Source organism: Salvia splendens, chromosome 14, assembly GCF_004379255.2.
Source record: "Salvia splendens isolate huo1 chromosome 14, SspV2, whole genome shotgun sequence".
Lineage (NCBI taxonomy): Eukaryota > Viridiplantae > Streptophyta > Magnoliopsida > Lamiales > Lamiaceae > Salvia > Salvia splendens.
In genome coordinates this window covers 26369943-26441474 of record NC_056045.1, presented here as the reverse complement: position 1 = coordinate 26441474, position 71532 = coordinate 26369943, and the positions used below count along the sequence as shown (strand labels likewise).

General features: G+C 38.8%; 5 protein-coding genes, 1 non-coding gene and 2 pseudogenes across 13 annotated transcripts; 4 read left to right on the top strand and 4 right to left on the bottom strand.

Moving 5' to 3' along the window:
• The first annotated feature begins 5383 nt into the window (after window positions 1-5383).
• On the top strand, window positions 5384-6572 carry LOC121763306 (dof zinc finger protein DOF5.4-like). The gene has a single exon (XM_042159301.1). The coding sequence runs from the start codon at window positions 5527-5529 to the stop codon at window positions 6364-6366; it is 840 nt and encodes a 279-aa protein (XP_042015235.1). The 5' UTR covers window positions 5384-5526; the 3' UTR covers window positions 6367-6572.
• An 8997-nt stretch (window positions 6573-15569) lies between these two features.
• TRNAF-GAA lies at window positions 15570-15642 on the bottom strand. Its single transcript has one exon. It is a non-coding gene; the product is annotated as a tRNA-Phe (tRNA).
• A 4971-nt stretch (window positions 15643-20613) lies between these two features.
• Window positions 20614-34078, top strand: LOC121765707 (uncharacterized ATP-dependent helicase YprA-like). The gene is made up of 27 exons (XM_042161913.1): window positions 20614-20915; window positions 21195-21926; window positions 22524-22599; window positions 22727-22830; window positions 23671-23826; window positions 24056-24124; window positions 24237-24359; window positions 24449-24598; window positions 24696-24827; window positions 24918-24997; window positions 26788-26882; window positions 26966-27033; window positions 27250-27351; window positions 27447-27520; window positions 29458-29565; window positions 29650-29725; window positions 30042-30178; window positions 30265-30424; window positions 30551-30730; window positions 30872-30988; window positions 31813-31968; window positions 32584-32751; window positions 32892-33004; window positions 33166-33289; window positions 33494-33589; window positions 33690-33752; window positions 33825-34078. Exons 1-27 carry the CDS (start codon window positions 20748-20750, stop codon window positions 33882-33884), a joined length of 3687 nt encoding a protein of 1228 aa, XP_042017847.1. The 5' UTR covers window positions 20614-20747; the 3' UTR covers window positions 33885-34078.
• A 706-nt stretch (window positions 34079-34784) lies between these two features.
• Window positions 34785-38991, bottom strand: LOC121763748 (hexosyltransferase GAUT11-like). Its single transcript, XM_042159824.1, has 2 exons — window positions 38374-38991; window positions 34785-36479 (listed from the first exon to the last, which is right to left on the bottom strand). The coding sequence occupies exons 1-2, from the start codon at window positions 38527-38529 to the stop codon at window positions 35025-35027; spliced, it is 1611 nt and encodes a 536-aa protein (XP_042015758.1). The 5' UTR covers window positions 38530-38991; the 3' UTR covers window positions 34785-35024.
• Window positions 38992-40478: 1487 nt separating this feature from the next.
• Window positions 40479-41414, bottom strand: LOC121764891 (annotated as a pseudogene).
• Window positions 41415-50417: 9003 nt separating this feature from the next.
• On the top strand, window positions 50418-52978 carry LOC121766109 (psbP-like protein 1, chloroplastic). 2 transcript variants are annotated; one of them, XM_042162451.1, is made up of 9 exons: window positions 50418-50579; window positions 50835-50906; window positions 50994-51087; window positions 51550-51630; window positions 51920-52002; window positions 52099-52221; window positions 52361-52432; window positions 52515-52611; window positions 52686-52978. In XM_042162451.1, the coding sequence occupies exons 2-9, from the start codon at window positions 50847-50849 to the stop codon at window positions 52787-52789; spliced, it is 714 nt and encodes a 237-aa protein (XP_042018385.1). In that variant the 5' UTR covers window positions 50418-50579; window positions 50835-50846; the 3' UTR covers window positions 52790-52978. The 2 variants fall into 2 exon arrangements, with proteins under 2 accessions (XP_042018385.1, XP_042018384.1); XM_042162450.1 differs by having other exon boundaries at window positions 50419-50579; window positions 50819-50906.
• A 110-nt stretch (window positions 52979-53088) lies between these two features.
• LOC121763391 lies at window positions 53089-54972 on the bottom strand (annotated as a pseudogene).
• Window positions 54973-55533: 561 nt separating this feature from the next.
• On the top strand, window positions 55534-62499 carry LOC121763276. 7 transcript variants are annotated; one of them, XM_042159261.1, is made up of 8 exons: window positions 55758-55811; window positions 56351-57236; window positions 57370-57582; window positions 57841-58660; window positions 58784-61052; window positions 61336-61591; window positions 61802-62110; window positions 62202-62499. In XM_042159261.1, the coding sequence occupies exons 1-6, from the start codon at window positions 55773-55775 to the stop codon at window positions 61363-61365; spliced, it is 4257 nt and encodes a 1418-aa protein (XP_042015195.1). In that variant the 5' UTR covers window positions 55758-55772; the 3' UTR covers window positions 61366-61591; window positions 61802-62110; window positions 62202-62499. The 7 variants fall into 7 exon arrangements, with proteins under 7 accessions (XP_042015200.1, XP_042015198.1, XP_042015199.1 ...); XM_042159262.1 differs by having other exon boundaries at window positions 61336-61662; XM_042159263.1 differs by having other exon boundaries at window positions 61336-61924; window positions 62039-62110.
• The last annotated feature ends 9033 nt before the right edge of the window (window positions 62500-71532 follow it).

The window sequence follows — 71532 nt, the reverse complement described above, 5'->3', positions numbered from 1 at the left end:
TTTAATATTGCCTAGTGTATGAAAAGATATTTTCACATTTATTATGAATATAGTTGTAGATGGGTCGACTTATCCGAATCTTGATTCTTATTTCTTTGTACATCGTATTAATGAAAAATTAATGCATCGTCGGTTTCTACAAAGTTCAATGTTGGGGACCCTTGATAAAATGTGTATTTTCAATTGAACGTGTAACTTAATTTGAGATAATAAAGAAATATATGTGAATGACGCTACAATAGCCACGTTAAGTAATTTAAATGTTACTACTTTTTCTTATGAGCGTCTTATTTTCTACTATTTCATACCCCTTCCCCGTTTTTTAAAAATAACAACTATTTTCATTTTAGGTTGTTCCTTCAAAATAAAAACTTTAAAATCTTTTTATTTTATGACATGTACCCCACAATCCACTAACCCTACTTCAATACTTTTTCTCTTCTCATCTCCTACTTTATTCATTTTTCTTTTGATCTCTCTTACTTTACCAATTTTTCTCACTTATTTTATTAATTGTGCATTAAAATCCGTACCGTTTCAAATGTTTTTATTTTTTTTAATACCGAGGGAGTATAAATAATTAATTACTCCTCTTAAAATTGTCGCGCCAATAAGGGTGTCCACTATAAGGTGGACACGCCCAATAGCCCCGCCCCAGTTTTTTGTCCATAGCCCCAATTTTTTGTCCATAGCCCCAAAATTTTGTGTCCGGCACTATGGTGGACACATCCAATAGCCCCCAAATTTTATAATCAACTTTAATTTTATAATGTTTCAAGTAATTATGAACAAATTTATCGAGCTATACGTAATTAGAAGAAGCCGACTATACGAATAATTGGAAGTCGACTATAACAAATTCATGTCTTTTTCCTTTTCCTTTTTTTTGATTATTATTCAAAGAATTAAATCTCCCATACAGTACAGTGCTACAGTGTGTTTTCGTCGCCAATTCTCACTTCTCTCTCCATTCGGTTGCAATCTCCTTGGCAGCTGAAAACCGTCGCGGCCTCCCTCCCCCACTATAGGCGCCGCGCCTATAGCCCCCCGCCGCATCCTCGCCCCGCACCCGGCTATCGAGCGTCCGCCGCCTCCCTCCCCCTTCGCCGCGTCGGGCCCCGCTTTCACCCCAAACGCGGCGTCTGCCGCGTCTTCATTATAGTGGACGCTCTAAATAAGTTTTAGAGATAAATTGTGGATAGTGATTGCATGTAGTTAATGCGGCAAATTGTACCACTGGAGACAGGGAGGTCCAAAATTTGAATTTTTTTTTAATTGGCTTTATTATTGTGAGAGTGGAGACAACAAAAAATTATCGATTATTTATGTCTATCTTCTACTAACACCTAACACATATTTTCCGGGCAAGGCCAAATGTTTGAAATGTTTTTTAACTATGTGAACAAATTGTTACAATAAATTAGCAGTTTTAGGTTCATTTTGATTAACCTTATAAGCTTATGATGAAATCATGAAATACAAGTGGAGCTTAGATTTAAGATAATGAGTATGTGATCACTTGAAAAAACTTCTAACGTAGTTTGCGAATTAGGATCTTATTTGCTTGAATATTCTCGTTGTTTTCTTATTAGCATTGAATTTGTAATTAAAAGATATACTCCTGTCGTCCCATGTATTCACACTTTCATTTTAGGTCATAAATTTATGATCGCTTATTTAGTGTAATTAAATTAATATTTTTAAGTGTAATGCAAAATTATTTAATAAGAAAGTGTAATAGTTTGGGACAAACGGAATAGAAAAGTGCGAATAACATGAGAAATAGAGAATATATTTATTTCCCTAACATGCAATTTATGATATACTCCGTATTATATATAGCTCATCATCAGTATGATTTTCGGTATCATTCAATAGACATACTTAATTTTCTTATAACTCCAACAGTATATTAGTAGTATTAGTTTTCCAACTTCCCATATTATTTTTACTATGAAAATGATGTACTTAATGTACGAAATTTGAATAGGATTTCAACCCAAAAAAAAAAGGTTAAAAAATTTACTAATACTAGACATCAAATCGACATCTCAAGGACTTCCGGCATGCCTAGACTTTATGTTGTCGAAAATTGAATGACTCTGGAATGTGGTATTCGGAATGTAGTAATGATTGATAAATATTAATACCACTGATTTAATCATTAAAACATATATATTTCCCCTGAATATGTACAGTACCGTATTATTTTAATTTTGGAAGTTAACAGAAATGAATAAGATATTCAGTTTTGGGCAAGATTTGGTTATTAAAAAATAAGTGGATTTGTGCCGGTAAGAGCATCTGCAATAGCGCCCGTCCCGACGGGCGTCCGCCATTGTACAAAAGTGACGCGGATACGGACGTCCGCTGCGGATACCGGAGTTCCGCGGCGTTCCCGGGACGTCCGTGGCGACGTCCTTGCGGACGTCCGCCATTGCGTTGACCCCACGGACGTCCGCGCGGAAGTCTCGATTATTTTATTATTTTTTCAAAAATTCTATAATTACGGCTCGTTGAATTCCATTTCATTCGCTCCACTTATATTAGCGAGTATCTCTCTCTCTAAATACTTTTCTTTCGAAGATAAATGGAGCACCACGATAGTGATTCCCCCGCCACGAGCAAGTCACATGTACCGATCATTCCCGTTGGCGGAAGTACCCCAATGTCCGCCACGAAGTCCGGAATGGCGGGGATGATGCCCCAACCCCAAATGACGGCGGGGATGATGCCCGGGTACTACAACATGTACTCGCCTTGGTAAGGGATGATGCCCCAAATGCCCGGGGTGAGTGCCGGAATGACCCCAATGCCGGTGATGATGCACGGAATGCCGGGGATGATGCCGCCCCAGATGCTCGGGATGATGATGCCGGGGTGATGTAGGGCTCGCCTGTCACTGATGGGGGAGTATGCAGGGGGTCCCCCAATCACCGGTGGACAATGTCTATCGCCCCTATATGGATTTACTGTCGACAGACAACCCCCCGAGTACTCCTCTCGAGACTCAGTTCACTGGCATCGAGACGTTCTCTTGGAGGAGTTGGGACTATCTCCGATCCGGGATTCTCCCACAGACGCACCAACGACGACAGGGAGAAGGGGGAGGACAAGGAGAGAGAGGGGCACGGGATGGGGCACTACCTCGCCAAGGCAGAGTTCTGGGGAGTACAGTAGCAGTGTTGGTTCCCAAACCCCCCCCCCCGCTGAGGCAGAGTTCCCCACATCTTCATCGTCGGCCTGCCGCAGTCGCCCGGTGGTTCAAAAGTCCGCGGCGCAGATGGCGAGTGGAAGCGCCAGCGGGTCCGCCGAGGCCCAATCGGCAGCTCCTACCCAAAACGATCCCTAGCTCCCCTCACTTGTCCGCGTCGCGCAACATGAAACCCTGTTACGTGCAATGGTTGAATGGCGGACATCGACCGATCGCCATTACAAGTCGTCGCTGAAGGATATCATCAACAGTATGCGGCGCGATTTGGGGTTAGGAGACATGGCGGAGAGTGGCGACGAGGGGACTACTGGCGGGGACGACGAGGGTACTGGCGGCGGGGAATCCGAGGAGTGAGACGACGGTTTTTTTTAACTATGTAATTTTTCTAATAATTATGTATATTTTTTTGTACTATGTATGTTTTTTTAAATAAAGTGGTTGCAATTTCTCCGTATTTATGTCGAAATTTTAATTACGTAAATTATTTAATTCGGTAAATTGTTTAATTTGGTGAATTTTTATTATTATGGAAAGTCCGTCGGGATGTCCTTGGGGATGTCCGCTACTGTGCAGTAGAATGTCCTTATGACGTGGCATGAGGTGTTTTTGGAATATCCGCGGGAATGTTCGACGGGACATCCACACCACTGTGGATGCCCTAAATAGGCCAACAGTAGCTCGACGTGGCAATTTGTATATCAGTTGTATCTGACATTTACACCCATCGCGACATTGGCCGACACCACCTGATCACTCGCTCCCCTATCCACTCCCCCACACGTGCCATCACCACCCCACCTAATGACAAACTCCTATATTTTTATTCAACTCGAATAGTAACTTCCTCTATCCGTCATTAACAGTGAATTTTAAAAAATACTATAATAAAAAAAGGATTAAAAAATTAGTTAGATAATATTAAGTTCGTTTACTAAAAATAGATAAAGTGGTAAATGATATGAATTTTAATACACAGATTGATAAAGCAAGAGAGAAGGAAGGAAAACATGGTAGAAAAATAGTGTTAGTGAATTATGAGATCCACATTTTCGAATGTGCGTAAGATTAGTATTGGTTTAAAACTTTCATTTCTAGAATTAGTCTAATTTTAGTGGATAATCCAAAATAGTAAAATTTGTCTATTTTTTTGGATGAAGTAGTAAATTTTACTTTTATATACTTAATTTTATTAATATAGTACTCTCTTTGATCCATTAAATATGTAAATGTTTACTTTTTGACACTGAATTTTATGTAGTATTCCCATATCCTATAATAGATGGCATACTTGTAGAATGACACGAGATTTTTAGAGATGTTTTATATGTTAGGTCGAGAGAAAAAATAATATTTCCCTCATCTCATAAAAGATATCTCACTTTCCTTTTTAATTTGTCGCACTAAAGATGTTATATTTTCATTTTTAGAATAAATTCTCTCTAACAATAATATGCATATATACTTTCTCTTTCCATCTAACACATAAAACGAAACCTCCTAATATCTCGTGTCGTCCCACAAATATGACATCTTTTGTGAGACGGAGGAAGTGCTATATTTATAATAATGTGTGATAACACTTTATGTACTAACATCTTTTATAGGACAATTTAAAAAGAGTGTAACATCTATTATGAGACAGATGAAGTACTATTATATTATGAGATACTATGACCACAAAATAAATTAAAAGAAAAAATAGAAATAATATTGTTTCTATTGTAATAAATATTTTATTTTTAATTGAATAAAATGAATGAAAAATAATTATAATAATTATTGGCAAACGATCTATGGTCTAAAAATAACAAACTTGTGACAAAGAATGGTGAACAAAGATAATATTTTATTTGTTTCGTGGTAGTGAAGGTGTTTTTTTTAACATGCTATTTAAGTAAAAAATTAAAGAAGTGATATAAGTAAGTGAATAATAAAGAGAAATGAAAAATATAGAAAGATAAAAAAAATAAAATAAGAAATGATGCTATAAAACACACCAAAATATGACTTTACTTTTATAGAATTGAGTGGATACTTTATAGTAAAATGAATTATCTGATGTAAATAATGGTATGTGAAATGATGTCGAATAACCGACTGGCAACGACCGATTATATCATATGATACGATATGAGACCCGGTCACTGTCACAGTATTTTTATGTATCTAAGGGTATAACCGTCATTTGCTCTCGTCACTAAAATATTGAGATTGGAATATTTGCTGGGATATTTGTTTGAGACAGATAGAGAGAGAGAGTGTGGAGTTCAGTGACTCACATCTCAACACTGAGCTTCTCTACGCTGCGGCGAATGCCGGAAAATTGGGCGGTTGTAAACCTAGAGCAGCTGAAATCGTCGAGAATGCAAGATATGCATGGCATCGGAGAAGAAATAGGCGGCGGAGGGAGGTTTATCGGCGCCGGAGATAGGCGGATGCGGCCACACAACCACCAGGTCGTCACGTGCCCTCGCTGCGACTCGCTCAACACCAAATTCTGCTACTACAACAACTACAACTTCTCACAGCCGCGCCACTTCTGCAAGAGCTGCCGCCGCTACTGGACCAAAGGCGGCGTCCTCCGCAACGTCCCCGTCGGCGGCGGCTCCCGCAAAACCAAGCGCTCCAAGCCTAAAACCAATGCCTCCTCCTCCGCCGCCGCCGCCGACGACGACGCAGAGGAAAAATCCACCGCGCAGAGCTCCAGCAGCGAGAGCTCCAGCCTCACCACCTCCGCCGCCGCAGTCGCAACCGCTCCTCCTACATCCTCCGCAGCGGCGGAACCGATCTATACCACGCCGGATTCCGCGGTGATGTACAATTTCGCCGACGCGAGCTTCTCCAACGCGAATCCAATCGCAAACCCTAGCCTCGATCAGCCGCCGTCGTCGGAGGAACAGATCTTCGCGGCGGAGGTGGAGAGCTTCACGGGGATGATGACGTCACCGGAGGAATTGATGATGGGGCTCGACATCGCGACGGGGCCGGAGGGGTTGAAGATGGAGGATATTGGCAATGAGGCGCTGGATTGGGGAAGCGGCGGCGACGGCGGAGATCAAGGGCTGTTTGATCTAACGGCTGGCGTGGATCCGGGTTACTGGAGTCAATCCGACTGGACTGACAATGACCAATCCCTAAATTATCTTCCGTAGTAGAGTACTAATCTCTCATCCCATTATTTATCACTAATTACTGTTATTATTATTATAATTATTATTTTGTTTCACTACACTGATATTTCTTAATATCAAATATTGTTTTTTTTTCGTAGAAAATTGTAAAGGTCATTTTGGTGCTCCAATTGTAAACTATTTACAAATAAATTGCGCTGGTGGGTTGGTTGATAGCAGATTGATTATATAAATGTCTTTTTTAATTTTTCATCGATTTTATATATACTAATACCAATACGTTTACATTAAAACTAGAAATATCCCAACTCCCCTACTTGCATTAAATACAACCTTATTACCTTGATTGCAAGTAATTGATTATAAATTTATTAAACAGATATCTGGTTGCTACCCGTTTAATAAAAGATCCTTGTGGTTGTATTTAGGTTAGGCTCTTGAAAAAAAAGAAAATAAAATGAGAGAGAATACAATTTTACTTTTTTGGTAAAATCTGGTATCTAATTCACATGGTGTTTATTTTTGTTCATTTCGAGTTTTTTCTTGTACTTCTATTTTTAGGCAAAATAAATACGGAAATACTAATAGATCCTTCATGCTTATTTTCAAGTTTTGTCAAGGTACAAATATGTAAGTTCCTTCATATTAGTTGATACAATTATGATTATAATTTATCAATCATTTTTGTGAAAGTTCATCGTAGTTTTTTCTTCAACACTTAGTTCACATATAATATAAATACTACTCCTATACTAGTACTAATAATTTAACCTAATTAACAAAACATTAACAAGTCCCAAAAGAAGTTTTTTTAATGCAAAAACCTCAATCGAAGTTACTCAGTAGAGCTCAAAGTGGAAATATACGTAGTTTATGAATAAAAATCAATTTTCATGATTTCAATGTCTACGCCGACGTGCGAATGTAATTCATCGAATCTTCATTTGAAAATATCCAACTAGTATTTTTTTTAAATACTTAAACAAGAAGTCATTGTCATTTCGATTTTGGTGTTTATCTGAGAGCATCCATAATAGGAAAAACTTTCCCACGACTAGCTAGCACTAGGATTTCCCAAAAATACCTTATGTCACGTCACTAAAACTTCTCACCCCACTGTCACATCACTAGGACATCCCACTACACAATAGTGGATAAGCACTAGGACATTCCGGCGGACAAGCACAATAATAAAAATTCACAAATACGCAATTACGGAATTAAAATTTCGACACAAATACGAGCGGAGAAAGTGCAATAATAATTTTATTAAATAAAAAAAATTAAAATAATACAATGCAGCAAAAAAACAATTTAAACAAAGTTTAGTATGCCTTGAATCTTTATAGTTGCCGCTAGCCAAACGGGGTCTAGAGCCGGATATATAGAGTTGAAATTAAAAAGAAAAAGAAAATGCTCTCGTCCGTCGGGACATCCGTCGAGCACCTATAATAGCGGACGAGCGCTTTATCCGACGGACGAGAGGTCGTCCGTTTGGCTCGTCCTTCACTCGCTTGTCCGCCCCAATAGTGGACTTCCCGGACGGACTACCCGCTCACCGATCGGACGTCCGGCGGGACGTCCGCTATCGTGGATGCTAGTATATATTTGTCCACCACACATATATATTATTATATGTACCCCATATATTTTTCTTATGAATAAAATACTTATCAATTTGCTTGAAATAGTATGCTCCAACTGAAATCAAATGTGATGACATACGTACATTACTTGATTTTAACTAGCCAGGCATATCGACATTTTATTACAAATCTGCCCTAGTGGAATCAACTGTGCTGTTTCTGCATGCATATATCGACATTTTACAATTATGTACAGTAGCTCTTTATTTAGAGTTGAGAATATAATTGAAATTAAAATTTAACCCCCACCTACTTTTGTTCCCTATATTATCCATAAAAGAATAGTGACAAAAATATATAGATCCTAAATATTATTTTAAGTGATTAGTTAGAGGATGTTATCTCTAACTAATGAAAATATCATTAATAATAAAGAAAATTTCACACAAAACGCCAAAAGAACAAAGAAAATTTCACACAGAATGCCAAAAGAGGTCTTAAACTTCGATTATCTAGGGTATTGCCTATTCTTATTTTAAAAAGTTTACAAACACTTGATGAAGTTTACTCATATAAGATAGTAAAAGTTGGTTAGGTTGTGGAAGTATTTAGAGTCTTAGAGACATAATCTTATAAGTTAGAGATATAAAATCATAATTAGAAAGAGTAAACGAAAATAGATAAAATTAAAGCGTATGACAAATTATAGCAAATTCATTTTTGTAAAGAGATCGTTGTTTTACATATAAAACTTTGAAAAGATAAGATAGGATAGAGGAAATTATGTTTTGGGTAGTTTATTAGTTGATGGATCATGATATTTTCAGAACTTACAACATGTTTGTTTTGATAAGAAATTAGCATTTCCAGATAGGAACTTTGATACACATACATATATTTACGTAAATTTATGTTTGTTGGAAGAGAAGATCTCGAGAATCAAGTGCTGATTTCCTGCAATCACAATAAGTTAGGGAATTAGTGATTGATTTTCTTTTTGATTCTTACCTTGTATAGAGAATTAGGTTTAGAGGAATAATCTTACCATATGGATGTGTTCTCAAGCCTATAAAGAGGCATGTATAATGTATATCGATTAATGAAGTGAATGAGAGAATTAAACCTATTCCGAAAACCTGTTTTATCATGGCTTCAGAGCAGGATTTAGATTAGGGCTCAAAGTGTTTATTCATCACTGCCCATTGATACCAATCTCGGCCAATCAACAACAAAAAAACCAAGTGAGCAAGCCAAATTCAAACCAATACCAAAATCTCAGCCAATCAACCAAAACCAGTGAGCAAACCTATTCATATCATTATCCAATATGTCAGACGAAGAGAAACCAGAATCAACAAGTAGCAAAATACGAGCGAGTAAGAACGTAACAGTTGCGTTCAAACTCAATGGAGGAAATTACCCACTTTGGTCGAGATTAATGAAGGTTGCAATAGGGAGCAGAGGAGGCTACTCCCACATAACCGGCAAACCGGCTCCACCAATTCCGGGAAGCAAGGAATATGACGATTGGGAGGAGACGGATTTAATCGTCTTCTCGTGGATAATAGATAATATCGAAAACGATATTATTGCAGACTTTGCCCACCATCAATCGGCCAAGGCTATATGGGATAGCCTAGCCACCACATACGAAAGCGAGGCCGATCTCTACCTCATATACGACCTGGAAGATCAAGCAAACACGATTAAACAGGGTACTATGGATCTGGAGACTTACTACCGCAAGATCCACGGGATGTGGACCAATATCGACCGGTGTCAGAAACAACCAATCGACTGCTGCGAAAAGGGAGTCAATCAGTTCCGAATCTACTCCAATACCAGACGGTTACTCCGATTTCTAGCAGGACTCAATGAGGAACACGAGGGAGTCCGGAGAGACATCCTCAAGGAGGTATCCCCTCCCCCACTGGAGACTGCCTACGGGTGGGTTAAAAGGGAGGCGGCCCGACGGCGATTGGGGCCACCAGAATCCCCAAAAACCGGCACCCAAGGCGGAGACCCACAGGGAATCGGACACGGATTAGCAGCGCAAGGGCAGCGACAAGCCTACCGGAGCAGACCACCGCGCCATACCACCACCGCACACCGCCCGGGGAACAAATCGACTGACAAGTCCAAACTTTGGTGCTCCCACTGTGGGATGCAAAAACATACTCGAGAAACGTGCTTCCAGTTGCACGGATATCCCGAATGGTGGGAGGAACGGCAAGTGGCGAAAGCAAAAATGGCAGCCGACGTATCAGGTGGAAACGAGGCGACCAGGACAACGACCGGAAATCGGGACACGATAATCGGTCGAGGAAAACAAAAGGAAGAGACGGAGGTCCCCAGCGGAGGCGGGAACGGGGTGATTGGCACCGGCAATTTCGCCGGAAAGACATGGAATCGGAATGGGGGAGGCGGCGCTGCGAGTCAAGGAGGTAAAGGGTTAGGGTTTGAATGCCCTAACCCTAATTTCAATTCAATACCCGATTCCATTAGAAATTTACAAAGTGAACCCCCATTGATTGTGAAATATCTGCATGACCCCCGAAAATTTCTGCATGACCCCCGAGAATCTTCATATTTTCAAAGTGAACCCCCAGTTCCTTCGAAATTCCAGTATGACCCCCGAAAATTGCATGATGGCCTATATACTTGTGATAAATTACAATATGATCCCCAGATTATGAGTTATTGTGAAAAACCCCCAGATTATCTGAAAATTGAGCAGTCTAGTCCTATTACACTTAGAAATTGATTTGAGCCTTTGGACCATATTTCCGCTGCATTTACTGTGAAACGGGGAAGTGAGGGTGACAGAAAGGGTTGGATATTTGATTGTGGAGCCACCGACACCATGACTCCCAATAAGGATGATTTTGTTAGTTTTAGTAATATTACTAAGACCTATATACAGACTGCGAGTGGGGAATTGATTACTGTGGCAGGGGCGGGCACTATTGAAATATCCCCAACCTTGAGATTGTCAAACTGCCTTTATGTTCCTACTCTATCCCAGAGATTGATGTCTATAAGTCATGTAACGAAGGAATTGAACTGCACGTTGCTAATGCACCCCGACTTCTGTATTTTGCAGGATATTCGGACGATGAAGATACTTGGGCGTGGCACTGAGATCCAAGGACTATACTACGTGGACGAGATAGCTCAACATGGCAGTGTGATGCTGGCTCAAGGGTCCACGAAACGAGAAATTTGGCTTTGGCACCAACGGCTTGGACACCCCTCCCCTGGTTATTTTAGATTGCTTTTTCCTAAACTCTCTATTCCAAAAGACTTTTCATGTGAAACTTGTGTTTTGGCCAAGAGCCACAGACAATCGTTTAAACCTACAAATACTCGTATGAATTCTGTTTTTTCCCTTGTCCATGCTGATGTTTGGGGGCCTGCACCAATTATTTGGGGGAATAATTTTAGATATTTTGTGATATTTGTAGATGATTGCACTAGGATGACTTGGATATATTTTTTGAAACACAAATCCGAAGTAGTTGACAAATTCATTCTCTTTTTTAACCTTATCCAAACACAATTCCAGACCACAATCAAAACCCTTCGATCCGACAATGGGAGGGAATTCGTGAACCAAAAAATGACAGATTTCTTTACCCAGAAAGGCCTAATTCATCAGACCTCATGTCCTTACACCCTAGAACAAAATGGGGTAGCAGAACGAAAAAACCGAACTATTCTTGAAATCACCCGAGCCTTGATGCTTGAATCTAAAGTGCCTAACCACTTCTGGCCCGAAGCTGTAGCCACCTCCATTTACCTAATAAACCGACTACCTACCAAAATTCTGAACAAAAGAACCCCTCTCGATACCTTATCCAAACTGGCCAAGATACCCGAACACCTTAACCTCCAACCCAAAGTCTTTGGATGTACTGTTTATGTCCATGTCCCAAAACATGAAAGAACCAAGCTCTCACCTTGTGCTACTAAATGCGTCTTTGTGGGGTACGGGATTAACCAAAAGGGATATAGGTGCTTCGACCCAACCACAAAACGGGTAGTTACCACAATGAATTGCAACTTTCTGGAAACTGAGTTCTATTACCACACCCATCTTAGTAGTCAGGGGGAGAGTGAGTCACACAACATGATAGACTACCTAAGCTGGTGTGTGCCCGAGTCAAATCTTTCTAATGAGGACCCAACAGAGGGAGTTAGCACTGTCGCCGAGCAGGTCTCGAACACACCCGAACCGCCTCCAAGTGTCTCTCCTCAACCGATATCCGAGGCAAATGAGGTAATTCCAAACTCTCCTCTAGAAAATGTTCCTAGTGCTGGTCCTACTGATGCAGAAATAGGAGATTCAGCCCTGGATGAAACAACAGGCCGATATATACTCCCACCACGGAGTACTCGTGGAATACCTCCAAAACGATACTCACCAGAAAAGATTGGAAAAAGAAGCCAGTATGCAGTGGCAAATTTTGTGAAAGGAAATCTGACCAAGATGGCTAGAGCATTTGAAGCCGCTCTCTACGAGGAAGATGAGATTCCTTATAGAGCCGAGGAGGCAATGCAGGTAAAACATTGGAGAGACGCGATGATAGTTGAAATGAATGCCCTACTGAAGAACAAAACCTGGGAAGTCAGTGAACTGCCAAAAGGAGCATCTACTGTGGGGTGCAGGTGGGTGTTTACGATCAAAAGAAGACCAGATGGGTCCATTGACCGGTATAAGGCAAGACTGGTGGCAAAAGGGTATACCCAGACTTACGGTGTCGACTATGCAGAAACTTTCTCACCAGTCGCCAAGATCAACACCGTAAGGGTGTTATTCTCGATAGCAGCTACTCGTAATTGGCCTCTACACCAGTTTGACGTGACTAATGCGTTCTTACATGGAGAATTGTCCAAACCTGTCTATATGGTTCCCCCACCAGGTTTTTCTAGAGACTTCTAGGATGGAGACGTCTGCAAACTCAAGAAGACGTTATACGGCCTCAAACAGTCTCTGAGGGCGTGGTTCGGAAGGTTTACTGACGTGATGAAGAAGTACGATTACCATCAAAGCAACTCTGATCACACCTTGTTCTTAAAGAAGCGGGAAGGTAAGATTACATGCCTCATTATTTATGTCGATGATATGATTATCACGGGTGATGATGAAGAAGAGATAGGCCAGCTAAAGAAGAACCTATCCAAGGAGTTGAGATGAAGGATCTTGGCAACTTGAAATACTTCTTAGGAATAGAGGTGTTCAGATCCAAACAGGGAATTTTCATCAACCAAAGAAAGTATGTTCTTGATATCTTAGCTGAAACCGGGATGATAGATTGTAAGCCAGCTGACACTCCAATGATTCAAAATCATGGACTGCAGATTAAGGAGGGAGCCAAACTTGCTGACCGAGGGAAGTATCAACGATTGGTTGGGAAACTCATATATTTGTCCCACACTAGACCAGACTTTGCCTATGCCGTTGGAGTTGTGAGTCAGTTTATGCATGCACCACAAGAAGAACACTGGGAGGCAGTATTGAGGATAGTACGATACTTGAAGGGCACACCGGGACATGGAGTACTGTTCAAGAATCACGGACATCTAGAAATACATGGTTATACAGATGCAGACTGGGCAGGAAACCCAAACGACAGGAAATCAACCGCGGGATACTTCACCTTTGTAGGGGGCAACTTGGTGACATGGCGGAGTAAGAAGCAAAAGGTGGTAGCCTTATCGAGCGCTGAGGCCGAATTTCGAGGCATTAAGAGTGGACTGACAGAAGTACTATGGCTTAGGAAACTCATGACCGAACTGGATCTCAAGTCTACCCAACCATGTCGATTACTGTGTGATAACAAGGCTGCTATTAGCATCTCAGAGAATCCGGTTCAACATGATCGAACCAAACACGTGGAGGTAGATAGACACTTCATAAAAGACGCAATCAATGCAAAGGTGGTGGAGTTGCCCTATGTCAAGTCAGAGGATCAATTGGCGGATATCTTAACAAAAGCGGTGAGTTCGCACTCGTTTCAAAGTGTATTGGACAAGTTAAGCATTGGTGATCCCATTACTTAACTTGAGGGAGAGTGTTGGAAGAGAAGATCTCGAGAATCAAGTGCTGATTTCCTGCAATCACAATAAGTTAGGGAATTAGTGATTGATTTTCTTTTTGATTCTTACCTTGTATAGAGAATTAGGTTTAGAGGAATAATCTTACCATATGGATGTGTTCTCAAGCCTATAAAGAGGCATGTATAATGTATATCGATTAATGAAGTGAATGAGAGAATTAAACCTATTCCGAAAACCTGTTTTATCAATGTTAAAATGACAACACCTCTTAAAGTGACACCATACCATTATTCCTAGCCAAACATTTGTACACGTGGACGAATAATCAGCTGCCATGTGACAATCATAAAAAATGCTCAAGGGCAAATTTTCTCTGGCTACAATATCCAATACGGTAGACTGTAATTTTTGCCCGACTGCAATATCCAATACACTAGAGAACAATATATAAATTGTAGTGTAGCGTTTATACTATTACAGTGTAGCGTTTATAATATTGCAGAATAGGTGATGTCACAATGTCACTTTAAAAGGTGTGATCATTTTAACGCACCCCTATTTGCGTATGCTTGGATGCTTGGTGATATTAGTTACGACTCATTTAAACTTGTACTAATATACTAGTATACTATAAATAAGATGTTTGTTTTATTTTATTACTAATATAGATTGAAATATTGGTTTAAGGTGGAGATTAAGGGAGTGTGCATGTAATTAAGTGTCCATACGTATGTAATAATGTATGCATGTGGATGGCGCCAATGAGGTGGTCGGTTGGTGCCCGGGAAATTGACCTTTCTTATCACCCACGTGGCGCACTGATGTCGACATCACAACTCTCCTCTACTTCGTGTCATTTTCTCATTGGTCCTACGCCCTTAATCAAGTATGTACTCCACATTTATGCATACGAGTATACTGTATAAGTTTAACTCAACTCCACTATATCAACACTCACACGTATACACTTAGAGCTCGTTCGGTTGCACTGACAGGGTTATATGAGATAACCTCCTCACATTGATTTTACATGATAGTGTGGCAAGATATGTATCTCACTTTGATGTTTGATTGTACCGACAGCAACCCCATGATAGCTTATATTAAGTTTAACACAAGATATGGCTTCTTTAAATGAGATTAGTTTATCAATAGTGTACAATTCTGATCACTTTCAGAAATAAAAGCATTTTTAATATCTTGAATTAAAATTTTGATTTTGTTTTAAAAAGACTTAAACAACAACCAATATACCGATTCACGTATAAGTGGTAGTAATATATATGTCGGCCTCCAAAATTAAATAAGAAAGCCAGGCCCCTACTACCCCCTTGCAAGTGGAAGCTAAGTACTAAGTAGACTTACTACATACTAATTCAGTTTGAATTTGATCATGAAGGTATTGTTTAAACTTTAAAGATTAAATTCAACGAAACATTAACAGTGACGTAGTCATTGATTAATCGCTTTTCTAACTTGTTCTCCAATGTAAAGTTCAAATGTATGTCTTGTCACAAAATTCTGTTATATATACATTTTTAATCGGTTTTAATACATGATGAAAGTATTAAAAAAAATTGCGGTGAACGTGGATCGAACACGTGATCTTCAGATCTTCAGTCTGACGCTCTCCCAACTGAGCTATCCCCGCTCAGTGTTCAGTCAGCACATAACTTATTTATATACCTATAAATCTCGAGTTTGAATATTTTAGAAAATTAATTACAATATGAGTACGTTTTATTTTACTTGTTTTTATATATAGTGTTTATATAAATGATAGGATTATATGCAGTTTAAATAAATTTTTTAATGCTTTGTTTATCTATTTTTATACTTTGATGTTCTGTTTATTATTTGGAATGAGAATGATAATATAATACTTAATACAACAATTGTTATTTTAAACTGAGCTAGTTATGACCTGGAATTTAATTAATTTATTAACGTCACAGTAAACAAATTTTTTATACTACAAAATTGTTAAATTTTGTTTGGCACATAAATAATTTCGGCATCGGATTTGATACTTGATTAAAAGCGTAAAACCCCACTTAAAATTTGTGTATTACTCCTTTGATATATAACGTAGATTTTATATTACAGAGAAGTATAGGCGAATATTATATAACATCAATTTTCTTGTACGAGACAAAGTTAAGCAAGTTTACAAACTTCAAAATATTAAAAGTAAAGTCAAGTAAAGTTGTAATGAAAAACACCCTTGTTGAGTTTATAAATTACTTTAAATCTCTATAATATACGATATGGGGACTTAATATGTATTGTTGCATACAATGGCGGATCCAGGAATAAAATGTCGTGGGGTCGAAAGAAATAATAAAATATACTAATATATATACTTATAAAGATACATTATAAATGAAATATCTCTATTTTATATGTACTTCTACGATATTATGAAACTGTCAAAATTAGTTGCGAAAATATCTTCTAGTTGCTGTTGTTTTTGTTCGCCATTAGCATTAGAAGAGTTGATGGAAACTCGAGATTTTTTAAAAAATGAATACTCTATCCGTCCCATAATATGAGTCACATTTGATGTAGACATGAGTTTTAAGAAATGTAAAGAATAGTGGGTAGGAAAAGTGGGTGGAACATGAGGCCCGCTTTTTTATATTGATTTTTTATAATAAAATGTGAGTGAAGTGAGTTAGTGGAATGTGAGACCTATTTACCATTTATGACAAAAGTGAAATGTGACTCTTATTGTATGACAGACCGAAATGACAAAATATGACTTTTACTGTGGGACGAATGGAGTATCTATTAATCTAAAATAGAAGGTAACTAAAATCAATAACTAAAAGTAAAAGATAGATATTACTCCATCCGTCCCATAAAAATAAATACATTTTCATTTTGGAATGTCACATAAAATTATCTCCTTTTATAGTATTTCGTAACTTCCTTTTCTAGTAGATGAGCCACATTCTCCACTAACAATACTATAATTACTTTTTCTTTCCATTTATCTCTTATTTTAACAATTGTACATTAATTTCCATTTCATTCTAAATATTCATATTTTTATCGGACGGAAGGAATATCTATTAAAATTAGGTTAAAATTTATCGGTTACTACGATAATAAAATAAATTAATTAATAAAACATGACTACAAGATGTTCAATAAACTATACTCCTATAATATAATGCACCGAATCTTTTTTTGCACAGCCTATGCTCTACGCCTCAAACCCTTAATTTGAATTAAAATTAATTTAGATTACGAGCAATCTTAGTTGTAATTTGTAAAGAAAGTATTAACCATTATAATAGAGATAAATTATTTATGAAGAAAGTATTCCCTGCATGTTTTAATTAAAATAAATGAAAAGGCCCAAACCTAAACCCACGCATAAAAGATTTAGCAGTAGAGGAAATAACAAGGAAGGTGCAAAAGCTGCGCGCAGCTTGAAGATGAATCATGGGGCAGAGTTCCGAACGCCGTGGGGTCGGGGGCCGTTGGGAGGAGTATTCCGGCAGTTCACCAGGGATGGCGGTGGGGTCGGCCGACCCCACTCGACCCCACCTCCATCCGCCGCTGGTTGCATATAGAGAACGGCCTCAAACGTGTTTAACTTTTTAGGTTGTGACATCATAGACCCCTAACAAAAAAAAAGAAGCATTAGAGAATCCTAACGTTAAATATAATCACGAATCATGTTTTTTCAGACCAAAACACTCTCAGGCCCTAAAAGGGCATTTTTGTCATTCAATTATATTGTTGGCATGTGATTTCTGCTACATTTATATCAGCAACCTGTTATGTAATTTTCAAATAAGTTCTGGTACTTCATACATAATTAATATTTTGTAATTATTTACACTTTCTAATTTTTTTATAGAGTGAACTGCACCAAAAGGCCCTAACTTTTCGTTGTGTAACAGCAGAGGCCCCTAACTTTTAAAAATCTCACCAGAGGGATCTAAAAAAATATGTAATCACAAAACGTGTATATTTTGCCATTTTTCGGACGAAAATGCCCAAATATGTTGAAGGGCAGTTTAGACCTTTTACGTACTACACTTGCTCCCTATGCCTGCACATAGTCTGCATGTGTAGGGGCTGTCTTGTCAAACAGTATAGTCTTCATAATTCCATTATCCTAATTGATGTAGCCGTGTGGTATAAATGCAAACGTACTGTGGCTTTTACATTGGAGGAAGTTAGGTAATGGTGTAGTACTCCATATAGAATTAATTGGCTCTGAATTTCGATTATGTTAAATAAACTCTGTGCGGTCCTTTCTCATCGAGAAAATAACATGGGCTTGTTATCAATTTATTTTGCAAATTAAACAACGGACATAACCAAGATAAATACTTATTCCAATTTCTAAAAAATAAAGAATTTGGAAGACGTGTGGTGTAAGTTCTAATGTGAAATTTATAATATGAGACATATATGAAAAAAAGTGTGAGTGAAGTATTACTCTGGAAAATGGTCAATTGGTAATAGAAAGAAAATTATCAAAAATAGAAATACATAATTAAAAAAATAAAATAAAATAAAATATAAAAGTGAACTACTTTTATTGGAGCAAACAAATGTGCCCAGCAGAAGAATAGGATTTTAGTCACGTATGAAGATGAAAGTCCGATGGGATGTTGTGCCACAGTATCCCTTTTAATTTTTATAAAAATTGATTTGGATTCATAATATTTATATTTTTAATGCTGCAATTCCCATGTTAAAATAGTAAGTATATATTCAAAAAGTTATTTGTGTTTTTAAAAGCTACTAGTACTACATTAAAGTGGAAAACGTACCAATTAATAAAAAAAATGTAAATAAGGACATATGCTTATTTTATTTTTATTACTATGATTTATTTAAATTTCATTAGTCAACTTTATTATACTGTACCATATTAATAGATGATCTTATCCTAACAATTTGTCAACAACAATGCCATGTAATATTAAAAAGGGAATTGAATAATCAATGGTTTTGAAAATACTTGAACTGAGTCAAATAAATATGAAATGAAAACAAAAAATTGAGGGTGAAATGAAACTAAACTTCGGCTTAATAAATTACAATGCAGGTCCGATCGTGGGAAAATAATAGGGGACAAGAACCATGCTTTGCTGTCACATCAATTACTTTCGCAGGTCCCATCAACAGTGCATGCAGCAGTGACGGCCATATAAAAGGGCGGTTTTGCCCTTCCAAGCCCTGAGGTTGTTATGGTCCGAAAAAACACGATTTGTGATTACATATTTTGTTAGATCCCTCTGGTGGGATTTTTAAAAGTTAGGCGCCTCTGCTGTTACACAGCGAAAAGTTAGGGCCTTTTGATGCAGTTCACTCTTTTTTATAATATACAGATTTGTCATTATCTGCATTAACTAATATGAAAATAATGAAATGAGACCCTTTATTCCTTATAAAACTCATTTTATGATAAAAGTTAGGGCCTTTTGATGCAGTTCACTCTTTTTTCCGTATTTCTATTTCCCCTAATTTTTATTTATTTTTTACCTTGATTTATAGATCAATTTTATTTATTATGAAAATACCCCAATTTTAAAGTTTTAATTTATAAATTTACATTGTCTTAATTTCAAATACTATTATTAATAAAAAAATCTCCAAAAATTAAATAGCTAATATCACATGCTTGAATATTTTCAAAGTATTACTCATGTTTCAATTTGATCATGAATAGCAAGACACTATGCAAATTTATAACTAAAGATTGAATGTTTATATGATTGTTAAAAATTTCATATTGAGCAAAATTAAAATTCTCAATAAAATATCAATGAAAAAAATCGTCATAAAGTTAGGCTTAGAGTAACAAATTTTCGATGATATATAATGAAACAATATTTTACAATGTCAGTTTTTTTCAGGAAAATAATTAATGTATCATTTAGTTAAACATGAAATATTTTTTATTCTGTGTATTATTGAACCGGATTTTATTGCATAAATAACTTCACTTTTCCATATTTTTGTTGTTTCTCAATGAATTTCCTACATAATATAACAGGTATATTGTTAGCACTAACTAGAAATAGAGGGATACGAAGAATTTTTTTCTATACAAATATTGACAATACATTAATCACGTATGAAGTAACAGAACTTATTAGGAAATTACATAAGAAGTTGCTGACATAAATATGACAGAATTCATATCTCAGCGAATTTATGGATTGTCAAAAATGCCCTTCAAGTTATTTGGGCATTTTCGTCCTAAAAATGGCTAAAAAACTTCATTTGTGATTATATTTAACGTTAGGGTCTTCCAATACAAAATTTATTTGTTAAGGGTCTATGGTGTTACAATACAAAAAGTTAAGAACTTTTGAGACAATTCACTCTTACATTTAAAAAACGTAGTAATAGAAAATTGCTACGGCAAATAATATCTAGACAAAATTACAACAACAAATGTAAGCAACTTATTTATTAATCGTTTTTGGGTATTTATTTTCAGAAAATAAAATTAAAACAACTTCAAAATAATGATAGAGTTGATACAACGATTATACATTATAGTTATAACTTCCAATGACCGATATAAAATACTCAAATAAATAGAGAGAAATTGAAGTATTAACATTAAATTAAAAAAAGAAGAAAATGGAAATATGATCTGCAACTATCCATCATATCCCCGCCAAATAGGTTTCCACAGAAATGCAAAATTTCCCTCGAAATCAACAACGCAAAAAGCGTAGATAAAATTGAAAAATTAACTGACATTTTCTGAGAGAAATGGATGATCGGAGTGGATTTGTGAAGGAAATTGAAGTCCGCAGTTTGATGGGTGACTCTATTCGAGTATCAATTGAACCAACAAACACCATTCACGACCTAAAGCTCCGCCTCAGGCAATGTTTCCTCCCGATTGCTTCTGCCCCCGATTTCCACCTTTTCCACAAGGTAACCTTTTCAACATTTTTGTTTAGATTTTGCGTTGTTGCTTGATTTTTAATATGCAATTTTAGTTAAGTATTGCTTCTGAATTCAGAGTTTGGAGCGGGAAGTGAGTTGTTTTTTTGGTGCTTGATAGACATGAAGTTATAAATTTCTGATTTTTTATGTGGATTTGTATATGGTTCTTACTGATTGGATTGTTGAACTGTAGAGTATGTTTTTCGTCTTCTATTGTTGCTGCTGCTGCTGATTTGATGCATGTTTAAACTGTTTTGTTGGTTGCAGGGTGTGAAATTGGACTTGCAGAGTGAGATCAGTAGCTATTCGATTGGGGTTGCGGATTTTTTTGTTACCGTGCCGTTTGTAAAAAAGGACAGGAAACATAGGCAAAGAGTTGAAGCATCTGAAACAGTCCCCAAAGACTCAAACAGCAACGATAGGTTGCCGAACTCAGCTGAATCAGTTTGGTCTGACTTGATGCAAGACCTTTCTTATTTTCGAGACATTCGTAACCATGAAAAGCTAGCTGAGCCTAAGGTGACGTCCAAGAACTTCGAAAATGAGAATGACTGTGAGATGAGAACATCATCGACTATGAAGAGACAGAAGAAAGTGTCCAATAAGGACAAACAAAAACCATCCTGTGATGCCCTAAACATATTGCAGACATCTGGTGATGGCATGCTTGATGAACCTACTCTTCAAAAATTTCTTAAATTTGTGGATTCTTCTAGTTGCGTAAGTGAGCTGGCCACAGGGTCTTGTGTGATGAGAGAAGCTGCCGCGGTTATGGGATGCAAGTTAGACTCTTGTGAGAGTAGTTCATGCCTGTGTCCACTGTGGTTGAAGGACATGATGAAAACATTCATTTTAGTAAATGTTTACTCTGCATACCTCCAGCTGTCGCAGAAACAGATCACTGTTGCTGCAGTTATGGAACCACTGGAGCAACTTCATAAATTTGGATATCACCCTGGCATTGCAGATCTAGAGCAACTCTCTCGATTATGTCCCCAGGTGATTCTTCTGATTGCTCTAACTGTACTGCATAGCTCAAACTGATAATTGAGGTCCTTTTCCACTAGAATATGGTTTGAAATATGTCAGTCACTGTCTTGGTGAAGTCTTGTAACTTTAACTGCTTTTTCTTTTTGGTAGTAAATATTAGTCTTGTGAATTTAAATTGATGTATGGTGTTCTTACCAAAAATTACTCTTCGCTGCTCTTGCATCTTCTATCAATCTTACTAGCTGCAAGTTCTTACCATTTTATTTTTGAACTGTCAACAACAAGTACTTATATGCTACTTTTGGGTTATATTTTATCAGTTCATCTGTTCTTTTGTTTTCTTCGGTGAGGAAATTTCTCAGCTCAGCTTGATGTGGCTTTCTTCTGTGCACTCAGAATTTTGACAAATTACCACCCAACCTATTTAAACATCACATATTGATCAGTTTTAAGAATTTTTCAGAGCACCACACCCAGATTTCTTCCTTTCCTTCTCTCATTATTTGTTGCTTTTCTCTCCAGTCATTTGTGAGGCAACTGCAGTATATCATCATTACTCTCTTCAATCCATAATAATCATGTGTTCCTTGTTCATATACCTCTTAGGTGATACTTATTGTTGAGAAAGAAGAAGAGGCAGCAAACATACGTGATGCCCTTGTAGTATATAAGTCTTCGTTAGGTAAAAATTGTCAGCTTGACTGTCAACTTGTAGTACCTTTTCAATACTCAATTGACCAATAAACTATAAGTTTAGTATGCTTTGGATCCAACACAAGCAATCTCAATTTATCTTCTACATTTTGAAGTGGAAACTGGAAAAAGGTTGTCTAAGTCAAAGGTTGTTAGTTCGATGAAGAAAAGAGAAACTGCCTTCAGAGCTATTCTTACGGAACCAGCAAAGTTACTCATGGTACTTCAGTTTTCATCTCCCTTATTGCTGTATTATTTTGATTAGAATCCTATTTTCTTTCACTGTTGAGTTATATTGTGGACTCATTATTGGAACTATTTTTTTTTCTTTTCAACTTTATAGAGCTATTCAAAGTAATTAATTTAACTGCTACTTGAAATGAAGCTAGATACTTGGCAAAATGACCTTTTTATCCTAAATATATTCAAATGCTGTAAGTGAGTCATCAAGGAAAATTCAGCCGATTACAATGCGGAGAAAGATAGTGCTCTCCTAGGCTCTTAGAATCTGGTGCCTTGAGTTACTATAAGTCATCTGTGTATGACAAACAATTATCACTATGTCGTTAGCTCATCAGTACTATCATCCAGTTTCTTAAGTTAGAGGTGGGTTCAAATGCCTCCTACTGACATATTTCTTGTCATGGGGAATTCAGAACGTAGTGTCAAGCTTGGCTGTGGCGCTGTGCTATGAAAGCCTGTAGCCTTATACTAATAGAGAGATAAGGATTCAATATTAATTATCTTAAACTTATATATGTCCCATCACATGAAGGAACTTACTTTGTTAATAGATGCAAACTATCTGAATAGAGGAATAAAGCAACTGCTTATGAAATGTTTAATGGTGCGAGATCATCTTCAGGACTTTTATCACCTAGCCATTCTAACTGAGATCCTCCAACGACTGAAGTAAGTAATATGAATTTAGGAAGAAGTTCAGATAAGTGTATCTCTGAAGAAGGAATTAATAGCATTGAACCATGTGAAAGCAATACCTCTCCTGGCACAATAGTGTTTGCTTTATCCAGTGAGTGAATGCTGAAACATTAAAATGCAGATTAAAAATGGAGTGCGGACAGTTGAGTCTTTGTCACTGGATGATCTTATGGTCTTTCTGAATGAAAAAAAAATTGAAGCTGCAGAAAGTGAAGTAAAACGAGAGAGGAGAAGATCTGCGGCTTCAACTGCTTGTTCTTATCAAGTAAATTGTCATGTAAGCAAAATCTCTTCTGGAAATCTACTATCAGTGGTTAATCTTGAAAAATGATGAAAACCAGATTATCTAAATAAGTATAAGTTTTGGAGAGAATTAATATTTAAAAGTTGCCAAGCATTTGAAATAATTCTTTGTGGAAACATTGTTCCTGTCAAGCACTGATATCATATTTTATCACGGAATGAACCTTTTGAATGTTGACAATGATGTTATTGTGATCAAACAGGAGACAAATTCATTACAACCAGAGGAAATGGTTGGGCATCTAAAAAGCAATCTAGGTTCGAGCGGACAGGTTTGCACCTTGCATCCCCCTCCCTCCCTTTTTCTATTTAACTTTGGTATTGCTGCATGCATCTGATTTTTCCTTAAAATGATGACATTGACATTATAATTGTATGGTACAGGTGGTTCACATTGAAAAGATTAGTGGCCGGAGTGCCAAGTATGCTGAAATACCTTCTCAGCTTTCTGAAAATATGAAGTTTGCATTGGAGCGTGTAGGAATTACTAAGTTGTATAGCCACCAAGTAATGAATCATGTTTTCTAGTAATGAAATGGATCCCTTCTTATCCTGTAAGTTCCCGTGCATCTTCTTAACTGTGATTGAATGTGCAGGCCAAGTCAATTCAAGCCTCCCTAGCTGGTAAAAATGTTATTGTGGCAACCATGACATCTAGTGGGAAATCCCTTTGTTATAATATTCCAGTTTTAGAAATGTTGTCCCATAATCCATTAGCTTGTGCTTTGTATCTGTTCCCTACAAAGGTTTGTTGCCTCATATCTGTAAATTCAGTTTTCTGTTTCAGTTTTTATTTATTTATTTATTTTTTAATTCATTTTAATTAACTCGACTTACAAACAGGCATTGGCTCAAGATCAAATGAGAGCTTTGTTTTCTATTAGCAAAGGACTTGATGATAGCCTAAATATTGGTATATACGATGGGGACACTTCTATGGAAGATAGACTTTGGCTTCGGGATAATGCCCGTCTGGTACATCTGAACTATTTCTCTCTTAAATAGGATGGATTCTCTAGTATGGCCATCACTTTTAGTACTAAACTTTCATCCAATAATATGCAGTTAATCACAAATCCAGACATGTTGCATGTCTCAATTTTACCGTTCCATGGGCAATTTATGCGAATATTGTCAAATCTTAGGTAGTTATTTTGCTGCTTATGTACGTAACTTTGCAAATTCATTCTTTGTGTTCTTGATACGGATGTTTGTTGGAGGGGAGTGGTTTGGCCAGAATAATAGGGAAGTGGTTAGTGGGGAAATCCCAAGATTATCTCACCTGATTAGTTAGTTCTATTTCAGAGATTTTATTGTTATTTTGAATTATGGTAGATTTGTTTAGCAGCCTATATAAGGTGGGTTCAGTAGGAGTAGCTGATCATCTTTGGAGAGATCACCAATTTGGACGGTTGTAGACCGTGGCCTCCTTGTGAGGATTATTTTCTTGTATTTCTTTCTATTAGGTTATTTCCATCCATTTTTGTTCTGTTCCTATTCAATCAAATTAGCCGAGAGTTTTATCCCAAAATTCGATATTGTTTTCTTGGAGCATTTTATTAAGATAGATTGTGTGAGTGAGTATATCTTTCTAGAAGAAGCTATCGCGCACACCTTGTCCTGATTCCTCATCGACGGCCTTTATTCTCCTTGGCTATTGTAGGCGGACTAGAGGACAACAACGGTGCTGTCACCTTTGCTAGTGTAGGTGGACAGGGAGGAGATGGTAGAGGCACCAAAACTGGAGGTGGAATGGGTTGTTGTACCGCCAACGGCAGGGACACTCTATTGATCGCTTTAGTGTTGATATCAGTGTGGATTGCTGACGTGGTAATAGTTGGTATCTCCTAGCGAACAGCAACACTGTTGGGTTTCCATGCTATTGAATCACCAAAACGTTTCATCATTTCCTGCGTAAAACGGTCCCAAGATAGAGTGGGAATTCGTCGCATAAGGAGTTGGATCCATGGTAAGGCCGGGCCTGCCAAGGCTTCCATGGCAACACTCACGTGATTTTCCAGTGGAATTTTTGACACGCGCGAGCCACGCGATCGCATTGGATCCGTCGAATGTGGGGATTGTGATTGGTGGTGTGCCACCTGGAATTTTCGTGTTGGAGCTGTGCCCGTTAGCCGAATCTTTAGGGAACAAACCGGTAGTGCTGTTCGGATTCCCGTAAAAGAAAGCAGCCCGCATTTCCACCCTGAACTTCTCGAGTTGAGACCCCAGCACCGATACACCTTCGTCCATTTTCAGGCATTGAATTTTCAATTCATTGACCATAGTGGCCAACATCTCCGTCTTCTTCCCCAGATCGCCGACAACCTTCTCCAAACCATCCAAACGGGTGTTTGTGTTATGCGGAGCCTCCACGTTTACCGCACCAATTGTTAGGAGGTAAAGGCCGTCAATGAGGAATCAACACAAGGTGTGCGCGATAGCTTCTAGAAAGATATACTCACTCACACTCTGTCTTAATAAAATGCTCCAAGAAAACAATATAGAATTTTGGGATAAAACTCTCGGCTAATTTGATTGAATAGGAACACAACAAGAATGGATGGAACCTAATAGAAAGAAATACAAGAAAATAATCCTCACAAGGAGGCCACGGTCTACAACCGTCCAAATTGGTGATCTCTCCAAAGATGATCAGCTACTCCCACTGAACCCACCTTATATAGGTGGCTAAACAAATCTACCATAATTCAAAATAACAATAAAATCTCTGAAATTGAACTAACTAATCAGGCGAGATAATCTTGGGATTTCCCCACTAACCACTTCCCTATTATTCTGGCCAAACCACTCCCCTCCAACAAACATCCGTATCAGTTCTGTCTGAATGTACCACTAAGTTTTTGCCATCTTCTCATTTTATAGTTGTTACAGCATTTTATACGTACTCCTAACTTTTCTTTTTTTCCAAGGACAGGTTTGTTGTTATTGATGAAGCTCATTCTTATAAGGGGGCATTTGGTAGTCATGCTGCTCTAATATTTAGACGGCTTCGTCGAATCTGTTCTCAAGGTACGCCCCAATTCTTGTAATATAAGTGGGTTATGGGTTTAAGTTTATTTTCGTCACACCTTTTAAGCTGACCTCATATCCAGTTTATAGCAGCGATCCTTCTTTCATATTCAGTACTGCAACTTCTGCCAATCCGCAGGAGCACGCTATGGTACTATTTCAGTTCAAAATATTTGATTCGCATCTTCATTCAAGCTTCATCTCATTCTAAAATAGTACTTGGAGGCAAGCCAATTGAAAGCTTTTTTTGTTATGTCCTAGGAACTTCCTATCGGTTTATATAGGTTCTTAAGATTTTCCATGTGCTTGAGTTCATATTTCAAATTTGCTTCTTTGTACCTTGCTTCACTTCTAAATGTTATTCCAGGAACTAGCTAATCTACCGGCAGTTGAAGTGATTGCAGATGATGGTAGCCCTTCTGCCTTAAAGCTTTTTATGCTCTGGAATCCTCCTTTATGCCTGAAAACCGTGAGAGTTTCTTACTTAGTCTACCCAACTTCCATTCAGAATTTGTTTGGTTTGAATTAAGTTAAAAACCTTCTTGCATACTTTCTATTTGCTAGGTTTGGAAGAGAACAAAGGCCAGCTTGGGGGCAAACAAATCCGTTAACAAAGTTGTGGTCGATGGACGCTCAAGGTGAGACGCTATACCTTAATGGCCTCCACCCTGTTGATTGTTCGTAAGATGATGTTTGTTGATTGACTTATAATGGTCTGCAATTTTAGATTTGTTTATTATTTTTTGTTTTATTTCCATTCCCTGAAATAGCAAAAACTCATCTTTTCATCAGCTTGATGATGATATGGAGAATGGTCTCTTGATGGGATTAATGTAGAGGCTCACTGATAAAATGCTGATAGGGTATAAATTTCACTGAAAGCTAGAAAATTACCCTGGAAGCGTCCAACATAAAATTTGGATGTGTTATACTTAGGACTTCAATCTGACATAATGGTGGAAAAAATAAGCATGTTACCAATTCGCTACCAGTCTTTGATCCAATTTTCACCAGTTCCAATTTATGAAAGATCATCACTTGTTCAATTTGGGGTTGGAAACCTGCTAGATGGCCTAGTAGGGGTGGGTATATTACCTTATTGACATTAGCCTTTGGCAAAGTTGTTAAATAGCGGCTATGGCGGTGATATGGCGCTATATCATATCAGTTAGTAATGAAAACGCCATCGCCATACCGATTTATGACATTTTTCTGTATCGGCCGCCATGCCCGCCACGGTCGTGGCGCCATTATATCCCGCCATGGCTGTGTTTTACTATAATTTTGACTTTTTTTTGTTCTAATTTTGACTTTTGAATGGATTGTTTACTTTTTAATTGAATTTTGGTATAAGCCCAAACTTGAACCGGCCCACCCAACCATTCTAACCCATTTTATATTATAATTAAAATGAAAATAGATTAAACTTAAAATAGAAATTGAAACCCTAATTATAGTGATGAAGCAATGGATGCCGATGATAGTGATGAGTAGAGGTGCCCACGGTTCCGGAACCGGCGGTTACGGTTCGGAACCGCTGTTTCCGGTTTTGGAAATTGCCGAACCGGAACCAAACCGCGAGGGTGTTTCGCGGTTACGGTTCCGAACCGGCGGTTTTTAAAGATTTTTCACGGTTCTGAACCGCCGTTTTTTTGGCGGTTTTTGGAGGTTCCTGTTTGGAACCGCTCGGAACCGGCGGTTCCGGCACGGTTTCGGTTCGAATTTGAACCAAACCAGGTTCTAAAATCGACGGTTTCAGTTCGGGTAAATTCTCATGGTTCTGGTTCGGAACCGTAACCGACGGTTACGGTTTCGCGGTTAACCGCCGGAACCGTAAACCTTAGGCACCTCTAGTGATGAGGATGAACTAGAAGACTATGTTGAGCTTGATGATTGATGACTAGTATTGCTTAGGATGACTTTATCTTTTGTTGAACTTAAGACTTTAATTATTAAACTTATATATAGCTTTTTTATTTTTTGCTTTATTAATTGTTTAAAGAGTTTTTGAATTTTAATGTTATATTTTTATTATTTTCTAATTTTTTAATTTTTTAATTATTTATAAATATATAAATATTATTTTATTTATTTAATTAATGACCGCCATATCCCGCCATACCGATACGCCATATCCCTGTGGCGGTTTTCGGGCGGACCGCCACAAGCCGCCATACTGCTTTGACAACATTGGCCTTTGGCTCCTGATATTGCTGCTAACATTAGGGTGTGGGTGTTTAAAATAGGTTGTTAACTTTGTGTCTGTTAAGGATGTTTAGGTTATTAAGGACCAAGATTTTTTTATGAATGGGTTGCCACCCTGGATTTGAGAACTATTAAAGAAGCATTGGAAGATAATCCACCGTATAACTGATAGTTTGATGTAGGATCTCTTGTAGATTTCATTATATTCCGTTAAGAAACAAAAAATATCACTAAAGAAAAAGCAGTATGATGATGAGAAATTCCTAAAATATAGTGGATCTAGTCCTATGTAGATAATAAAGGACCTTATATACACTTGCTCGAATAAATTTATATAATTTGATGTCTATTAAATCTGATTATTTTGCAGCCCTATCCTGGAAGTTTCACAACTCTTTGCAGAAATGGTTCAGCATGGTCTACGTTGTATTGCCTTCTGTAAAACACGCAAACTTTGTGAACTTGTTCTCTGCTACACGTAGGTGTAACATCTACATTTCAGATGCTTGGAGTTAATTTTCATGGGGGTTATAACTTTTTATTTTATTTTGATTGCATAAAGGCGTGAAATTCTTCAGGACTCCGCACCTCATCTAGTAAATAAAGTATATTCCTACCGTGGGGGCTATGTCGCCGAGGTCAGTTTCTTGTTCATGAGTATTCAATATATTCAACATATCGGGGGTGCCTAATCACATGTACTCCTACACACCCAATTATGGGCATCAATATGTTTAAATGGGAATCATCTTACTTGGGTCCTCATTGTTATGTGGGCTGTATTATTCATGGGGATTCTTTTGGTAAACTTAGTCCAATCATTCTCAACATACAAGATTGATACTCGTAAACTACATGCACTTGGGAGCCTGCTTTAGTTTGACCAACTAGTTTTTCAATTGTTATGATAAGCCCTAGTAGTATCTTCTGCTGTTAACTGTCTGATGGGAATAGGACAGGAGAAGAATTGAAAGTGATTTCTTCAATGGCAATATATGTGGTGTTGCTGCCACAAGTGCCCTTGAGTTAGGCATCGATGTAGGAGAAATTGATGTCACACTACATCTTGGATTCCCTGGTAGCATAGCAAGGTACATAATTAATCCATGGTTGATCATATCAGTTTCAATCTAGCTTACTTATGTTCCCTGTTATTTGTTTATCATTTTGTACCTAGTATGTGGCAACAAGCTGGAAGGTCGGGAAGAAGAGGAAAGCCATCACTTTCTATATATGTTGCATTTGAAGGGCCATTAGATCAGTACTTCATGAAGTTTCCAGATAAACTTTTCAGGGGTTCAATTGAATGTTGCCATGTTGATCCTAATAATGATCAGGTTTATTTACATACACAGTTTTGCTTCATTTTGTACTATGCTATAGGAATCTCAATTATGAAGGATGGGAAGAGGTAATTTTGTAGGTTATTGCTTAAATGGCTGCCAACTTGTATTCCCTTTCAGGTGATGCAGCAGCACTTGTCATGTGCTGCTCTTGAACTTCCATTGAGTTTTATTCACGACGTGGATTACTTTGGTCCTGGCTTAGAGAATGCTGTCATGAAACTTAAAAGCAATGGCAACCTGAGCACTGATATGTCGCGTGATTATGCTGCTAGAATGTGGACCTACATTGGGCAAGAGGTGATACATATGTGACTAAGCTGGGATGCTTTTCTATATGTTCTGCGAATTGACTGTCAGGAAATGCTTCATACTTCTGTATCCAATGCGCAACTCGTTACCCAACTCATAATCTTAACTACCTCTTATTTTCCTGTTCAGAGATCTCCATCAAGTGCTGTAAGTATTAGAGCCATAGAGACTGTGAGATATAAAGTAATTGACAAGCTAAATGATAAAGTCCTTGAAGAAATTGAGGAAAGCAAAGCATTCTTTCAGGTAATGGAGAAATCATTTTTGTGTGTATTACTTTCCTGATCTTGATACCCATTAGTCATATTTACCTAAAGAGACTGGGTAAATATTTGAAAAGAAAAATACAGTCATTTTTTCCTAAAGAGACTGGGTAAATATTTGAAAAGAAAAAAATACCTAATACTCCTTCCATCCACGGATAGTACGCAACAATTACTATATTTGGTTCCACAAAACATATGCAACTTTAACAAAATTCAAGCACTAGAACTTAATTAAGGGAACTAAGACATAAAATGTTCAGGATAGGAGTTAAGATTAGATGTAGATTACTGTTTGTTAAATCTATATCCTGTAGATCAGTCCTTGAGCTGGTAAGATACTGTTTATTAAGTAACTATGCTGAAATCTTGTCTATCTTTTGTATTAATTGCAAAAGTTCAGCGGTTTCTTCCCAAGAATTCACTTGAAAATCACCAAATAGTAATTTTTGGGCAGCAAGTTAGAATAATATAAGCAGTTGGAACAGATCTCCAGTTTATTTGGTTTCGTTTTTGCTATGTTACTGTAGTGTAATAAACGGGTATTATCTATATTCTTTGTGAAGTGATAAAACCAATGAATGTAATGTGTACAACATGAATTCATGAAAATATCCAGCCTTATGAATAATACATCTCAACATGTTTTGTATAATGACCAGTTGATCACATATATGAGATATGTTCTTCTGCTTTGACTTCTAAGTTCTGAATTATGTTTTATTCACACCTGCTCTTTAGATTCTTGACATGTTTATACCTGCACTTTTTCTATGTTTGTGGGCCCTCATGTCTGCATTCATACAGGTTTATGAAGGTGCCATATATATGAATCAGGGGAAAACCTATCTTGTAAAGCAGTTGGATTTATCAAGTAAAATTGCTAGGTGCCTACTAGCTGACGTGAAGTACTATACAAAAACTCGCGATTACACAGATATTCATGTGATTGGTGGTGACATTGTATGTAAAAGCTGATACTTTTCTTTCTGGTCTCTTCTGCTTTGACTCTCTATGTGGTGATCTAGAATAATTTTTACATGTTATTTTGTTCGATGAATAGGGGCTATGTAATGTTGGCTGAGAAGAACATACTTAAAGCAATCAATTTAGAATATTCCAGAAGTTTGGCTATTTTTCCATTATCATGGTTAAAAGAAAACGAGAATTGGCCAGCCTTGGAGTTGGCAATATTGATACATCATTTGGAAACTTTCACCTTTGATCTTTAAAGATATAATGCGGACATCTTATGTGAACTTCACTTGAGCTTTCTCAAAGATGAAATAATGGTTCAATCTTTCTTCATTCTGCAAGTGACTCCTCCACAGAGTAATCATACGATTCCCCTCTTACCACTTTCAAAACTCCGATCCCTTCATTGTTAGAAGACAACTTTTTGTCTGCAGATTTTCCTAATTCAGTCGAGTGATATTTCTTCGTGATTGTTCCTATCATTTAAGAGTTGTCATTAAGACTTGTGTCATTGGAAGCATGTCACTTTATCACTTGTCTTGTGCAATCTGAACATCATTTTTGTGCAGTTTCCTAATTAATTGTTCATATGTCACTTTATAGGCCTATCCAGCTCGATTTGCTAATGGTCAGTTTGCCAAAACAACTGCTCAGGCACATATTTGCAAAGTAACAACTACTTGGTTTGGGTTTCGCCGCATATGCCGAAGAAGCAATCAGGTTATCGATACTGTGGAACTCTCTCTTCCGGACTACACCTATGAATCGCAGGTACATGACTTGGAGGCTTTTCTTCTGTAGATATCTATCACCTATTTACTTGTGTGTGCGCAATGTCAGTTTTTGATAGTTACTACCTCCATATTTCAAATCTTTGTTATTCTTATAATTCTTACTTTATTCGATACTAGGCTGTTTGGATTCGAGTTCCACAATCAGTAAAGACAGCAGTTGAGGCTTCACATTACTCACTTGATGGCGGATTACATGCTGCTGGGCATGCTCTTATTAATGTAGTTCCTCTGTGAGTTCTTTGTAATCCACCATGTGAATTGTGATAATATGCTTCTTTGACTTCACTCTTCAGTTAGTAAACCTAGATCATCAACTTTAAAATGTTTTCTGTTCCGCCCTTATATTGCAATTGGTTATGTTTGTCATTCTCATGATTAAGTTTGTTGGCAGATTTGTCATATGTAACCAATCTGACATAGCGTCTGAGTGTGCAAATCCTCACGATAGTCGCTATGTTCCTGAAAGGGTTCTACTTTACGATCCTCATCCTGGAGGGACAGGCATTTCAAGGAAGGTACACCGTTGAAGACATTTATACAGTACATTCCGCTCCATAGATTGGAATCAGATAGCTGAAAAAACCTCTCTTTTCTTGTCAACTGAGTGATTCGATCTTTGAATTATGCAAGTTCTCGAACAAAAGATCCCAGGATATTTTATAATTATAAGAGGTAACATTCCAGAATATGCCAACTGATGACCATTCTACATATTTCAGCTTCAGCCTCATTTTCTGGATATGATGACTGCTGCTTTAGAACTGCTTTCGTCGTGTCACTGCTCAGCCGATGGCGGCTGTCCAAACTGCGTGCAGGTCCGTGTTGGACCACAGCTTTCTTTCTTAACTATAATAAACTCGTGTAGTCGTTTTTGTTCCAGTGTAAATATACATTGGCTTTTCTGTCGTGTACCAGCATCTAGGTTGCACCGAGTACAACGAGGTTCTACACAAGGATGCTGCCATAATGATAATCAAGGTTTGTTTAACACCATTTGTTGTTAGGTAGATTTATCATCCAGCTGGTTACTGAACTGCTTCTTTTGCACAGGGTGTTTTAGATGCCGAGCGATCCAACTTACAGAAAAACAACGAATCTCCCGTTTGTTGATTTGCAAGTTTTCATTGGAAAGAAGGCCAATTTTTTCATTTTTTTTGATGATTCTTTCATTGATCATCTATACATCTATAAGGTGGAACCTTTGTACAATGTTGTAGCTTTCTTCCCGCACTGTGCATAATGCATCTGTCCTAAAATTATCAATTATTGAAGAAAAGTGATCATTATTCTTTAACTACCTTAAACAAAAGTTTCAATTATATTGTAGTGAAACAAAAGTGATACGTAATATGGGAAATATGTCCCCACTGTGCGGACGTACACCTCATTTGTGTTAATTTTCTTCTGCAAGTTGTGGGGGTTGTGGAGATGAATTGAACATAATGTCTAGAGGTAGATTTATAGGATAGAAACGATTTGCCAGCTAAATTGAACGAATATAGAGAGAGAATGTTTTCACTTTAATGAGAAGTAAAATTATAATTTCATGGAGTTGGATTTAAAATTTTCAAAAATGGGGCTGACTGGGAGGTAACATGAAGCAATCTTAATGCAACTCGAGAATGACAAGCGCAATATATAATTAATGAATACAAATACTCCACTTCGAATGGGAGGGAGAGAGTATATATAGTAAAAGCTGAACAGAAAAAATATTTGTAGACAGAGTTAGTAGGAGTATATGATTATATCACAAAATAGGAAATCAAGAACTTCATACTCCCTCCATTCCTTGTTAATAGAGACACTTCTTTTCGACACGGAGTTTAAGAATAGTGCATTAAATGGATGGTGGAAAAATTAAGAGAGATTAAAGTAAAATGAAGAATTATTTTTTTGCCAAAAAATAGAAATGACTCAATTAACTTAGAACTTTCTAAAATAGAAAAATGACTCTATTAACATGGAACGGAGGGAGTATAAGCTTAAAGGTTGTAATGGCGACCATGATAATACAATTTGCAGAAGCTGGACTGCCAAAAGTGAAAATCTGACTACTAATGTTACCAGTTTCCTTTCTATTGTATGATGACAAAATGTTCCATATATAGTAGCTTCATATGAGTAAGAAGAAAAAAGTTTCCTCATAAATGTCAAAATTTTCTATTTCGGTGGGGTTAAGCAATCGATTTTCTGAACATTTCAAAGTAATTAAATTAAATACCTGCAATACTCAAAGCTTGATGATTATCAACTTGTGACACATTCCTGCAGATATTGGTGGCTCTGATTCGAATACTGTTCCCACAGAGTCTTATACCTGCCTATACTCAGCTTCAGCCAGGGCTTCATGTTCCCGTTGAAGTGAACGACGGCTGCAGTCTCTATTAACCGGTTATCAATATTCATGTCGTAGCCCAGCCCCAACACGTGCCATCTCCGGTCAAGTGGCTCGGTCAATCCATATAAAGCCAGCAGCCCCGGAGGGAGAGTGCCGAGCTTCCAAAGTGACCTATCGATGTTCCTCTCCTGCCAGTAATGGTATTTTGCTGTCACATTCTCTTTTCTCCAACCAACCAGGTCGAAAACATTCATGCCAAACGCCCATCCACAGGCCTGAGGATCGAATTTGGCGCTGATCAGTGGATTCGAGAAATTGAGATATCTGTAGTATCGGTGGAAGGCTTCCAGGCATGTCTCCACAGCACCATTCACATTCCCGTGCAAGTCCAGTGAGAAGAGAGGCGTCAGATCCTTCTGAACGACAACATCATCGTCGAGAAAGACTACCTTCTCCAGCTGAGGATAAATCTCTGGGATGTAGAAACGGAGATGGTTCAACAGCGAGAGGTACTTTGGGTTACGGAACTTGTGTTCAGCGCTGACGTCTGGCAAACTCTCAAAGAAGTATTTCCGCTGGTCTGCATCAAGTAGTTGTTTTACAACAGGCGAGTACGACGCATTCAGCCAAGTGAAATCTTCGATAGCTTGGACTTCTATGGCAGCACCTTTAAAATCATTACCAAGGAACCAAGCCTGCATTGCCCCGTACTTTACCCCATTCGTGACAATATGGAACACAAGCTGCTTCGGGTGTTCAGCATTTGAAATGGTGGAATTGACAACAACTGAAACAGCCAGAAGGTTATCGGAGAATATACAGAAATGGTAAAGGTTATTGTCCACTAGCCGAGGAGAGTTCCTCCTCTCATTTGCAAGCTCCTCTATCGACTTGTCCTGAAGCCAGTTGAATGTGAGTTTGATATCAATGCACTGAAGGTTCTTGGGTATTGATTCGGCCGCCAATTCTCCAAACACGGTGCTCTGAACAGTAGCTGCATTAGCACGCTCTTCAAGTGCTTGAATGTGGGATTTCAGTGTCATTATTGTGGTTGCAACATCATAGTGGGCGTCTTGTGCCTTAAAAATAAGGGACGACAAACTTTTAATAATCGGTTCAGCTTCTTCTGGAGTTATAGGATCCTCTCTCTTTGCAGCCTTGGAGAGCAACAATTGGCAACTTCGTATTTTTGTACTGAGTTCCCACGCAAGGTGGAGATTATTATGTTCTTTTGCAATAATAACATAAGCTTTGGCAAGGGTCATTTGCTCGGCTAATTGTCTGGCATATGATCTCGCACTCAATATTTCTTCAGTAAAATTTCTATTCTCATGAACAGCCCTGTCAATTCGTGGGTTTATCTCCTGGCAAAAGCAGCAATAAGTTAATGAACCAAAAAAATACAACAAGTGTGAAAGAGTAAACTGATGAGATACATGCATGAGGATCATTTGGAAATTAGAAACCTGTGAAATTATATTACTCTCAGGATGCAGAGGAAAAACACACACACACAAGTTCTCTAGGATTTCTCCTCCTTATGAAAGTCCCACATTCTCTTTATCAATAACTTTAATCATCATAATATTCTACTTTATTTAGAAGAACTAGCATGGATATATCGAGTGCCTATTCACCAAAGAGGTGCCAATATACTTATCATCAGGAGAGTTGATCTAGAGGCAATATAGCTGAACATTAAACAAATCCCATGTTGATGTCAAAGCTAGAGTAGAATAAGTACAAAGGCACTCTTTTTTTGAGAGGGAAATTGCAGAAGCATTCTTGCTATAAATATTCTTATAAAAAAGTCAGGTACAAACATTCTCTCACAGCAAGATTAGTGGAAAACTGTTTTAAGACAGAGCTGTATCATCAAAGTCCACAAAGTTGCCTTTCCAATTCTGATAAAGATAAAGGAAATTCAGCAGCTACACATTGAGCAGTATGGTTGAATCAACTCGAAAAATCCACCCTTACTTGTGAAGTTTATGAACATCACAGAATTTGCGTAATGCAGATCAAATTCTATTGAGCATCAGACACCACATGATGAACGCCCCCCGATTAAATAGTTACCCATCAAGCACTGACTAGTTTTCATATAGAACATACCAAGGAAAATTAACTATAGGACTATCAGCTCAGCAGTGTGACACATGATTTTCCAAAATGTTAACATAAATAAGATATACAGTAAATTTCAACGACCTTGCATGGTTGCATTATACGAAAGATTTTCACTTCTAGAACAATTTTCAATTTGACATCGACTTAAAACAGAATGATGCCCTACCTATTTCATATCTAATTCCAAAGCCCTAAAGTAGAAACTCGAAGAATATTGAAGGACGTCCGAAGGTAATAGCACAACAAACTAATTGAATATTGCTCTCTGATCTAGAAGCTAGAAGCTCAAAAAAGAGAGACGGTAATCTTGTATTACTAAATGACTTCAGCTTCTGCCAAAGATCACTCATTTCAATAAACAATGTTTAGTGGTATTATCTGAACAGTGTTCAGTTTTCTATTTTCCAGAGAATCAATCAGTTGCGGCCAAGCCCAGGTATTTGGTCATAAATCAGGCAGAAGTTTGCCAAAAGATCTGTCTAGCTTACCTCACTGCAAAGGTTGGAGCATAGACCTAAAATACTAGTACCACATAGAGCTATGAGGTACTGATAGTTCCTAATACAAAAGTGCTGGTTTCGATGTAGAGTAATAGTAAAATGAAGTGTGCACAAAATTTGTTGGTATAGAGGGAGATAAATATGAGTATGCACATTGTGAAACCTGAATCTAAAAGCAATTTTTTTTGCAGACACTCGAACCCACAAACTCAACCAGCTCATATCAAAAGATGCACATTGTGAAACCTATATCCAAAGGCATTTTTTTTGCAGGCACTCGAACCCACAAACCCAACCAGCTCATATCAAAACAGGAAAAAGTAATGTGTTAATCGTTCCATCCGCTGGTCCAAATTCCATATATTCATCCACTGATCCCATCCCATTCACTCACTATTGTTATATAGGTGATTCAAGCAGGAAGAACAATCATCTTACATAAACAAACTAAATCACAGCTAGATATAGTTTCATTAGATTAATAAGACAGGTTCATAAGCATTACTCATCTAATCCTTAGAGTTGTGAAACATCAAAAAAAACCCTTAAATCTAATCCCAAGCATTCACTCTAATAAAAAGACAAGACATAAAACCAATCACAACCAATATTGATAGGAAATACTTACCAAAACAGGTTGTTCCACACGATCCACATCTCGATGATTATGCTGAATAATAAACAATCCAAAACCTGCAATCGAGAACAAGACAAGAAGCACCAAGATCCAGCACGACAACCTCCTCCTAACCGGGCGCCGAAAGTCGGTCGCCCGACGGCGCATCTTTCGCCCCAATTCAATGCCCAATTCACAATCCCTCGCCGCCCATCCGGATCAAAGAAGCAGCTAACTCAAGATCCCACCAATCAATTTCCCTCAAAATCAATGACTCCACGCAAAACAAAACCCCGAATGAATACGACCGGCCCCTCCGAAATGCAGTACTCTGCAATTTCAATTTGTGGGTCTCGGAGATTCTGTATAAATTGGGGTCCCGATTAGAGAAAATTGTTTTTCACTCACACATGAATGCCAGCTTTGTTTACTGAGGGTGAGTGAGTTGGCATTTCTAGTTTTGTTCATCAACCAAAAAAGGGATCGATTTTGGGTAAATCAAATGAAGATTAGATGGAGGGATTCGCACAGTGTGTAGAAATTCCCACAAAGTCTTCACAGTTGGATTTCATCAGTTTTTTTGTGTGTTGTATTTCTTGATATTTGAAGAAGATGGTAATACTGCAAAAACTGAAAATGATGATATCAGTGTATTTTCTTTACATGGAAATTGGAAATTATACTTTCTCCGTCCTAAGAAAATTGAGACAAAAACTTTTGAGCATGAAGATTAAGAATTTATATTAAATAAATAGGAGAAATGAAGAATTTATATTAAATAAATAGGAGAGATGAAGAAAAGTAGGAAAGATAAAAGAGAGTAAAGTAAATGATGGAATAAAGTAAGTAAATGATGGAATAAAATAAGTGTGATATGTTTTGTCTTTTGTTAAAAAAGGAAATGACTCACCTTTGTTAGGACATACTAAAAAGAAATATAACCAAATTTTTTGAGACGGAGGGAGTAGTATATATTTTTTCTGTAATTGCAAGTTAGAATATAAGATTTTTAAACATTCATATTTTGTAAATGTTGGAAAGTTTTAATGAAATGTCGGCAAATATTAAATGTGAAATCACATGGCCAGGTTAAACTAAAGTACATCTCTCTCCCCTAAGAGAATCCACAATAGCGCCCGTCCCGGCGGACGTAAGGCCGGCATGTCGGAGTTCCACGGGAGACGTCCGTCATTGTGCAGCGGTGACGCGGATACGGACGTCCGCTGTGGACACCGAAGTTCCGCGGCGTTCCCGGGACGTCCGTCGAGACGTCCTTGCGGACGTCTGCCATTGCGTTGACTTCACGGACGTCCGCGCGGACGTTCCGATTATTTTATTATTAATTTTTTCTAAAATTCTATAAATACGGCTCGTTGAACTTCATTTCATTCGCACCACTTGTATTATGTATGTTTTTTTAATAATTATGTATGTTTTTTTTGTACTATGTATGTTTTTTTATAAATAAAATGGTTGCAATTTCTCCGTATTTGTGTCGAAATTTTAATTCCGTAAATTATTTAATTTGGTGAATTTGTGAATTTTTATTATTGTAGGAAGTCCGTCGGGATGTCCGCCACTGTGCAGTGGGATGTCCTTATGACATGGCAGTGCAGTGAGAAATCCTTATGACGTGACAGGAGGTGTCTTTAGGATGTCCGCCCAGATGTCCGCCGGGACATCCGCACCACTAATAACATTGTGTTATTTGTACCAAAAGAAATAGTGCTTTCCTTTATTAAATTAACTTAATTAATAATTTGAAGATATGAAGTTAAAGATTATGAGCATCTGCATCTTACGATTCAAAAATATTATAATTGGAATTAGACGATTCAAAAATAATATAATTGCAGCCAATATAAGGGCGGTTATGTTTTAATCTTGAATCACTATATGTAGTGTAGATCATAGCATAGGTGCAATCCCTCCCTCTCAGAGAAGCTTGGGGCCGGAAATGTGGTCATCGAGTATAGTGCATAGGGAGACAGTGTGTAGAGATTGAATTCAACCGAAATCCATGGGTTGACTCGGGTAGTTAGAGTTGCAAATTTATAAACCCCAAAAAAAAAACTAAATGGCTCGCAATTCGATAGGGTTGGCTCAAAAATAGCATGTACAAAAATGTTCAAGGCTATGTATGAGAATGAGAGTAATTGTTATTGATTGTCTCCTTACCATTGTTGAGACTTTTGACAGTTTCATAGTACTCCTACTTCATTTTGTGACCATTACACAAGTTTCAACTTTTCTGAATTTGGATAATTTATTATCCAATAGGTCTCAGAGGTTTGATGACATAAAGAAATATGTTAAGAACTTAAGCAAGAAGCCAAAAGTTCTTGTGATGCTTTGTGGTAATTAGATATCCACCACATTTCTTGCTTTTCCTCACTGCAACTGTCATGCAATTAGCATTTTGGATGCAATAATCTACAACATTGCTGTGAGTTGCCTTTCTCATCCAAATCCACAGGTGCCAAAATGGCTCGTTTCGTCGTCCCAATATGAGCAACGACTTCAACAATTACCGCTCCCTTCTCCTTTCCTTGTCGAATGATAATATCAACGTGCACCTCGGGTCTTCTTAGTTGGCACATATGTTTTGTGGCTTGAAGTAGATGATCCATTTCCCTATCTGAAAAATGATAGTATAACTATTATACTTATGATAGTTAGAAAGTGTGACGATCTTTGATAGTGCAGGGGAATTAAGTACCTTTGGTGGCATTGGCAACATGTAAGAGGATGATCATACCGCTGTTTTGAGCCGTGTGTGAAAGCAGCCATTCGAGAGCACCTTGCGTTTCATGGCTAGAATCAACCACAACCATGACTCTGTTGCTGGATCCAGACTCTGGCATGTACTTGTTGATGCTCAAGTCGAGGATTTCGTGGGATAGGAGGTGGTCGGACTCCTCTTTGGGTCTAGTGAGATTAGCATCTTGGTCGTAGTGTTGAAAAGGCAAGCGGACGTGGATGCCAATGAGAGCTGCAGCGCGGCTCATACACGAGCCGGGCATCCTCGTCTTGTTTTGGAGGTAAGAATCGAATGTGTGTGTGTGTGTGTGTGTTTGAGAATGGCCTTGGTTTATATATTATGTACACTAGTAAGGTAGATAGTTTGTGGAAAAATGTAGATTAGAATGGCGATGAGATAGTTATGTTGATTAGTTTTGTTTCTTTGTCCTTTTTTTTTTCTTCCATAGGCTGGTGGTTGTGGAAATAATTAGGTTTGAAAAAATACACATAGAGAGATGAGCACTGTCGGCGGACTTCTACTTAATTCAATTTGCTCTAGGGTTGTGGCAACACACGAGCCTTCTGCACAATCTCCCATTTTTAAATTTTTAATCAAATGTTATCATTACAAATATTTGAATTAGGCCAATTCTTATCATGTGTGCGACTAGGTTTGGCATGAGTTGGCTGAACCAAGTTTGATACTCCATGTTAAATTGCCTGAATCCATACTTTACATACTACTCCCTCCGTCCCGGACTACTCGCACTTATTTCCTTTTTGGGCGTCCCAAGTTATCTGCACTCTTTCCATTTTTAGTAAAAATTATCACCTACAGCCGTAATTGTTGACTTTGTCTATCACTCATTCCTTATTCTCCGTGCCGAAAAGCAAACGTGCGAGTAGTCCGGGACGGATGGAGTATAATACAAGACTTGGTTTGGTAATCCTAGTATGAACTCATAGAATGTGTAATGTTAATACCTTTTCTAATCTAATACTACTATTATATAAAAAAACCTATCATTAATCAAGTAAAACAAGTTTAAGGAAGTAATGTTAATCTAATGTAGTACTATTATATAAAAAATCTATCGTTAATAAAAAAAACAAGTTATCATTAATACTTTTATCTCTATTATCTATCCCTTAGTCATCTATTTTCAATGGATGCTTGACAGATATATTCTTCTAGAAGACCAAGAATGAATACAACTACTATGATATTTCTATGCCATGATTGACGACACCTTAATTGAGAATTGATCATTACAATAGGTTTTATTTTATATATGTCCCCTATGTCATATAGTCGTCTTAGCCATAATTTAATAGTGAATATGACACAAGAAGCATGCGTTGAAAAATATTACTCTATTCGTTCGACATTAGGAGTTCCATTTGAACTCAGCACGACTTTAAAAAATTTAAAGAAAAGTGGATTGAAAAAGACAATGAAGTGACTGAGACTCATTTTAACATATTAATTTTATAATAAAATACAAGTAGAATGAATTAATAGAATGTGGGGTTTACCTACCATTTGCTCCTAAAAGCTAATCAAAACTTCTGATTACCGATATACTAAAATGATAGACCGAAACTTCTAATGGCAGACGGATGAGTAGTAAGTAGTAAATAAAGATAAGATATGGTTCATTGAGTAAATTGCACAATGTATTGTATTAATTACTTATAAGACGTACGTATTGTAATTTGTATAACTCAGGAATGGCGGGTGCGTCTAAGTCAATGCACAATATTTATGTGAATATAAACTAGAATGGAAATTGGATTTAATATATTAAAAGAATTAATTGGCTGTCAATCTATCAACAGTTAGTAGAATTTGATTTTTTGATAATATATAAAATTAGTGTTCAAAATACATGAATTTCCATGTATTCTAGAATATCCCACACAAACTTTGGTTGAGCTAAAATGACGTGACATTGGAATAGATAGAAGATGAAGTTAAGTAACAAAAAATTGTTTAATATGACAGAGAAGACAAAGTGATTGAGTAAGGTTTCAAAAAAAATGTAAAGAGAAAAATAAAATTATAAGTTCTTATTTTTAAAAATTACTAATAGTCAATTACTATATCAATGTATTTTAATTTGTAGGAAAGTCAACATTTTAAATCTTTTTTCTCCAATAAGTTGCGTGATAAACGGTACATTTAAAATATTATAAAAATTATGTCGAATCCTAGTATTCTTTATTTAGCAAGTACTTCCTCCGTCACTAATTATAAAAAAAGTTGTTGTCCCAAATTATAGTCTCTCATCCCATTTCCTATGCAAAAATGGTTGTTTAAGTAACTATGCAAAAATGATGTCAAACTGTTTTTTTATCTTTTCTCAATTACAATAAATTTGTACAGATTTTATATTCCCTACAATAGGGATATAAAAGTGTAAATTTATCAAAAAGAGATTGACGAAATATTACATCTTTTGTCAGGAAATATTGACGAAAATACTTTCCATTTAATATGTAAAACCTAATTCTGCTATTACTTCTCTCTCCATTCTTCAAAGTTCAAACTAGGGCTGGGGAAAAATACCGAAATACCGGTCTTATCGTACCGAAAAAATATAAAAAATACCGAATTTTTGGTATACCGTGACTTTCGGTACGGTATGATACCTTACCGAAAAATTTCGGTAAGGTAACGGTATGGATTTTCAAATACCGCGGTATACCGCTGCATACCGAAATTCGGTATATACCGTAAATTAAGGTATATACCGTAAACTAAGGTATATACCACAAAAATATAAACACAATTATATATAAAATATATTTTATATATTTTTAAATTATAAAATCTATTGTGAAATATAAATATAATTATGAATAAATTATATTTAATTTATTTTTAAAATTATAAAATATAAATAATATTCTAAAAAATCTAATTTTCTATTTTAATTGATGTTGAAAGTAAGGTATACCGAACTTCGGTATGATATACCGAAAATGAGGTACGGTATCGGTATGGAAATTCGTCATACCGAAAATAAGGTATACCGAAGTTCGGTATACCGAAAACTTTGGTAAGGTAAATGTATGATTTTTTCGCATACCGTATTTACGGTAAGGTATACGGTATGGTGGTTTCGGTAAGGTATACCGTACCTACTCATCCCTAGTTCAAACGTAGAGAAGAAAAAATCATAACATCTTTAAGTTGATGAATGTAAAACTAAAAAAAACACCATGCTATGTAGCAATTTCAACAATTTCTTCTATATCAATACAGACAATAGTCACAAATACCCTATTTCAATAGCACCAACACATACAAAAATGCAAATAACAAGACATCTGTATTATACTCCATTATCATTCCTTAATAAGGTAATAAATTAGTTTCCAAAAACACATACTATCTGAGCAATATTCATCACATGATACTAACTTATTCGTGCAGCAAAACTATGTTTCACTTCTCTCTCCTCTCCAAAATACAAATGATATTTATAATATCTACATACACAATTTATACATATATAATAGCTATATACAGCCAAGTCAATATTGTAGTACATGCATACATATATGTGTATATAATGACGGATCTATAGGGTTCGATACGGATATGAACCCCAACCACAGAGGGTTGGGACTGAGATATCATACCCTAGAGTCAGCGAAAGCTCCAACAGCTGAAGCCGTTAGAGTTTTCCCGCCTCTCATGGGCTCCTGACCCCATCTAGATTCATCATCATTTATATATATATATATATATATATAGGGTATTCATCTATCAAAATACACCCTTAAGTCCAAAAATACAGACTAAATCTGGAGCATTGGATCTGCCTATGGGCGGCCACGATTTAGGCTTGACAATCATAAATTTATGTCATAATAAGGTTTAGTAGAGTCATAAAAGGGTAAAAATGGAAACAAAAATTATGCCCAGACGTTCGGTTTTTCTTCGCGGAAATCATGGAATCATCACTCCACACGCCATTAACCTGATTGTTCGGTTCCAACCTATTCACTTCGTCTCCCCCCCCCCACAATATATCTAACGCCACCCAAAAAACACTAATCACCAAAATCAAACATTACTTCTGTAATTTCTGAAGCGGCACAACATTTACGAGCTCCAACCACTCTTTGTTCAGTCGAAGAGGCGTCCGATAGTTCACCTACATCAGCCATCCACAATACGCGCTCCAGCCCAGACAATCTTTCCCGATCCACCAAGCACCGAACCGGAAAATCAAACAATCGACCACGATAATGGTGAATACTCGAGCTTCTGGATCTACAACGACCGACGGAAAAGGTTAGATGTTTGTAGTATCCCATAGCCTATACCGCTTTCAAATACATCAAAACTAAAAGGGTTTTTTTGTTCAACTAGTGTATGAAAGGAGGAACACTAAAAACAAGCCACCACGGATCCCCAAAGCTCAAACCTGTAAATTGTTTTCCCCTTCTAGTTTATTTAATGAGTTAATACCGTATCAATATTGGAAGCAGCGTATGTAATTGTGATATTTTTCATAAACAAAAGCCCATTCTGCAACAAAACCAACAACAGAGTCATGCGAGTGTATGCATGACATAAATCCATATTATTATGCTTAAATTGTTTTATTCTTGGGACGCTTCACTCTTAAAAAGTCAAAATAAAGAGATACAGAACAGAAAAATAATTGCTTGGCTACCAGGCTTTTTTAATGTGAATTTTTAAATGTAATGTTCAAAGCTATTGTGATTATGTTTCAGGGGTTGTATTACAAAACAAAACAACACCTCACTCCACCAAAGGGCAAGAGGCTAATGCAAAAACAACAAATCCTGGTAACTGTCTCTGATCCTCCAAACTGGAACTTAGTTGTGATGTTTGAGATGATATATGTAATTACATCCCATGTCCCAGACAATGATGCAGTTAAGAATACGCCTGATAGTTTCATGCTTATTATGACCTAACATGTTTATATGTTATTATGACATATATTAGCGCATATTTTGACATGAAAGTGTTCATTTTAATAATATTATTATTATTTAATCATATGACATATTAAAAGCGTACCGTGACCAAGATTGACACCATTTTATTATGACTTCGTTTGTCGCATAACATGACACAACACTGATTATTTAACTATTTACAGTATACGCATAAGACGAATAATTTTCATATTACGTAGTCAATGACCTACATAGTCAATTAATATGACCTACATAGTAAATTAATATGACCCACATAGTCAATTAATATGACCCAAACCAGCTAAAATACATGCATGTAATTGTAAGAGAAATCTTCAACCGTGCTAATACTTGCAGCCATGAGCATGATTGAATATAACTGTAAAACAATTTTCATATTACGTAGCTGGTTTTTTCAATTATATAAAGAATACGATTCGACAACCATAATGAATTGCAGGGTGAAATCGCAAGAAGACGCGGTGTGAAACAATTTGAAACGAAAAAAAATATGGTATGTTGCTGCATAGTCATAATCATTCTACTACGTTACTATGAAAAAAAATATCACTCAGTCTACCCTTAAGGACTAACCCATTACACAAAATAGGTATTCTTTGCATTCTGCGTTTCAAAAAGGTACTACACTGTGTGCTTTTGTTTCAAACGAAAATCAGTGGTGATTATAGATGCTTGTAAAGATGGAGAAGACAATCACTTGCGATTCACCTACGGGAGTATTCCAGAGGCATTGGTATGAATTCAACATTACAACTCACAGTACTACAAAATAATTACTGAAACTAACACTTTGCATGCATTACAGAGGACATTCTTTTGTAAGTATTTATCAAGAATTGGATGTCACAATCAATGCAAATAGATTATAAACATTCATATTCAGAGGATGAAGATGAGTTGGAGAACAATAGACAATGCAGAAGACAGTGGCGTTTATTTACTTAGACACCTTGAAGTCTACATGGGTGAAAGGGAGGGACAATGGAATTGTGGACTAACGACAAAGAACAAAGGTGTGCTAAAGTTTTTAAGAGCTAAATACAACCGTGTGTTGATGTTGGCAGGAATTAATCACAGCGCATTACTGAATAAAGATGCGGCATATAAACATTATGCGAAGGAAAACAAGAAAACCAAGATCAACGTAGAACACATGATAGCAAACTACGGATCGGTGCAAATGTATATTGCGTAGGTTAAATAAGTTTTTCATTTTGTTCGTTTCTTTGTTGACACTGTTACCCTTGTTTTGGAATTGCGTTTTACACAACTCACGGATATCAAACACAACGTTAGTCTGTTTCTCCTATAAGTTATGAATTTTTTTAGAGTAATTCTATCTTACTGTTTTCTTATTAAAAGTGTTTTTTTTCTAAATGTGGTGCTGTAAACAGTAAACCGTATATTGAGGCATAATAGAGTGCATAAGTAGGTCATAACATTTTTAGTATACAATGTGTCATAATAAGAATAACACCATAAATCATTACCTAACACTATTGGGACCCAAACGAAGTACCTAAACAACAGTACGATCGAAAAAAAAATAATTAGGTGTGTAACAAATGCAGTACAACAACCATGCATTTTTTTAAGTGGAATAGATTTCAAGCAATCCACAAAAATTATGTAGAATAATAGACAACCATTTGGGTCATACTAATTAATGTTATATGTCAAAACAACAATATGTTAAAATAGGGTGAAACTATAACTACATTCAAGTCATAACACACGGATTGTATTTTATAACTCAAAAGATGAATGTATTCTAATATGTCATAACAAACAAAAAATAGGTCATGGTCATATAAATGTAACATTAAGCAAATATGGTATGCAAATTCGACAGAGTATTGAAGAAGAATAAATTATGGGCTAATAAACTCAACTAGAGAGCAGTTAGAGGAGAGAATACGGTGCACGATTATAGGAATTAGTATAACTAACTATATAAAGTAATTTACTTAATTATCCTTTGTCGATTAGAAATAATTAAAATAGTAATATCTCAAAACTAAATCTGGCCGTTATTTAATCTAATCTTAAGATTAGATTGTCTAATCCAATGGACATAATTTGGTCTGCAATTCTTGGTTTAAGGCCATTTTTGTTTTGATCAAATACCTATATATATATATATATATATATAGAATTGTGATCAATGTCGAACCAATTTTAAAGACAGAACTAGAGACCAAATCTAGGCCATTAGATCTAGTTTTTTTGATGAGATGTGCTGCTGTGTAAATTTTTCGGTCTTCATTACAAGCACATTTTACTTCATTGTATAGGTTTGTTACTTCATTCCGTACGTAATACCTTGAAACTACAATATGTTTTTACTTTCTTCCAGTAGGTTTTGAAATGATTCAACATATGTATCATTTGAATTCATTGACCTGAGTTTTTACTTTATTTACATTAAAATATGCAATTTATTAAAGTGCGTTTATTACTTCATTCATAAACGTTATTACTTCATTGGATAAAGTTTTTACTTCATTCAAGTAGGACTTCAAATGCTTCTACACATACTTCATTCCAATAATTTATTACATCATTCCATATGTTTATTACACCATATCAGCGTTGTGACGGTGGTGATAGATATTGTAGAGAGAAAGAACGACACGTGACTGCGAAACCGCATTTACGTAATCGAATGAAGTAAAACCTACTGGAATGAAGTTAAATCTTCGTAACATGTTAGTTTGACTTATTTACCTTCGGATGAATTAAAATAGGCTCGTGATGAAGGCGAAAATAATTGATAAATTTGTGCCTCTCATCCATAAAAAAACTAGATCTAAAAACCCTAATTTGGTATGGTTCGGTGGTTCGGTCTTTAAGAGTGGATTTATGAATAATGGGACTATATATAGAATTGTGATCAAATACAAACTCCTATCTATAATACAAACTACAAACTTTAATCATACACACTCCTTGTAAGTAATCAACGGTTAGCGGAGAAGGCGTTTGAAGAGACAAATTCCGAAGGCGGACATCGAGGGGCGGGGAGAGGGTGGTGGGTGATGGGATTGGGGGAGGTGGAGAAGCTGCGGGGAAGGAGCAGTTTGCGCAGGTGCAACAGCGAGAGCTTCCGCATTTTTTTACTGTGTGTAGTGCGTGTGTTAAGTGTGAAACTTATCAAGGTTTGGGACTTTGGGGGATTAAGAGTGTCCAAGATAGAGAGGACACATGAGGCGCGGCGGGAGGCGGCGGACAGCACAGGGCCAACTAGTCGGCCTGGACGCGGTGGGGTGTGGAGAGCGCCCGCGGCAGATTATAGTGGGGCTCATGCGCCGCGGCCACTGCTCACTTTTTTTTTAATTTTTTGATTTATTGGCTATAAATAAAACTCCATTCCCCTCATTATTTTCACCTTATTCCAACTCTATGTTCCAAATTTCTCTCTCTAAGTTTTCCTCCATACCACCTCCAAAAAAATGGATGACATGTGGACTGAAGCGTGGGATATCAAGAGGTGCTGGCGGAAGTGGACGAGGACGCGGCGGAGGCGGTCCCTCGTGTGATTCATCATCGCTGGACAATCCCATAAGACCATGTCGGAGCGCACGAGAGGCTGATGGCAGACTACTTTGGCGATAACCCCCGTTATCCGCCTGAGATTTTCCGTCGGCGTTTCAGAATATAATGCTAGCATGTATCATATTGCACAATATGATAATAGAAGATGAATTATTTGCTGCAGAGCGCTGGGCACCAGAAGACGGTGCTAGTTCAAGTCACGGAGTTGCCTCCGCGCCGAAACAAATGGGTGTACCACGTAGTAATGAATATCTGCTCCAACGTTTCACTGATATGCGCAGGGACACAACACATACCCAACTCTAGGGCGATTTGATTGAAGAGGTTTGGGCACGTAGGGGAGGGGGGCAACGTGAAGAACTTGTGTGATTTTCCGTAGTGAAAATTTTCATTGTATAGTTTTCCCCTTCATTTAATACAACAAAAATTTAGTTTTCAATTTTTATTTATTGAATTAGCTGTTTTTTTTTCTAATTATTTTCTGTCCGATAATATTAATTCTATAATTGAATTAAAAATATACAAACAATTGAAAAAAAAATGTGGCAAAAAAGTGTCCATTATTGTTGCGGACACTTTTTTGGTGGCGGTGGAAAAAAAAGTGGTTGTGGATAAAAGAAAGTGGTTTGTCCACTGAAGGGTCCTCGACACTGCTAAAGTGTCCTTCCTACTGTAGATACTCAAAGCGTAGGTATTTTTATTTTATCAAATTTCCTTTTAAATTGGAAATTACTAGAAAGGTGTTTTATGTCTTTCCACAGCTCAAAACTGATGGATATGAGTATGATATAGGAAGAGGAGGATGGAGATTTGGGTGATGTAGAAATTGCCTTCGGATAAGCTGAGGTTTATTCCCAGTTGACACGTGGCAGAGACCCCCTACTTCGCCGGAAAACTCTCTACCCCGGTGGCCCTCGACGAAGCTCTGCTGAAAGGTAACTGAGAGCTATCACCCTTCATAGTTCCATTAGGAATATGAGTATCAAATTCTTAAATAAAATTAACCTCAATTGCAAAACTACCAACATTTTGGGAGAAAATTGTTCAACTGCTGCAATAAGCCATGAAATGTATTTGAAGAAATGAGAGTTCAACCAATTCAAGCTTGTGCATTTCATATGGAGAATGGTAGAATTTGGGGTACTTTTTTTATCTTCATTGTTGCCTTGTTCAGATAGTTTTTCCCTTAGTTTGAAGTAGATATGGTGTCACTGCTAACATTGCCTTCAACCAATCATGTGTGGCCTAGTTCGTCCTCTCAGGTTCAAGTCTTAATTCACTCTTCATTTCATCGCTTGTCTACTGTAAACTTTTGTGCTCTTATATTCTTATGTATACTTATGCATCAGCTAGGCCTGTACAAGCACAGTCAGTTTCGAAGAAGTATTACCTTCGTTGTGAGGTCTGAGCATTTGCCATCGACTTCAGCTTCTCCATGCGAAGGTACCTTATTCGCCTATTCTCTTATTTATGCACATGGACACCATCCCCGCTGCTCAGAACTTCAGTTCATTAAGATTAGATAGTCATCATCAAACTGGAAATGAACTAAGTATTACATTCTCTTCTTAGAAGATATAGAAAAGTATACTGAAATGGTTTAGGTAAGAACTTCAGGGTGAGGGAACAGTCTCCAGTGGTGATCTGGCTGTAATTGCATCATTCAAATCAATGAATTCACAATTTGGAATGCATTCTCTCATCTAGAAATTTCTGGAGTGAGTGATGTTTTCTTAAGCAAGTTGCAGAGAAAATGATGGAGAAACAAACTAGGTTTGGTGTAAAGACATCAATTTAATCAGTGACAATTCGTGCAAAGTTGTGGTTTCAAATAAACGCCCCGAGAACAAATTACTTGGCCTTTCCTAGGTTGGAATGCACATGCTAATTTAATGCTCATGACAGATGGACCTGGAAGACGGAAACTCCTGGCCTTGGGAGTGACAGTTGCCCCTTGGTTATTCATGTCTCAGCACGCAGCAACATGTATGTAATTTCTTCAGGAACAACTCTTGTGAGATAGTCATAAACTCTTCACAGTTACTTTCCTTCAGCTCTGATCTTTTACTGGAAATAATTCTCTTTTTTGTGACTTTCTTACATCCAGATTGTGTATCATTGTTCTTATCATTACCATCCTATTTACCACCGTCGTCATTGGTGTTCGTTTATGTAGAGTGGGGTTGTAGTGATCTGCATTTAGTAATTACTTGTAGCATACATTCTTTGAGCTCTATGACTGATGTGCTAAGAGTATACTGTTGATGTGGCTCAGTTGCTGCAGAAACAAAGAAGGGATTTCTCCCCGTCACTGATAAGAAAGATGGATATACTTTCGTGTATCCCTTCGGATGGCAGGTGTGCTACAACAGAACCTTTTTTTTCTTCATCACATTTCATCATCAAATATATGTCCCATTCAAGTTTATTACTTTATCATGTTGGCTGGACCAGGAGGTCGTTGTTGAAGGACAAGACAAGGTCTTCAAAGATGTTATCGAGCCTCTTGAAAGCGTCAGTGTGAATATAATCCCCACAGCCAAACAAGACATTCGTGACTTTGGCCCCCCACAGGAGGTTTGCAAATAATCATTCTGCCAATTTTTCGGACGAGCTATGTTATGTTATCTGACACTTGCTGTCAGTTGTCTGTCGTTATGAGCTTCAGACAACTTTGTATAATTGTGGATTTTTCATTCAAACATCGTTCTTCTAGGTTGGCGAAACTCTAATTCGGAAGGTCTTGGCTTCTCCTACTCAAAAAACAAAGCTGATTGAGGCATCAGAGGTATAGGTTTTTTTCTCTTTCGCCAAGTATGTGAAGTTATGAATACGAATGTTATGGACAACTCTTCCTGGTCGTCTAACAGCACGACGTGGAGGGGAAAGCATATTACACATTCGAGTTCCTTGCACAAGCTCCAAACTACACCCGTCATGCTTTGACTACAGTCTGCATTGGCAATGGTACATTCATTCTTCTTGCTCGTAGTTTGGATTCATATATAAACTGAGGAGCTTGAGCTATGATTCCTTTGCAGGAAGGTTCTACACAGTGACAACAGGCGCGAACGAGAGGAGATGGGATAAGATGAAAGATAGACTGAAAACTGTGGTCGATTCGTTCCAGATTTTCAATGTCTGAAAGTTGGATGTGCGTTTGCACACGCGTTTCTTGTTCTTCATTTAAAACATAAACTAGAGGCTATTCATTCACTGTAGATATGAGCAATTTTCTCTCAACAACTAATACTCTGCAGATTCTGTGTTATATGTATCTCACCAAAGATATGCATCAACAATGGTATATATATCTCGTCATATTCTCGAGTCAGTTTTGATTATTCTCTCCAAAAAAAAAATAATTTATGAGAAATTGATTATCCCAAACGAAAGTTGATAAACTGGATCGAACCAAATAGAAAGTATAACCATAATAAGTACTTACTCCATATGAAGAACTTCATTACTTTCCGTATGCAGAATAATGATCGACTCATAGCAATTTAGGGATGAATCGAGATGTAAACCAAACAAAAACAAGAGTGCTATTAACAACCACACATGACATAGCTTCAACAACAGCTCGAAACATCATCTAAGGTATGTGACTGCAGCAATAAATGCATTACACAAGAAATGTAAACCATACTCTAATTCACCGTGTCTCAAGAGATGAACATATTGTTAAACCACATTTTGAATGTGGCCTAGACACAGTGTTGAATTTGATGTGCCAAAGCCACTAGTTGCTCCCACCTCCGAAAAGGTATCCCAGGGAAGACCCACCACCTGGGGCAGCATGGACTTTAGTAGAAGGTCGATCCTGAAACATTCAGTCCCAATGTTATTGATGGTAACAAAATGTCATCGATCATCGAGCAACTATACGAGAGGCATGGTGACTGACTAAGCATGGGGAAAAATTGGAACTAAAGTTTTCTACAAACTAAAAACAATAATGACCTTGAACATTACACAGGACATTTCAGTAAAGCCTGCACATAGTAAGAATTTGATCTACAAGGACAGATACTCAAGGATACAACTATTAGGAACATAGTATGAAGAAGCAGCTACTTATATATTGAGAAACGGGGTCATTCATACCGTGAGGAAGTTCCCAGTGTTCTGGCCATCAGCACGGTAATAGTTATTCTTCTGGTTTCCATGGATACCAGCAGGAATCTGCTTTAGACCATCACCAGATGGTGCGGCAGAAGGCTGCTTCTCTGGTGTCACACGAGTAACTGGGGCTGGCTTCTCAACAGGTGCCTGCACATTGTTCGTGGCAGGTTTTGGAGCAGGAGCTTCCCCGCTTCCAAAAAGGTAGCCAGAGAACTCTGCCCTCCTCCACTGCTAACTCCACGACCCATTTACTTTGTGAAGATGGGGATTCAACTTCCTCAACTACCACCAGATTTAGTCTTAGAGATCAAACCAGATAGATGAATGAGATGAAATTATTTTCTTATTAGATTACACCAAAAGAGTATGTGGTTTCATAAATTCAGCATACATGGATAAGCAAAACTATGGGGCTTATCTTCTTCGGTGTTATTTAAAATTTAACGCACACACTCCAAACTCCGTTCTCCACTAAACTACACAATTTTCCCCAGCATCCGATCAAATTTGGTACAAATCATAAAAACAGAATTAATTCAGAATTACATAAGAAACATCCCGTAACTGATCGCAACAGACAGACAATTAGAAAACGGCATAGATAATCGAATTGGAAATGAAAAATATAGACCAATGTCGACATCAGTTTCCCAGTAGCATGAATAATAAATTTCTACAGAAAAAACGATGGATCTGAATAAAAAACAACGGAAATAATCACAATTCTGCATTACTCAAAGCAATGGCTTTAAATCACAAATATGTAAGCGACGGAGAGAGGGGGGCGTTACCTGTGTTGTGAGGGATCAGATCTGATCTGCGGAGAGAAGATGGCAAGTGGGGAGAGTGAAGGCTACTGCTGTAACTGTATATATATGTATACACACGGTTGAAGCAAAATTAATGACGTCTGAATTTGAAAAGCGAATATTTGTTAGCTGGAAAATGGAAATATTACCAGGTGATTAGAGCGGATCACCTGCTCCACGAGTATAAGTGCTGGGTTAAATTGATTAGATGTTCTTTTGAATTTTTGTTTGAGCAGCATGTCACACCCGACATGAGGACTGCAATTTTTTGATAATGTGTCAGCCTGTTCTAACCGTGTTTTATGGGAGGTGTCGGTCATTACAGCGACGAACAACATTCTCATTAAAAGAGTTGTGGAAGTTTGGAGGTCGCTTGGTTTCGTCTGTTTAGACATGGATCAATTAAGAATGCAAATAAAATATTTTTATAGAGAAAATAAGAGAAGAATGATTGGGAGAGAGTCTTTTTTTTATTTATAGATGAATAAGAGATAAAATTAAATGAAAAAAATTAAATAAAAGTGAAAATGTTAATAGTATTTTGGAAAGTGAGAAAAAAATGGAATTTTTTGGGAGTTCACTTGCGGGACCGCCTACTCCAAGGCGCGCCATGTCTCGGTGGTGCGTTGGCTCGCCAAAAGGAGTTGTGGTCTCAGTGGCGAGACGACCGCAACAAAGACTCAATGCGGTCTCGTCCGCCGGAATGAGACGTCTCTTCCGCAAGAGCCCTCAACAACGACTCGATGCGGTCTGATCCACTGGGACGAGACATCTCTTTCACAAGAGCCCGAGCCCTGTTGCGGATGCTCTAAATGTTTTTTTAGTAATAAAAAATATTGTGCTCGTTAATTATAAGGGGTATATTCAAAAAGAGAAATTGCACATAGTAAATAAATGGGATAACGAAAAATAATCTAGAAACCAAATAAATGGGATAACGAAAAATAATCTAGAAACCAAAAAAAGAGTAAAATAGAGAATGAAATGAATCAAAATTCTGTAAAACGCTAAAGATAGACGAACTACTTCGATTAGGGTTTTCCGCTATCCCCTTTTGCTTCATTGAATCGGATTCTCCACTGATATTTCGACTCTTCTTCTCTCAGAATTTCAGCGAGTTTACCTCCTCCATAACTCGTAAGGGTTTGAGCTTTTCCTGGTTGAATCGATTGGTTTTTACTTGTTTTTGAGATGAAAATTGATGAGAATCAGACACGTGTCGTTTTTTTGGTAAGATTTTAGTTGCGTGATTGCTGGAGACCCTGGTTTCTGGGCCTGTCGTTGTGTGGGATTGTACTCAATTGAATCCTGAATCTATTGCTTATCCCCATTGCTTTGAAACGGAGCAGAGAATGCAACAATTTTGTTTTTTGATTGACATTTGGTGTAATCACGGATGATTTCTGCTTATTTATCTTTCTCTAAGAAGACATAATTGATTTCGGATACTCTTGTTGATTGTTTCCATTTTTGTTCTTTGCTCTTGTAAGATTATGGTGGTAGCAATGTATGGCTCAGTCCGAGGAATGATGTATTTGAGCTAAATTTGATGCTTTTGGAGAAAGCCTGTTTTGCTTATCATTGCCACGTTTTTCACCAATCTTGTTATCTCCACTAATTTAGTGACAATTGACAATTTCTATTCAAATTGAGAACTTTTTACTTGTTTGTATTTCAGAGTTATTCTTGAGAAGCATATCGAACACTGAACATGATGTGGATGGTGGTGTGAACTTAAATTCTTTGATTACTGGTTTAGTGTGGTGCAGGGGATGCATGGTCAAGGGAATTACGATACTCCGGCTGGGCAAGATCCTTATGGACGGCAGCCTGCATTTCAGCAACATCCTGCAACCACTGCTCTGCCTACATCCCATTATGGCCCACTCCCTCTCCCTCCTCCTCCACCTCCACAACCACAAATTATTCAACACGGTCACCCATCTTTTCATCCAAGGCCTGGTGCTGTGGCATATCAGCATGCCATGACAAATGTTCTACACCATGGTCGACCTGCCCCAGTTATGTCAGGTGGAATGAGTGCTGCTCAATCTTACGGACATCATCCAAGACCTCCTCATATAAGTAGCCAAGTCTCTCATTCATATCCAAGTAATGAGCAACAGCCTACACCCTGGAATCAAAATATACATCAACGCCCTCCTCCTCCTCCTCCACCATCTCTTCAAGGCCAGGGTGGCTATCAATTGCCTTCTTCACAAGCGCATACTCTTGAAAGAGGACATCCTTCTCATGCTCCCCCACCCCCGCCACCATGTTACCCATCTAGTTCTAATGTTTTGACATCTGATCCATGTGGGTCCTCTGTGATCCCAATGCGGGAACATTCCTATCAACAACCAATTGCACCAGTGCTGACTCCCCCTCCACCGCCACCTCCACCTCTTCCCCCTTCGCCACCTAGAGTCCCACCTATTCCACCATCATCAGATACTATATCAAAGAAAGAAGGAAATCATAGCTGGAAGGGACTACCAGATTCGGAAAATTTAAAGTTAGAATGTTCACCGCCTGGGAAGCCCATGGATGATCGAAGTATACATGAGCAGGCCCAGTTTCAACACACTGAAAGTGGACTTAAAGTGGGTGCTGAGGCTGCTCATTCCCCCACCGATTCCGATATGGACATGGAAGGTTAGCCTAATGTTCTGCTGGATGTTTGATATGCCATGCTGCTCGATATATTGCTTATGCAGTAAAGTAAAGAAGTCTTGTGTGAACTGAAATGGTCTATGCAGTAATGTTTGCTTTCTATGTTGCCTTTTAGATGATATCACTTACCCTGATGAGGAGAAAAAGAATTGCTCATATGTTAATTCAAATGATGAGATTGGTTCGATGCCCCTTGAAGATTATACAACAGAGAAACTACAAGCTCTTCATCAAACTGGGGGACATAGACTCCCTGCAATTTCAGTATGTGGAAATGTATTGCCCAGTGAAGTGACTGAAGTCTCAATAGCACATGCCAAAGAAGGAGGTATATCTAATCCTGCTGTTCTTTAATGGCCGTGATGACTGAATCTTCGTGCCATTGTCACCTAATTTCCTTCTTCGCACAATCACAAAAACTGCACATACCGTACTTGGTCATTTCATCAATCTTTTAAAGCTGGTGTTTGCTATGCACTACTTATTTCTTGAAATTCCTGGCAATCTATTCTGCTAATTAGCCATTATTTTCTGTATCTTAAATTATTGCTTATTTTGATTCATTCCATCTATGATTTGTCTGCAGGCTCTGAAGTCGCTTTTAATTATAACTTCCCCGTCACCATGAAGGTATTTCCTAGAGCTGAGTCAGTCAAGACAGAAAATGGACAAAATGAGATCTCCTTGGATGCTAGCATAAACGTGTCGCCTTCTGTGGATAAATATTCTGGACAATCCGGGGGATCAGTTGTCCATCCAGAACCTGGTTACGGGGTACTTCCTGGTCAGCTCGTGAAATGCTCAAATCCTTCTAAAATATTACAGGGTTATTCTCCCAACAGTAATTCAGCAAATGAGGAGGAAAATCTTGGAGATGTCAGCTTCCCATCTACAAGCGATGCAACTACAAAATATGATGCTAAGCAGCATGCTGTTGGGTCAGAAGACATTCGTAAGAGTCTGTCAGAGTCTAATAAGTACCTGCTCTCTGAGTCAGTGACTGGATCACCAAGAAATGGGACACAATCTGATAAATTGGATGTTCAAACTGGAGTTGTAGCGGAATTTTCTGATAGAGGTCAAAAACCTGTAAGCAGTGATGGCACTTATACTGCACGTCAATCAAAAGATCATTCGGCTTATTGTGATGAAAATGTTGGTCTTGAGGAGGCCAATGCACACAAGGAAAATATGAAAACTGATAAACCGAAGGTAGACGAATTTGGTAGATTGATTAGGGAAGATGTTAGTGACAGCGACATGAGTGACTCACCACGTCACATGCGGAGGCATGAAAGAAGAACCAGAAAAAGGAGTCCAAGTCAAAGCAGAAGTCGGTCACCTCATGATAGGAGGAGGAGGAGAAGTCCATGGAGGAGAAAAGAGAGACGTGGCCGCTCTCGCAGGTTAGTGTTAAGAGTGTTTGAATTTTTTTAAACACTTGTTTGACATATTTGTTTAATGCCATTCTTTGTTTATATACCGACTTTATATGATGAAAGTTTCATGTCCTTGGTGTCTATTCCCAGTTTGTCTCCAAGGAGAAGAAATAGGAGTCAGTCACCTGTTTTAAGGCATGATAAAATAAGAAAAAAGAAGGACCAACTTCCAGAGTGCTTTGACTTTCTCCAAGGCAAGTGTTACCGTGGAGCGGCTTGTCGGTATTCACACCATGCATCAGACAAGGGTGAGAGATCAAGGTACAATAGGGGAAAACATCGTAATTGGGATACTCCACCTACTCTAGTGAGTCCTGATTTTCACGAGGAGAGCAATGTTTTGTCTGAAAAACAAATGAATGATAAGGGTAGGAAACTTTCTCAAGATATGCCTGATTTGTGGGAAGTAAAAGATGCAAAAAGACTGCCAGTTGATTCTACTACTCAGTCTCCTGATAAAATATGGAACCTTTTAGGTTACCCTTCCCATGACACATTCTCAGGTAAACATAATTATCTGATTCCCGAATCTGCTACAAAGTACTCTGATAAGATCCCTCAAATTGTTGATCAACAAGGTGAAAGGACAGATGATAGTTTTCCCCCTGATTCTTCACTTGCACAATTATTAGCAGGTGCACCAACCCATCATCCAGCCGATGGACAGGACCCTACTAGTCAACGGTGTTATGCTGAAAGTCATTTGGCAAAACTTTATTCCAATCAAGAAGTCCCATCCCGGTCCTTAAATCCACCTATTGCCAATCATCCTTCCCGATTACCCATTCCTGTGCCTTCAACATCTCAGCCTGTGAGTGCTTCATTTGCTCCACCTATATTGCAAAATTACAACTCAGATCCACCTACTTCACAGAATCATTTGACCCCTGAAAATTACTCCTCTTATGAAGCACCGGTAAATTACCAACATTCTCATTTTCCTGGTCCATTAAAACCTGTATCAAGCTTGCTTCTTCCACCTCCACCCCCACCACTACTACGACCACCAGTATCTGTAGAACATACCACTTTTTCACAACATGCCCAGCAGTCTTTACTGCCTCCTTGGAATGGTCTGTACTCTTATTCATCTGTTAGAAATCAGCAAACTGAAATGCCTAATCGACCTCAGATTGGTGAGTACCAGGCAAGCTGCTTTTCCCAGGAACCTGATCAAATGCTACATAGAACTGATGGTTCTGGATCAAATAGTTTGCATGTGAGCAATCAAACAAGTGGGGAGGGTGCTCCATGCATGATGAGTGAAGGTCATATACCTGGAGATCTAGCACAGGGAATTAATTCCTCAAAATCATTTACTCAGGCTCTAACTAATCCCTCACTGAGGCAGTCACCATTTAAGGGATTCCAAAGTTCTCTAGGTGCAGGTCTTTCTTCTGAGAGTAATTCTTCTCACTGTCACCCTTATTTCCAGCAGGCTTCTTATGGCATGCAATATTCTGCTGGTGGTGATGCAATATTCTCGGAGCCTGGGATGAGGAGTTCCTCTGCTTCTAGAATCACTCAAGATTTTCTTGAGAGGAACCGCTCTTATGTGCATGGCTTTGTTGGGTCAAAAATTACAAATCATTTCAATCCTTATGCATCAACTTTTGATCTTCCACTGAGCTCCAAACTCAGTTCAAGCTCTTTTGCACGGGAAAATGATGCAGCCACTGATACTACCTATGGCACCCCAGGTGATCCACATAGAATTCAAAATGCTGGCTCTAAAAATGTGATTTCTTTGAGTTCTGTATTGCCACCTGAATGTGTTTCAAGACCAACCAGCAATCAGTATGATCCACTATTTGATAGCATTGAACAAAATTCAAAATCATTTTGTGAAGCTGATCATCTAAAACATGAAATTACTGGTGATTCTGATGATGTTCTGAGGTTTCATGGATCCAGAAGGTTGGAAAATATGGGAGCTATAAAGCAGGAAGTGGAAACAGCTGTATCAGCCGATGATTCTTTAGAAAAAGAAGAATGTGGGGAGACAGCTGACTTGGCCGTGGTACCTGTCCCGAATAGCAGCCCTAGTAATCCTAATGAAGCACCTGACATGGATGTAGGAGAATTTGAGATTGATCAGGTTAAGACTTCAGGAAAAAACAAGAAAAGCAAGGAGAAGTCTTCGAAGCATTTTAAGATTTCGATTGCTGCTTTTGTGAAGGATGTTCTAAAGCCATCATGGCGGCAGGGTAATATGAGCAAGGAGGCATTTAAGACCATTGTTAAGAAAACTGTTGATAAAGTATCTGGAGCTATGAAGAGTCATCAAGTACCTAAATCCCAGGCAAAAATAAATCACTATATTGATTCTTCAAGAGGGAAATTAACAAAGCTTGTCATGGTATGCCATCTTTGAAACCAATTGGCTTCTGGAGTGATGTTTGCATGATGCAGTATTCAATTATCTGAAACTATTGCATTTTCTGAAATGTGGTGGATGAGTCTTTCTGTGATACAATTATATGATATTCTTGTCTCTACGTGCTTGCATTAATGCATTGAAGTTATTCCACTTTCTTAAAAAATGGTGGATGAGTTTTTCTATTATGCTCCATTTGGTGCATTATTAACTATTGCTTATCAATTGGTTTTCTTTGACTATTCTTCCTATGATTTCCTTGCAGGGATATGTTGACAAATATGTTAAGGCGTAAGATCTGACTGGAGCCTGCATAAAAGATTCGAATTGTCTGCCTTGACTTTTAGATCATGCTCCAGATTTGCAGGATTAAGAGGAGTAGGCCCTTTAATTGCATTGTCCAAAAGGAGAGCTGGTTGCTTTCGGAATAATAGTAGGCTAGATGGATTGTTTTGGTTAATTAAATCAAACATCTCCAACAATTCTCAAGTAAAGCCTACTGCCAATGTCAGAATGCTGATGTGAGTGTAAATATTTCCACAGTTATGGGGGAGTTGCAATATTTGTACGCAATGCATTCCTTTCGAGCTAGGTCTTCTACATCTTTGGTTATACCTTATCTGTATATGTTTCTTCTTTCACGATATATTATTGTTTAGTTTTCTTGCTTGTGCAATGTATATATATATTGTCTAATACTAAATCTCTTTTGAAAATTTTTGAACTTGTAGTATGCTCCCTCCCTGTTGCCCAAGCCGTCCCATTGTCATCCATTTTCTTATTTGCTCTATCCACCAGTGCTGTTTACACCTGTTTCTCTACCAAGATGTTGTGGTCCTTGTGAATGGCTGGAGGTTCTTACATTAAATTGCCTCTGTTGACATATGTTTATATCCAACCATGTCCCCTGTGAAGCATGGTGCAACCACTGCAGGGACTACTTACTGCCGGTGTGATATAAACTGCAGGCTTTGCTGCTATATTCGAGGCTTGAGATGCTTAAAGGGGCAATTGCCAGACCACTAGTTTGGTATTATGAGGTAATTTTGGATAAAAACATTTCTCGATCTTGAATTCCTATTAATCTTATACTTTAGCAATGTAGACCTTTGATAATGTGCATTTCTCCAGGTAAGGTTTATGATGTGGACAGTTTGAAGAGTGTCCCTCTGTAGATTTGAGGTGCAATTACTGAATCGAATTTCTTAGGTTTGAAGTTAGAATGTTATCCAATTTGATGGTATAAATTCGGTTTGACATCTTATTTGGCTCTGCCCATTTAAACCTCAGTGACTTTTTTATCAGAGCTATTTTGTATACGGGATTTCATGTTGTTTTCTTAGCCTTTTTTTTTTCTGTTACCCAAATCATTAATGAATACAGTATGAGATATTTACTAATTTATATTTAAGTAGAACATTTCAAGACTTTTCCTTTGTTTCCCTGTGTATAATTTTCATATTGTCAAACTATTTAACCCAATATTGTGCTTGTTGTCTACTAAAAGAGGATGTGTAATTAATTTTTGGATTGTTATGATGATTGTTACTTGCAAGATCTTATTTTTGGCAAATGGTAACTAAATTGGTAATGATATACTCTATCCGTTCTATAGTAGTGGAGTTATTTTGTCATTTTGGTATGTTACTACATTTTAGTTAAGTCAATACATATCTTCTCACTTTACTCTCTTTTAATTTATTCTCTCTTTTAATTTATTCTCTCTTTATCTCTCTATCTTTTTTCATTTTCAAATTTATTCTTCCTTTACTAAACACAATTTTTCTTAAATTGTGTGCTGCAAGGAAAGATATTCTACTAATATTATAGATGACAGTAATACATCTTAGATACAGTTCAAGCACTCTGTTCGGATTGTCGACTGCAACAGACGTTTGATATTGTCCGTTTTGGATCAAGCCCGCACGGATTTATTTTTGGATCACTTCCAAAAGAACTCAAATAAATAGGGGTTAGACATGAATTATATATACCTTTCGCAGTTGACCTAACTCTGATACCAATTGTTCGGATTGTCTACTGCAACAGACGTTTGATATTGTCAGTTTTTGGTCAAGTCCGCACGGATTTGTTTTTGGATCACTCTCAAACGGCCTTAAACAGATGGGGGTTGGACATAAATTATATATACCTTCCAACTTGTAATACCCGAAAATTTGTGGAATTTTATTCTTTTAATTAAGGATGAAATTTTCTTTATGTTTTTGTGTTTATTTGATTGTTGTGGATGTGGTATTTTCTACCTAGGCAAATTAAAATGTAATTAAATAATTAATTAAGCCATGTTTTTAAAAATCCTAATTAAAATTAAATCTCTCTCTCTCTCTCTCTCTCTCGGTTTCTCTCCCCCTCCCCACTACTTTCTCAACCTCCCCACTCCCTCTTAACCGATACATCATCCCCTTCCCAATCTCTCCCCACATCGGTTTTTCTCTTTTCTCTCTTGCAATTGCTCTCAACACCGGTAAGCTCCCTCTCTCCTTCTCCCTCTCGGTTCTCATCTTTTTCATTCACTCCCTCTCATCATCGTCTTGGATTCCTCAAGGTGATACCCCCCTTCGTCGTAAATCGGAGTCGTAAGAGGAAGTAAAGCTTTTTCACTACGTTGAACTATCCGGAAAAGGTAACACAAGGCCTCAACTCTCGTTTAATTCGAAAAACATGCATGTAGGACGTTTTTGGATGGGTTAGATGTTGAATAGGATTTGTGGCTATGTGCTTGTGTTGAACATGTTTTCGGTGATAACTGACAGTGGGTTCCGACCCCTTTTTGACTGAGCAAACGATCTCCTCTTGGTACGAATTTTTTTAGCTGTATAAACTTTGGTGTGTCTTCTGTGTGGTGTGTAAATTTCAGCTTCTTTGGAGGTCGTATGATTTTATTATGATTTCTGCAAGTAAACTGCGCAGTTCTGCGTGTTGTGTGTTTTTGGGAGATGTTTTCATGTGCAATGGTTGGGTTTCTGAGTGTTGTGCTTTTGTGATGTATGTGGGTGTGTTTGGCCAAGAGATGGCTCGGAAAATCAGTGTTTGGTTCGAGGGTTTCGTGTGTGTTGGCCGAGAGTTGTAGGGTTCAGCCTAGGGCAGATTTGTGGAGAGTCTGGAAGGGATGATCCCAGGTGTCTGGGTGTGTTTTGGGACCGAGAATGTGTGGTGTGAATGTTGTATAGGGTTTGAGAATCGGAAGTTGGAGGAAAGTGAGTGTGCACGGAACGAGCCAGGCGGCCGAGGTGCCGAGCCAGCGGCCGAGGTGCCGAGCAGGCGGCCGAGGTGCCGAGCCAGCGGCCGAGGTGCCGAGCAGGCGGCCGAGGTGCCGAGCCAGCGGCCGAGGTGCCGAGCCAGCGGCCGAGGTGCCGAGCAGGCGGCCGAGATGCCGAGCCAGCGGCCGAGGTGCCGAGCAGGCGGCTGAGGTGCCGAGCCAGCGGCCGAGCAGGCGGCCGAGGTGCCGAGCAGGCGGCCGAGGTGCCGAGCCAGCGGCCGAGGTGCCGAACAGGTGGCCGAGGTGCCGAGCCACCGGCCGAGACACCGAGCCATGTCGAGACGCCGATCCTTTTTCCGAGTTTTTCCGAACCTTTTCCGAGCCAAGTGAGCCGTTTGCACAGTAAGGGTATGCCAGGACTTGGAGTGCTGTGTTCGTGTGTCGTGTGCGCGTTTTGGGTACGTCGTTTGCATGCGGGGTGTGTTTCGAACGTGTGACTTTGTGTGTTTGTTTTGTAACATGTTGTTAAGTGTATGTACGTGTAACGTGCTAGATATTGAAGTCGTCCACGTAGGAATCATGCATTGTCGTTTAAAGTCTCGTCTCTTCTGACTCTAATCATGATACATTTTATCTTTCAAAAGGGTGATCTTTTACGAGGAAAGTGTGGTTGAAGGGAACCTTTTTAAAAGCTAAGCAATCGAGGTGGGCTTTTCTACCCTACTTTTACGTGGGTTGTTTTTAATACGGACTCTGTTCCGGAATTGTTTATGGAGGTGAACTGTTTGTCTTGCCAAATGTTTTGATTTGAAACCTATCTGAAGTGGTTTACCACATATGTTTAATCGAATTCGGGTCTGTTGGGCTGCGAACCCTCAGGCTAGTGTACACGAGACTGGGTGCCATCTGAGAGCAAGTTGGCCGGTCTAGTGACCTGGGGTGTGGCCACGCCCCTTGTCACCGTTGGGATCAGATAGTGTATGATTGAGGGAATAAGGGTGGCAATATCGGAAAATGACTGCGCAGTCGAATTTATGAAAATATATTTTTGTGTACTTGGGTTATTTTCTTACACTTAAAACCCCAAGGTTACACTGTTATGGCAGGACAAACTATGATTTTGGCGTGTGTCCACTGAGTGCAATAAGTACTCAGCCCTGCATGTTGTTTTCTTAATGTGCAGGTTGAGCGGCGATGGGGATGACGGATGTTGAGCAGTGAAAGCCAAATGAGTGTTTTACTTGGTCTTTTGGATGGTGTCGTGTCGTCATACCCGGCATCATCTGTCTTTGGGTCTTTTCCGCTGCTTTGTAATCCGATACAATGTTTTATTTAACTCTGTTTACATTAACTCTAGAAATGTCGCTACAGTACCTGGTTTTAAAATGAATTTCCTTTTATCAAATGTCTTTGGGTCAAATATTCCTGTTTTTCCCCTTTCTTCCCCGCTTCTTTATTCCTCCCCTAGTCGCGGTCCACCGTACTTCCTATCCTTAGGAAATGCGGGCGTGACAGAGTGGTATCAGAGCCTAGGTTTTTTCTTTCTGCTCTGGACCTAAGAGTCTCTTCTGTCTTGATTTAGTTTGTATCCCTGTGTCAAAATAAATAATTGACTAAGTTTTCAAAAGTGTCATTGGCTCAACATCCGACTCATCGCACTCAACCTGAAATGAGGTAATGAAAATTTCGAAATTTTGGAAAGTATATGGAAGTGGAGGAAATTGTGATTTTGGTGTTGAAAATGTTTTATGTAAAGTTTAAGTAAATGTTGAGACATGTGGAAGGGTACAAAGTGATGTGGAAAAGTTGGAAATTATTTGAGTTATGAACTGTTATGGTGTTATGAACTGTTGATGTATGATGAATTTATATGAAAGCATGTGGCTGATGTGTGATGATATGATGACGTGAATGTAGATGTGAGCTTTTATGGGAGAATGTGTTGGCCTTTTGAATGTTTGAACTTAGACGTGATAGGATTTCACTAGTGCTTTTTGGACCTATAGTAGATAAGAACGTTTGGCCTTTGAACACCAGCAGGTTTGGAGTTAGAACATCGATACGTCTGTATACACTTATCTCCCTCTCTTCTTCGGTTATGTACTCTGTTTTTATACGCGAGGCGGTTGTTTCTGTTTTTCTATAGATGGCGCGTATGTTCCGAACCCCGCGACGGAGTGATCGCGATAGACTTAGGGCACAGAGGGTGCTCAGAGATTATAGAGTGTACCGGAAGAAGGATCACGTACCGCTGATCGAGTTCGTGGCACACTTCGACACCCTCTGGAGGGCAGCTCAGGAGTTCGGAGTGACAGAGCATGACGGCATTGAGAAGCTAATAGAATTGCTCCCCGACAGCTGGAAAGAGTGGGCCGAAAGAACGGCGAGGAGGTACACGTGGCATGAGCCCGCTACCGATGACATGGTGGGTGACATGGCTGGCTTTCGGAAGGCCGTGTATTGTGCACTGGTAGACTCTCGAGAGGAACAGCCCCCACAGGATGTGGAAGAGAGGGTCGTGTATCAGGACAAGTATGTGAGCATGTACGAGGGTGAGCAAGGGTTTGAAGATGACTACGGGGAAGAACCCGAGGAGGCTCAGCAAGAGAACCCCGAGGAGGACGATGACGAAGACCCAGAGAAAGGACCTATGGATGAGGATGATAGAGTCGTAGTCTAGAATTAGAATAGTTCGTTGTCTTTTCAGTTTTTGCTTTCAGTACGATCTACTCTCGGGAACAATGTTGGCCTTCTTTCTTTTAATGAGAATTTGATTTTGATTTATATCCTATGTGTTGCATCTTATACTACATGAAGATTTTATAAGAAAATTTTGAGAAAGTGGTAATTTTGGATGAGAATTGTAGTAACACTTTTGGATATTGAATCAGAATGCCGCCAAGACGTGCACGCCAACCACGACAAGGACCCAACGTGGAGGCACCACCTCCACCACCACCGCCACCACCACCTCCACCCCCGCCTCAGCAGGAAAGATTCATAGTTACGTTCTCCAGGCAGAATCCCCCAAAATTCGATGGACAAGGAGATCCATCAAAAGCCGAAGAGTGGATACGCAGCCTCGAACGTATTTTCAGGGTTATGGAGTGCACAGATCAGGAGCGCATTGCTTGCGCCACCTTTCAACTATCGGGTGATGCCGATTATTGGTGGGAGACTCGGCAAAGGACTATGAATCCTGCACGCCTGGAAGCGCTAACATGGGAGGAGTTTAAGGTGGAGATTGACAACAAGTATGTCCCAAAGACGTACAGACGGGCCAAGGTGGTAGAATTCCACACGCTAAGCCAAGGCCGAATGACTGTGACCGAGTATGACCGAGCCCTCGCGCAGATGGCACGATATGCGCCCGAGTTGATGGACACCGATGAGAAATGGGCGGTGAAGTTCCGGGCCGGGCTCAGAGATGAGATAAAGGCCGCGTTGGCCTGTCGAGGAGAACTCTCCTACTCGGAGATCTTGACTTGTGCACTGGACGTGGAAGATGCACTCCCTAAACCAAGAGTTGTGGCGACAACAAACGCGACACCTCTACAAGCTCAGCCAGGTCATCAAGAGAAGAGGAGGTGGGATGGTGATCAAACTCAGTATGGTGGCAAGAGGCCACAACACATGAGGAACGCACCCTACAATGGCGGAAGACAGAATACCTTTCAACCGAGGGCAAATTTCCCGCCGAGGAACCCTCAATGTGGGAGATGCTTCAAGTATCACACCGGGGAGTGTCGAGACCCTAGGTGCTTCAACTGTGGTGGGAGTGGCCACTACATCCGAAATTGCCCAAACAAGCACATGGGAACGGGAACGAGACAGAACCAGCTAGGTTTCCGTCCACAATCCCAGGCACTACCTGCACCTCCACCGCAACAACGCCGCCAAGGATTACCATCGCAAGCAAGGGCCTACGCCTTGAGGGGGAAGCAGCCGGCAAACGGGAAAGAAACCTTTGGGCAAGGAAACTTGGCAGGTATGGGCACACTTCTCAATATGCCTATAGTTGTCTTGTTTGATACGGGTGCGTCGCATTCCTTTATATCAACGTCTTGTGTGGATACTTTGGAATTACCTACTGTTAAGACCGAAACCACTATGAGTGTGACCTCACCGGTAGGCGGGACTATAGATATATCCCGATCTTGTGCATGTGTGAACTTTGGAATAGGTGAACTCAGTTTAGTGGCTTATAATTTGCAAGTAATGACGATGGGTAGCGTAGACATAATCTTGGGTATGGATTGGTTAGCGGAGAACCACGTTACCCTTCATTGTAGAGATAGGGAAATCTCGTTTGAAACCCCCGGAAAAGAGCCGACGAAGTTTCACGGAATCCCAATGAGCCGACGCAAGTCCATTATCTCTGCGCTGCAAGCCACTACAATGATTAGGAAGGGATGTCCAGCGTACCTTGTTTATTTGAATGGGGAGGAGAAGAAAGACAGGAAGATAGAAGATGTGGCGATAGTGAGTGAATATCCCGATGTCTTCCCCGATGCATTGCCGGGACCCCCACCCGACAGGCAGGTAGAATTCACGATCGATCTGGAGCCCGGATCGGCACCAATATCCAAAGCACCTTATAGAATGGCGCCAAAAGAGTTGGAGGAGCTTAAGGTGCAACTGCAAGAGCTACTGGAATTGGGATTCATTAGACCTAGCGTGTCACCATGGGGAGCACCAGTGTTGTTTGTAAAGAAGAAGGATGGAACGATGAGGATGTGCATCGACTATCGGGAGCTAAACAAACTAACGCTAAAGAACAAGTATCCACTACCAAGGATAGACGACTTGTTTGACCAACTTCGAGGGGCAGGAGTCTTCTCTAAGATGGATTTGAGGTCTGGGTACCATCAGTTGAGGGTTCGGCGAGAAGATGTACCCAAGACGGCGTTCCGAACAAGATATGGTCATTATGAGTTCGTTGTAATGCCTTTTGGACTGACGAACGCCCCGGCAGTGTTCATGGACCTTATGAACCGCGTGTTCCATCCATTTCTGGATCGGTTTGTCCTGGTTTTCATCGATGATGTGCTCATTTACTCGAAGAACGAAGAGGAGCACAAAGAGCACTTGAGAACCGTCCTAGCAACTCTAAGGGACGAGAAACTATATGCCAAGTTCAGTAAATGCGAGTTTTGGCTCAAGGAAGTGAATTTTCTGGGACATGTAGTAACTTCAGATGGAATTCGTGTGGACCCGGCCAAGGTGGAAGCGGTGCAGGAGTGGAAGTCACCTTCTACGCAAAACGAAATCCGAAGCTTTTTAGGACTGGCGGGCTATTATCGAAGATTCATCGAGGGATTCTCGAAGATAGCAAGGCCAATGACGCAACAACTGAAAAAGGGAGTCAAGATGATTTGGACGCCAGAATGTGAGGCGAGCTTTCAGTTGTTGAAGGAGAAATTGACCACCGCACCAATCCTAGCTGTGCCGGAGCCAGAGACTGACTATGCGGTATATACGGATGCGTCGAAGGTGGGACTAGGATGTGTGCTTATGCAGAAGGGGAAAGTGATTGCATATGCATCGAGACAATTGAAGCCCCATGAACTGAATTATCCGACGCATGACTTGGAACTGGCAGCTGTGGTGCATGCTTTGAAAATCTGGAGACACCATCTCTATGGAGTCCGTTGTGAGATATACACGGACCATAAGAGTCTAAAGTACTTCTTTGAGCAAAAGGAGCTGAATATGCGCCAACGTAGGTGGCTCGAGTTGGTGAAGGACTACGATTGTGGTATAAATTACCATCCGGGAAAAGCAAACGTAGTGGCCGACGCTCTTAGTAGGAAGTCTCAATCTCAGCTGGCCACCTTTCTTACTATCGAGGAGAGTATAATCCGAGAGTTCAGTAAGATGCGCTTGGAAGTGGTGAGAATGCCCGAGACTGTGGAAGGGATAGTAGCCACGTTGGTGATGGAACCCGACTTAAGAGCCAGAATTGTGGAAGCTCAACGGCGAGATACGCTACTAGAAAGGTTTCGCTCAGAAGTGAGGACGGGTGAACCCGGAAGTTTCCGTGAGGCAGCGGATAACGGTCTCACCTACAAGGGAAGGTTGTGTGTGCCCAAGGATGAAGGCTTGAGGATGGAAATCATGAGAGAAGCACATGAAACCCCATACGCTGCCCATCCAGGGAGCACCAAAATGTATCAAGACTTGAAAAGACAGTTTTGGTGGAACGGTATGAAAAAACATGTTGCGGCATTTGTGGAGAGATGCCTGGCATGTCAACAAGTAAAGGCGCTACACCAACGGCCCTATGGGAAATTGCAACCCCTCGAGATTCCGGAATGGAAGTGGGAACATATTGCAATGGACTTTGTGATAGGACTGCCAAAATCCCAGCGAGGGAACACGGTGATTTGGGTGATTATAGATCGTCTCACCAAATCTGCCCATTTTGTGCCGGTTCGTGCCACTTATGGATCCGAGCAGTTGGCTAAGGTATATGTACGGGAAATTATACGCTTGCATGGAGTTCCAGCGACAATCACATCTGATCGTGATGCTAAATTCACTTCTAGATTTTGGACAAGCCTGCAGCGCGAGTTGGGGACTAAGTTGAATTTCAGTACAGCTTTCCACCCACAAACCGACGGGCAGTCGGAGAGAACAATTCAAGCCTTAGAGGATATGCTGCGAGCCGTGGTGCTAGATCGAGGCGTAGGTTGGGAAGAAGTGTTGCCCTTGGTAGAGTTCGCGTACAACAATAGTTACCAGACGACTATCAAGATGGCCCCATATGAGGCATTGTATGGAAAGAAGTGTAGGTCGCCATGATAAGTCGTATTCTAGGCCTCGGTTACTGGTCAGTATGACAGGTTTAAATGATTATATTTGCAAAGCAGTTGCTCAAAGTGTGCAGGATAAGTGTTCTGGCCAGTAGGGAAGTTCCGGAGTGTTCGGGTAGAAAAAGCGCCAGCATGGTCTCATACTGATCCGTATACGTGCTAAAACGGCTTGAGATGAAGAAGACGGATAGCTGGGACGGATTACCCACAATTAAGGGCAAAGAAGTCAAATTGCAGCGAGGATTTACCCTAAAAATCAAGGGTAGCCTCCCTATAAAAGGTAGCCAAGTTGGAGAGAGAAGGAGCAGCCGGGGGGGGGATAGACTTCAATTCACCATCATCTTTAGGTAGAGAGTTCTCTCGGTAATTTCAGTCTTTCAGCCGTGTCCACTTCTTGCCTCGCCGAGCCATGATCACCTGACGTTCA

Bases quoted from the DNA above. Each gene is read 5' to 3' on its own strand.
- LOC121763306 (XM_042159301.1), top strand. From the start codon at position 5,527: ATGCCGGAAAATTGGGCGGTTGTAAACCTAGAGCAGCTGAAATCGTCG.
- LOC121765707 (XM_042161913.1), top strand. From the start codon at position 20,748: ATGGATGATCGGAGTGGATTTGTGAAGGAAATTGAAGTCCGCAGTTTG. The intron at 24,360-24,448 runs GTAATGAATCAT...TTGAATGTGCAG, and splicing joins CTAAGTTGTATAGCCACCAA to GCCAAGTCAATTCAAGCCTC. The intron at 30,731-30,871 runs GTGATACATATG...TTTCCTGTTCAG, and splicing joins GGACCTACATTGGGCAAGAG to AGATCTCCATCAAGTGCTGT.
- LOC121763748 (XM_042159824.1), bottom strand. From the start codon at position 38,529: ATGCGCCGTCGGGCGACCGACTTTCGGCGCCCGGTTAGGAGGAGGTTG. The intron at 36,480-38,373 runs GTAAGTATTTCC...TGCTTTTGCCAG, and splicing joins GTGTGGAACAACCTGTTTTG to GAGATAAACCCACGAATTGA.
- LOC121766109 (XM_042162451.1), top strand. From the start codon at position 50,847: ATGGTGTCACTGCTAACATTGCCTTCAACCAATCATGTGTGGCCTAGT. The intron at 52,003-52,098 runs GTGTGCTACAAC...TGGCTGGACCAG, and splicing joins TGTATCCCTTCGGATGGCAG to GAGGTCGTTGTTGAAGGACA. The intron at 52,222-52,360 runs GTTTGCAAATAA...TCGTTCTTCTAG, and splicing joins ACTTTGGCCCCCCACAGGAG to GTTGGCGAAACTCTAATTCG.
- LOC121763276 (XM_042159261.1), top strand. From the start codon at position 55,773: ATGAAAATTGATGAGAATCAGACACGTGTCGTTTTTTTG. The intron at 58,661-58,783 runs GTTAGTGTTAAG...GTCTATTCCCAG, and splicing joins AGACGTGGCCGCTCTCGCAG to TTTGTCTCCAAGGAGAAGAA. The intron at 61,053-61,335 runs GTATGCCATCTT...ATTTCCTTGCAG, and splicing joins AATTAACAAAGCTTGTCATG to GGATATGTTGACAAATATGT.